This window comes from Carex rostrata, chromosome 6, assembly GCF_964058835.1.
Source record: "Carex rostrata chromosome 6, lpCarRost1.2, whole genome shotgun sequence".
Taxonomy (NCBI): domain Eukaryota; kingdom Viridiplantae; phylum Streptophyta; class Magnoliopsida; order Poales; family Cyperaceae; genus Carex; species Carex rostrata.
Window position 1 is genome coordinate 848,077 of NC_135923.1, and position 66,200 is coordinate 914,276.

Genomic DNA, 66,200 nt, shown 5'->3' on the forward strand with positions numbered 1-66,200 from the left:
AATCTTGCGGGTTGCTGAGAAGTATATTTGCGAGATCGGTGAATAGCATTTTCCCGAATTTTGCAGTATTTTAGGTTTGCTTATTAGTGAATCTGAATAACTGAAAATTCATGAATAGTGTTATTACACCTTTTTCGGTGAATAGTATTTTTGCAGAATCCCGTGATTTATAGTATTTCTGGCAAAAGAAATAAACCGCTCTCCGGTTAGTCCTGGTGAATAACCAATACTCTGTATCAGACGTCTGATATTCCAAGATGAGTCATTCCCAAATGTCGCTCTTCTCGCTTAGCTGCATTCCAATTAGAATTTGGAGACAAGGTATAATATGTTATATTAATCTATTTAATTGGTAAGTAGATTAAAGTTTTAGAAATCAATCATGGAGTAGATCTGTAAAAGAATTAAATTGAGTTTTGATGCCAAAGGAATACTAAAGGTGGACCGCCTTGGAAAGTTTCCTGACATACCCCGTTTAATTCTTGGCTTAAGTTAGAAGTAAATTTTTTATTTTACGTTCTTTCCGCATCTTAAGCAAATAAATGGGTTTGAACAGTCAAAATCCCAACAGACTTAATCAATGGGTTTGAACAATCAAAACTCAATACAAACAACACAGAAGATTACTTACAACAACAATCTCCTCCTTTTGACTATTTGCAAAACATATAAAACTAACAAGTGCATTGTTGAGTATTTTGTGTATAGGGTTTTATGCTTAATTTTATACTCGTTTGACTTTTAAATTTATAAACCTTAATACCCAAAGAATGGTTGATTGCAAGCGCACAACCTATCAATGTAGTACTTGAGGTATCGATCCACAGGGAATATGGTTAAAGACTAGTTCTTGACTCTATCGAATAATTTCAGAAAATAAAGGAAAGTAAAGTTGAATTGGGGGGGTTTGTTCTAAAATCCTAAGGTTGGGTTCAATGCCCGAAGAGAAGGTTTTAAACAATAAAAAGTAAATAAGGAAAGTAAAAAGAAAGTTTTGGTTGCTTTCCAGGTTTGAAAGATCTAAGGGCATTTGGTCTACAATCCCTTATTAATTCTATCTACTCAGTTTGTTTAAATTCATGTTTTATATGATGATGTTTCTAACCTAATATGTTAAAAAAAAGTCACTTTCGTGAATTAATAACGTGCCTAAATAGTTCGGATTTCACGATTAAGTCCTTCACCCTAGCTATCTAGACTATGAAGCTCTTGTTAGTCTATCATATTCTCAAATATCGGTACTTCACGATTAAGTCCTTCATACCAATATTCAATTCAATTCAATTCAAGATGTCCTAATTAGGGGTTGACTTCACGATTAAGTCCTTCACCAAACCCTAACCCTAATTTCTGTAGTTCCGGTTTAGATTACAAATTGGTTAGATTCTAATTCAAATCCTAAGGTATTTGCGTTCACAATTTGGTACTATCCTATATGATCCTAATCAATTTTGGTTCTTTCGGATCCAAAACAGGATAACTACAATTCAAGTACAAATCATGTAATTAACACAAAGAATAAATCGCATAAATTAACAATTAAATCAAACAATCATAATAAAAATAAGGAACCGAATAAAATAGAATTAAACAAGTTCATGCATATGACCTAAACCCCTAGAGAGAAAACTAGCCTCTCATGGAAAGATCCATTACAAAAATTGGCAAAAAACAAAGAGAAATGAAATAGAGAAATAGTAACACCCTTTTCTAAATCAAGAACCTCAATCTTGCCGACTTCTTAATTGAATCTTCTTCTTCTTCCTTGAAAAACTTTCTTGACTGCAGAATTTTACGCTAAGTATGAGATGATTTGAATGGGAAAGTTTTCCTCTTTTATAGCTGAAGTTCTGTCCAATTTGGAGCCTAGAATGTGTAGAGGTTATTAGATACATGTTCTATAGGTTTCCCAAACTGGCGTGGTCTAATTTGAGCCCTTGAAACGCGTCCTGACTGTGCCAAAAATAGAAAAACTATTGAAAACGCATTTTTTGGGTGTTTGTGACCTCAGTGCGTCTGCACTGGGTGCTCTCTGCGTCCGCACTGGCTCCCAAACTTCCATTTTTAGCTTATATGTATTTATGCGTGCGTCCGCACAGGAATCCCAGTGCGTCCGCACAGGCATCCCAGTGCGCCCGCACTAGCCTCGGACTTTTTGCGTAGTGCTGAGGCGCTGAAAATTTGTCTAAGTACCAAGTGCGTCCGCACTGAGGGCATTTTTCCTTCTTTTTCTTCATTTCCTGCAATTTAAAGCCGAGCAACTTGATTCTATGTGTATTTAATTATTTTTATGTGCAAAATACAAGATATTAGGTGTTATTTTATGAAGAAAACTAGATTAAAAGTGTATATAATTTATGTCTATCATGCATATGTAACAACAATTTTTTTTTATTTTCTCGTGTTTCTTTGTGTTTTGTCTTTGTCTTTTCTTTGTACACAACATATATATTTTCTAAATTGGAATTTTTTTTAGACTCAGTAGTATTTTATACTTGTGCCTACTCCTGAATGAATATAGTGCCTACCCCTGAATTTAATTCACGGTATAGTAGAAGAAAATTACACGGAAAGAAAAAGTCAATCTAGACTTATTCGCGTAAAAGAAAGAAAGGAAAAAAATTGTTTGATTCGCTACTCCACTTAAAAGAATCGTTTATATGTTAGGAGAAAAGGATGTCAACTACTAAGTATATAAATATGTATCATGAGTTAGATCACGTGTCGTGCTGTGACCAAATTTGGAAACATGGTCATGGCACGTGAAATAAATCTAGATTTATGTTAGTTTATTCATGATTCACCATTCGAACGGTCCTAATTATACGTGACCACGTGTCGTGCTGTAATCAAATTTTTTACGTGATGTGCCTTGTCATGTCAAATTTTTGAAAGATGGTCATGACACAAGACATGTGAGTCATAGCACGTAACTAGCACATGTATTGTGAAAGAATTGTGTTGTGTCGTGACGTGATGTATCCGGTCATGTCGTGCATTTTTTCCTATCCACTACTTTGCTCTGATTCATCAGGAAAAATAAAATATACTCTTGTTAATATTTTGTGCCTATACCTCTGATCAAAATTTTAGATCTACCCCTGTATATGGTAACATTTTTTTTTTTTTGATTGAAAGCCCGTAGGCAATTACATTGATCCGATAATTTACAAAGTAGTTATTATCTGAAAACAAGTGTACTGACAAGAAAGCTCGATGACAATAACGCATAGTACAATTAAAATTCTCCAAGCATTTTCTGACAGACCATATCCTCACTGGCATAATAGACCGGTACAAGCAGCATGGAGTACAAGGTCATGTGTTTTCTTTTGGTTGATGGCTCACAAGGGGCCAGGGATCAATTTTCTCTCATCTCCTTTCTTTTGGAAGCATGCATCAGATCTTATACATTCATGCATGTCTATGTATTTTCGTACAGCGAGTAATTCTAAATTCTAGTGACAGGTACTACTGGCAAGCTGGTCACAGCTTGTCATGTGGAATGCGACCGGTAGAAGAACTACTGGCAACATTTTTTATTTTATTTTTATTGGTAATGCTGATGCATGTGTGTGGAGAAAACACATGCACAGTTGCTATTAATATGTCAGTTTGGTTCAAGTTTGTTATTTTTATCTCATGTCAATAGGCCTAAAATTCTGACCTGACAAAATTGGGCTGGATCAAGTCTGAGACCAAAAAAATATCTGTGCTTAAACTGTTCAAGGAATTTACTGTTTTTCTTGATCCACTGTAAATTTGACCATTTCTTAAATATCAGAAATGGACTTCACTTGTTATAGCAAAAAATAAATAAATAATAAAAACATAGACTTCACTTCTCTCTGTGTTTTTTTTTCTAACACAACAATAAACATTCACAATTTCCATTCCCTCACCACTACCTACTTCCAGATCTCTTCTCTCTTTCTCTTTCTCTCTCTCTCTCTCTCTCAAATAAACATCTCAACATCAATGGCATACACAAAATTCTAAATTGAAAACACATCAAATTAAGATGTCTTGTAATGAGATGAGTTTCCCTTCAAGCTTCTTCCTACAAATGCAAACACACCCCAATGAAGAAGAGCATGAACTTCTCCAGCCCCAAATCAACCCATGCAACCCCAACCTCCATACATCTCCACTTACACGCAACTGGAGTTCCATCTCTGAGCCCGACGAAGAATTCTCCGACGATGACGGCTCACTTCAGCATGGAGAGAAGAAAAAGAGACTGAGTATAGAGCAAGTGAGAACATTAGAAAAGAGCTTTGAAATCGGGAACAAGCTTGAACCGGAGAGGAAGATTCAATTAGCAAAGGCGCTCGGTTTGAAACCGAGACAAGTTGCAATTTGGTTTCAAAATAGGAGAGCTAGGTCTAAAACCAAGCAGCTAGAGAGAGACTATGATGCTCTTAAGAGACAGTTTGAGGCTGTTAGAAGTGAAAATGAGTCTCTAGTTGCTCATAACAAGAAGCTCCAATCTGAGGTAATTAATTATAATTATATTTTTTCTTCCTTTTTTATAATAATAATTAAATTAATTTCCTCATATATATATCAGATCGATATATATATCATGAGTAGCTATAGCAGCAAGGTTTTTTGTTTTATTTGTGATATATATTTGGTTTATGTTATATTCTTCTTGTTGTTGCCTTATTTGCTTGTACCTGTGTAATGCAGAGTACTATACATGTGCTAGATCTGTTTTCTATATATCTTAGCTCATAAGAAAAATGTGATGAATTCAGTTTATTTTACAGTACAGTTATGCTCCTCAAATGATCCAAGTACACTAAGAAAATTATTGTAGGTCCAAGCAATTGCAAGTCTGTATTGTAATAATTGATTGCTTAGTTTAAATGATGCACACTTTTAGATTATCTTTGCATGGTACTCTTTACTTTCAGTTTATAATTTAAGGGGAATGATTGTGAGAAATTGCATGGAATGGAGAACTTTGAGAAAAGAGGATCCTACATGAACTTAAGTTTTTGCACAACATTTTACTGATAATAAATTTGTTTACATACCATGAAATCCTACATGAAAAATTGTCAAACTAAAAAAAAAAATGAAACTGTTAATTTGTTCTCTATAACTTAGATTGTTTATGAAATATGATGCTAAATGATCATTGATCAAAACTAAATTATATAGATGAGTAAATTAATATATACTTTTGATTTTTGTTTTTTTAATGAATTTTGTTTATAAACTTAGCATTGGAGTCATGATGACATAGGTTTATTTATTGTACTTGATATATAGTATTTCAACATTTGAGGTCAATGGCTTATGGCTCAGTACTTTATATTTACTTGAAGAAAGCAATTAATTAATTTTGATGAAGTACACTACTACTACTACTACACTGCATGGTTGTTATTTTAATTTATATTTTTCAAATGATGGTGTTTTAAAAAGGTAAAGGATGATTGTGACATGGCCTTTACAAGGACATTCTATGATTGGAGTTGCTTTCTCATAGACAGCTTTTGAAAGTGAAAAAAGATGCTTTTGTTCTTTGGGGTTTTGTACACTGTTTAATGCATTTATCCCCAATTAATATGCTTTAGATTTGTTTGTTAAGTTATTGACCATTTATTTATCTTGTAAATAAATGAACAGATCATGTCACTTAAAGGAAGAGAAGGGACAGAGCTGATAAACCTAAACAAAGAAACAGAGGCTTCTTTGACAAACATGAGCAACACAAGCTCAGAGATCAATCTAGAAATGGCATCAGACAAAACTCATCATGGTTTGCCATTTTATCCCTCAGTTAGGCCTCAAAATCTTAACTATTTCATGGAGAATTCCCCAAATTTGGAGGTGAAAAGACCGAAATCCGAAATCGGATTCAATGAAGGAAGCTTTAGTAGTTTGTTGTGTGGAGTTGAAGAGAACCCCTCCTTTTGGCCATGGACTGATCGCCATAATTTCAATTAGTTTAAACCTAGTAGATAATTCTCTCTCTCTCTCTCTCTCTCTCTCTCTCTGCTTTTGGTTTTGTGCACAGTGTTAATTTTGTGTATTTAAAAAAAAAGAACGTAATAATTATTATTGTTATATTATTATTATTTTTCTAATGAGAATGTAATCTGTGAAAAATATGCTTTTGTTACTCTGTGAATGTACGTAGTTGTAGCTTGGCTATTATTTAGCAACCTATCCCTTGTCCAGTAATATGTGGACTAATCATAAAATAGAAGCTTCTTAATTAAAAAAGTATATTAACATTTAAATATAAGGTCTCATATCGCACCATGCATGTATATGAATATGTTATCTTAATATGATACTTTTTTTTTTTTTTTGAGACATGGCACGTGACTAGCCGACACCTAACTCTGGGGCAATTTTATGAGTGTGTAATAAGGTATAAGCATAGACAGAGTAATTTAATGGGTAAAGGTTTTAACAGAGCAATTTTGACTTCAGACAAAGCATGAATAATATGTAGTGTTGTTTTGATCTTATGATATGTGCGCTGCATAAAGTCAAAACTGGTCTGTTAAAAAATTTACCCTCATTAATTATTTTCAGTTAGAATGAGAAGGCTGCAAAAAGGTTAAAATCGTCAGCAATCGAAAAGTTAATTTATGAAATGATGATAACACAAATTGAACAAGGACAAAAGAAGTAACCACCATAACTACTTTTACCATACTAATCATTAATTGAGAGGTTTTCATTATTCTAATCAATGCAACATGGCAACATGCAAATGCAACTTCATTTGTTTACAGAGGGAAAATATCTAGGGTTACTCTGTTGCAAGTACAGAGCCCCCATTCAAGCAGAGACTAAACTATTTTTCTCCGGAAATTAAGATATTATACTATATTTTTTTAAGTACTAATTTATGTTACTAAATATGAAATTTTATTATTCATAATTTAGACTATAAAATTAAAAATATAGATTGTATTAGAAATATCGATATTATGATTAATCAGTTACTATAAAAATTTGGGGTGTAGTAAATTATTAAAATGCAATGTGAACAAAAAAAATGCTGAAGTACGCTACACAATTTTAAAATGTGCATGACAACCTTTTTATACAGTGATGCAGATATTTTATGAGAAACTGTTGAAAGAAAAAAAATGTACATCAATTGCCAAACTTGGGTAGGTGACATTAAATAATGGGTAGGAGGGTAGGGATCTGAATGTATTACACGGACTCTGTAAAATTGGTACTTTCTGTTAATATAAATAGGTCATATTGTTGTACTACTTTCATTCAAAAAGAGTAGCAGCATTGTTCATCTAGAGGTACTAACAATAGTGTTTAGAAGGATGGAATTGGATTTTGCCCCAATTAAAATTGGCTTTCGACCAATTTGATCCAATGCCGAATCTAAACTATACATCCTATCTGCGTTGAGATTCGTAAGAAAAAAATTTAGAATTTAATAAATTTTGACGTAAATCAGATGAATTAGGTCTATAGGATATATGTATCAAACCACAACTTTCAGCATTTTATGCTTATTTGCAAATTGAGTTGCTTGCAATAAGGTAGGGATTACTTGATAATATATTAGTTTGACAACTTTGTACGGGTAAATTTCACTGGAGGTTACTAAATTTTATTATTTTTCACGAATTGATCACTCAAGTTTAATTTGTCTCTTTTAGTCACTCAATTTTGTTATTTGTCCCAATCAAGTTATTCTATACTCTTACGTCCAAAATCCTAACGGAATATGATCATTCCGCTATTATTTTGGACGTAATATGCATGCTTATTCCGTTAGTATTTTGGATGGAATGAGTATATTCTGTTAATATTTTGGACATAATAAGAATATTTCATTAAGATTTTGATCAGAAAAATACTTCATTAAGATTTGATTGGGATAAATGACAAAATTGAGTGACTAAAAAGAGACATATCAAAGTTGAATGACCAATTCGTGACAAATAACAAAGTTTAGTGATCTCCAGCGAAATTTATCCATTTTGTACCTATGCTAAAAAAATGATTATAATTTTAATTAAAATCTAACTGATATGTTGCGACCTATACCTTACATATCATATACATGAAAAAAAATTAATGCAGAATTTTATTTGTTTCAAATAATTTAAATTTAGTGCCTTTTTAATGAAGTTTTGAACGACACTTAATATAAGGGGGCTTGTTAATCCTGACATTTATTTTTCAGAATTTGAACATGTATTTCTTTACAGAAAAGTAAAATTCATCATCACTTTTTGTGTTAAGCCTATGGTTTAAAATACATTTAGATTACATATAATCTAATCGATAATAATTATATGGCTAACTAACAGTATGCCTACATTTTTTTTTAATTAATTTTTTACTTGAATTTAAAGGAGAAAGTGTGTTGTGAAGATATTCCAAGTCTAAGTTGATGTGTTGTCTTAGATATTCCAAGTCTCTATTAAAATCTTAAAAGTGGAGAGATATGAGACATGCTCCATAGATAAGCATTGGCGATGCGGAAAGAAATAAATTTTGTTGGTTCGGTTGAAAAACCAAACCATTTAAACCGCTTCATTTAAATCGAAAAACTGAACTATTTAAACCGATTTTTTTGGTTCGGTTGAAAACCAAACAAACTAAACCGTTGGAACACCCCAAAGTGTGAACGCAAATTTAAACAAAACTAAAAATGCACAGAAATATGCATCTTGTGAACACAAATTTGATCATTCTTACTTGATTGGAGCGATAAGAGTCTAGTGATGAGTTTCTCGGTACGCATATCACAGCTGAGAAAACACTGAATCCAAACCAGACAGGGAACTGAATCAACCAGACTAAAACAGTCACTCATTAATTAAGCATGCACTGAATCAAATCAGACTAGGAACTAAATCAACCAATCCAAAACATTTCAAATTTATATAACAAAGCATCCCTAAATTATTTACATAAATTTGGCATTATTTAACATTAGCTACTAACGGAAACTGATCCATCGATTTAAAGGCCATATCTGAAGCCCTTAACGATTCGTTGCATAATCTAAACGGTTGAATGCGCCACAATAAATCCTTGGTGAGAAAAGGATGGAGCAAAAGAGGAGACAGAGTAGCCATGTTGTGGAGGGTATGAATTTAAAAAATATGTATATGTATATTAATATATATATATATTATTAGGAAGAGGTTTTGGGGGTCACATGAAACGGCGGCCAAAGTCGTTACCTAATTACTTAATTAACACAAAGAAACAGCAAAGCCTAACTGTTCATTAGCCTTTGCTTAAGAGGCCCCATGTGATGCCAACCTTTTATTCTCTATTCTCTTCTTACAAACAATATTGAATTAAGCAGGCATGTTATCTCAAACAAATTAAATAAATAAATAATGGTGGTTATCTTTTAAAGAATCCTGATTATATATATCCTCTTCTCAGAAATTAATTTTTCTAATTATTTATCACAGGGACCAGCCATGTTATTGACAAATTGGAAGAATCATTTTCTTTTCATAAATTAAGAGCCATTTGATTAAAATTTAATGTAAAAAATTGGGCTTGTTGTATTTTACAAATTGACCATTTTAGGCCCATGTTTATCCTTGACATAAAGAGGCCCAATAACATGCATTGTCAAAAATTGCATGCATGATTCCTCTCCATTAGCCACAAGGCCCATTGGGCCATTTTATAAGATGAGCTGAAGAAATCACAGATCCTTTTTCATCAACCTCCTATCCAAGAAAATTAGTATTTCAATTTATATTGGATAATTTTTGCTGTAATCGCCAACAATATATATTTATTATTGCATGAAACCCATAATTAGATATCTGAAGGTAAAATTAACATTTAATTTTGAATCTTCTTATTGTCGCCAGAGGCGGAGGCAGGGTTTGACTGAATCAATTGATCTAAAATTAACATTTAATAGATTTTTTGTTTTGTTTGGGCTACCTGGTGGATGTCAAATTTGAGTGTTGTGTTTATTCTTTATATATTATGTTTGTAAGTAGATGTACATAGGTTGTTCTCTCTTATACGTACGGTAGAATGGATCTACCTAGAAAAAAAACAACTAGTAGAATGTGAATTACAATCATAACTAGATGAAAAACAACTACAAGAATATGAAAGACAATTAAAATAAGATGAAAGACAACTAGAAGAAGATGAAATACTAATACAACAAGTAGAACATAAAAGAAAACTTGTACAAGATATAAAAAAACTAGATGAAAATGAAATACAACTAGAACAATATGAAATACAAATAGTAAAAAATGAAGGACAACTAGAACAAGATGAAATACAGCTGGTAGATGATGAAAGACAATCCGTATAACATGAAAGACAACAAGTACAAGATGAAATACAACCAGTAGAACATTAAAAATAAATAATTACAAGATAAAAAATAATTAGAAGAAGATGAAAAATTAGAAGAAAATAAAAAGACAACTTGTAAAATATGAAAGACAATCAGTAAAAAATGAAATACAACTAGAATAAGATGTACAACTAGTCAAAGATGGAATACAACCATCAGAAGTTGAAAGAAAACTAGAAAAAGATAAAATACAACCCGTAATAGATGAAAGACAACCAAAATAACATAAAAGAAAACCTCTACAAGATGACAAACAACTGATAGAACATGAAAGACAACGTACATTTAGAATTTTACATTTTTTTAATAAAAAATATTATATTATTTAATAATCGAATTTGTTTAATTCTTTTTTCTTTTTCTTTTTTTTTGGTCACGGAGCCGCGGAGGGCTTTTTCATTAATCAACGGGGGTGTCGTTTTGTATCTATAAATTAATAAAATCCCCGTGCAAAGGAAATAATTTTATTCACGAGAGAGAGAAAGTTTTATGGTTGCTTGGTTTGATCAGCATGCAAGGTGGAGCGTGGTAATAAATAAATACAAATACAAATACATACTACCAAGCACCTTGATGAAAAGCATGAATTAAGCATTTAGCTTACCAAAATTATACGCTCTTTCTCCGATCATACATGAATGCACCTTCTGGTAAAATTTAAATTTGTCCATCTCCAGGACACATTCAGAATTTTAGTTTGAGGGGACAATTAAATAGTTAATCGAATTTAAACTTATTTGTTAATTAGATACTAAATAAAAAAATAATATTTTTAACTTGTAATTTTCACTGCTTTAACTTCTAATTCTAAATATAAATTAGAATTCAACAAATTTATTATAATTATAATTCTAAATTTAATCATAATTACATATTAGGATTCCATGAGCAAATAAAATTCTACGGGACAAAGCTGTTCCAAATCTATAAATCTTCATAAAAATTCAAAATTGAAAGAGGGTAGGAGATATGTCGTTGTCGATTCTTTTAGATTAATTAAATATACGCTTGATCACAATATTTGGAATATATTGTGATTGAATTTTGGATTGTATGTAAAGCTACGCTCGACCACATGTAGTCCATTCCGTTATGGCATGTCATAAGAAGCCGAAATTTTTAAATATACCATCATCTCAAAAAAAATAAATCTAAACACCTCGGTTTTGAAAATTTTCTAATTTTGACATGACCGCATCGCCCAGATGCGGCCACTTTTCTGCGGGCCGCATCTAGGGGCAGCGGCCCTTTTTTTTTTTTTTTTTTTTTTGCTTTTTTCTCATGTGACTTTGAACTGAAAACAGGGTGGCCGCTCCCTCGGGATGCGGCCCTGGCCGCTTCCTCGGGATGCGGCCGTGTCAAAATTCAAAAATTTTCAAAAAAATGGTGTTTGGATTTATCTTTTTTTGAACCATGGTATATTTAAAAATTTCGGCATAAGAAGAAAGGCTATGGCACTTTACTACGTTATTTATTCCATATTATATATGAAAATTATAAACTTTTGTGTTTTGTGAAAATAATCAATTATTTAATATATTATTTGTATTATGAAAACAACAAATAATTTTTGAATTAACCCATATTTTAAATCTTGTCAAATTATAAACTTTTATGTTTTGTGAAAATAATCAATTATTTAATATATTATTTGTATTATGAAAGCAACAAACAATTTTTGAATTAAACCCATATTTTAAATCTTGCCTAATTATCTTCAAATATAGCTACATATGAACATATGAACATGTGATAATTTATGAAACATTTTCTTCTATAAGAAACTTGATAACATAGTGATAAGTATCAGAATAATATCCATATTATTTTTTTCCTTGCCTCCTGAACACATTATTTGTCTCGTATTATCATTAAATTTTGAAACTTTTTATTTGTTTTGAAAGAACAACACTTTGGTACATTATTTGTTTTATTACATAATATTTTTAAATTACAACAATATTGTATTTGAACATTACCTAATTACAATTTTCTTACCAGGCTTAATCAGTTGATAGCTGGCGCCTGAGAATTTATCTTAGAAACCATAATTATAAAAAAAAACCAAATAAACTTTATTGGTTTCATTTTTACAAAAAACTATAAGAACTGAACTGCTATTTTAGTCCAATTTTTTTTTATGTGCCGAATTGTCATTTTAGTACGATGTGTTTTCATACAAAAAGCTAATTTATTCTACATGAAGAAAACACCTCGTACCGAAATGACAATTCGGTACATAAAAAAAGAACTCCTTTGGATCAAAATGACAATCAGGTTGTTATGTTTTTTTTTTGTTGTAAAAATAGAACTAATTAAGGTGGTTTGGTAAAAAAAAAAATTATAATTTTAGTTTCTAAAAATAATCAGGCGCCTGGCTACACTTAAACACACACATAACTACACCAATTTGAATGTGCAGAGAATCCGTATCGAAAAGCGACTTTCACAGTTTCACACAGTCACACTTCAGTACTTCACTGATTCACTCCAGCGAATTAATACTTTTGTTGTCAGTCGCTGCTACTCGCTAAAGAGGAAAATAAACCAAACCAAACCAATACTTTGTTTTCTTCTTTCGTTTTAAAGACCAATTCACAACTCACAAGAGCTGACGCCATATTTTATCTTTCTTTTTCACAGTCTTCGTGTGAGTCTTTCAATTCACAACTCACAAGAGCTGACGCCATATTTTTATCTTTTTCACAGTCTCCCTGTGTTCCCACTCTTCTCCATTTTTGAAACCCTCTCATATTCGCGCTTTCCGTACCAAACCCTAACCACCCACCCCTTTGGCAAGTACCGTTCCAATTCCAATTCCCATTCCAATCCTTTTTTTTCGTATAATGTGGGTGGTTGAGAATGGAGGGATCCGACGTAGCTCCAGCTTCTAGCTTAGATGCTCCCGGAAAGAAGGATCGACACGTCGTCACCTGGACTCCTCAGGTTTTATTTCGTTAATCTTTTCTTCTAATACCAAGAATTGCTACTACTTAGGTTTAATTCGTTACAAGTTGTATTAATTACTTGAAATTTGGACGACTTCTTGAACATAAGGGTTTTTGTTTTTGTTCTAGGAATTTTTTGATTTGTTTAATCTATGCACTCCCCTTTTAATATTGTTATAATTTGACAAATCACTTGAAAATGTTAAATTTGGTCAATTATTCTTCACAGCTTCAAGCTATAAGAGTTTGACTAAGTTGCAATTAACCACTAAGATAATTTTAAAATAATATTGTACACTCTCGAATACTGATTGAGTTCATTCTTGTAAAGCATACACTTGAAAAGCCAAGATTTAAATGTTCGTGCTCCATAGGTAAATATGATAATTTCCGTCTTTCACCTAGGAATTCTTTGCGGTCATACCTTGGAGTGTTATAAGCACGGTTTCTATTAATGCCATCATATAAAATAGTATCTTTTCCATCTGCAATTCATTCTTTCTTGAAATTTCAAAACAACATTAGATTTTCTATAGATTCTTACGATGTATGGCACCATATTTAACATTCAACTACTGCATAGTATGCATTTGTTGATGTTACCCCTGCTAATTATGATGATTTCTCATGTGAATATTGTTGTATGTTCAGAAAAGCAATTCTGAAGGATGATCTTTTTGTTTTTCATGTGAATTTCTTGTAGGAGGATGATCTGCTTCGGGAGCAGATTGCACTTCATGGAACAAATAAGTTTGTCTTGATCTCTTCTATTTATTGTTTCCTTTTTTATACATATAGTTTTCATTTATTTATACTATCAATTTGGAAACTTTAGTTGTGACTTAACCGCAAATTTTTTATTTTTCAATTTCAGTTGGACCAATATTTCATCTAAATTCAAGGACAAGACAAGTCGGCAATGTCGTAGAAGGTATGTTGAATTGTCTTGTTAGATGTTAGTTGTATGTTGATATGTTATCACAGTGTAGGTACTTTCTGTATTGTTACCAGCACATCAATACTTTGCCTTTTGATCTTTGTTAGCTTTGGATCGTGTTTTGCTGCAGAGTTAATTGTAAATGTGCTTATTTTGGTTTTAATCAAGGCTGATTGAAGCTTAAATTAAGGCAGTCTCCTCCAAAATTGAAATACATAGGCAAATTACAATGCAGATTTCAATATAAGAGATCCTGTAAGAACTGCCATTTTTAAGTTGAAATTTGAGGCTTAAAGAAGATATTCATATGAAATAATAAGAATATTTTATTTGGAGTAATAGGTGGTATACCTACTTGAATTCTGAGTGCAAGAAAGGAGGTTGGTCAGCCGAAGAGGACATGCTTTTATGCGAGGTACAAATTTGATTTAGTAATGCATACGTGCAACATTATCAGCATATCACAGTTTTAGTTCCGGAAGTGAATAAAATCTAATTTACTATTAGAATTGAATATTCACTTCTTTTGGTATGTATGTGACACATGTCCTTACGAAATAAAGTTGAGCTCAATTCATTCTTGGTTAATTAATAGGCTCAGAAGATTCTGGGAAATAGATGGACAGAGATTGCAAAGGTTGTCGCCGGCAGGTACTTCATTTATCAGAATATGCTAGCATGTCTATAGATTCCCACCATAAATGCATATAAGTGATTGAATGTTGCATGTTGCTTGAAATTTTGGTTTGAATCGTACCTTGTTGGTATTTACTGTTTTTGCCTAATTCGACTCAACCGTAGGTCATGCATTTCGTAATTGACCCTCTTATCTGCACTGAAGCATCAATAAAGCTAAATTAATTAAAATGAGGTGGAGTTTGGTCAATCTGATATTTCTAAAATACCTTGGTTTACATGCCAAAACCTATAGGTTCATTTCATGGTGCATGAACAAACATTTATTTTTATTGTATATCATATACTATGCTTATCATAACTTTCACCTCAATTGGGAATCAGAACCGACAATGCTGTCAAAAATCGATTTTCGACTTTATGCAAGAAAAGGGCCAAGGATGAGAACTTGTACAAGGAGAACAATGTGCCATGTGTTAACACAGATAGTGATAGATACTTATTTACAAGAGATAGATTAATATCGGCTGGGATTGATATGTCTTCTCTGCCTGCTAAGAAGATGAGGTAACCAATACGTGTATGTGTGCATGTTTGTGTTCATTTTATTTTGGAAAGGAAGGGGGGTGAAGGCTCTGAACTAAATTACCGCTAAACTTAAGAATCTACTAAAATAGTAGAGGGCACCATTTCTGTGTTACTGATACAATGATTTATTTGTTAACTGTCCTACAATACGTACATAACGGTATGTCGGTGCATGATGGTTTACTATGGTACACAACTACCTGGGTACTGATACAATCATCTGAATTTGGGTTACCATGTGGTAATACATGCCACCATACTGATACCGGGGTTCCCAGGATTATTCAGTATTATATTGATTTTTTATTGTACTTCCAATATAGACGCAAATTGAACATGGCAGTACGTACATTTTGGTATTTCATCAGCAGAAAAATCTTATAAGTTTATTAAATTGTGGTTGAATAGGTATGATCACTTAGATTCAAGCGAGAGAATGAAAACAACCAATAGATTTTTAATTCCTGAAGTAACTGGGAAAGAACAGTTGAGGCAACCCTTGCTAGAGGTCTCTCAAAATGTTGGATACTCAAAGGAACCATCAATCAATGGTGAGTTGTTTCCTTGCAAGTTTTATATGGGATTCCCTTTTTTTTCGTTCCTAAAAGAATTTTCTTTATGGGTAATTACACCCATAATTTGTGGCATTTGCAAATAACTGCAACAACATTGCTGTGTTTGCAATTGACTGTCAACATTCTTTGGAATATGACATAAACGCCAAAAATAGGGTTTAATCAAGCAAGAATGACTGACCACCCCCCCACCCCACCGTACCCACACACACACACACAAAACATAAAAAGGAAAATATATATATTTAACACATAAATGAGGTCTTGAAACCTAGGAAAGAAACCCACTGTTTACTTGATTTGAATACATTTTAGCTGGCAACCATGAAAGGTGAAAAAGGAAAGAGAAGAGAGCTTATAAGAATAAGTGCAAACTTGTCCAGATTTTATGTTTCTACTTCTGTAATTGACAATGGTTACGTCTCATTTAGACATAAGCTAAAACTAGGGTTTCTAGTTGCAATGTAAAAATTCTTAGATTTTTTTTTTTTTTTGAAATAAGGTGAGGTGTTGGTTCTAACATGCAAAACCAAAAATAATGATGCCAAAGCAGTTAACATACAATCTGTCCGTAACTCTTCTGGTAAGGGACTGTTATTTTTATGCATAACAGTTCTAGAGTCTAGACCTTTCTATTACTTTTACAATTACATGGAAGTCTGGTTATAATTTGATAATTTTCCTTTTTTGTATTTATGCATTTATAATTGTTGTATGTTTTAAGGCATATCTCTTTGTGTACAGTTTCTGGCGCTGTTGCAAAAGGCACATTTTTGCGAAAGGATGAATCAAAATTGACAGCATTATTGCAACAAGCAGAACTGCTTAGCTCCCTTGCGATAAGAGTTAATACTGAAAGCACAAAGGAGAGCCTTGATGAGGCCTGGAAGGTTTGCCCTTTAGTCCTTTTCCTTTTTTATTTGTAAAGATTTAATGAATTTTGATTTTAAGCAGACTACTTTAAAGCTAGGCACTCTTAAAAAAAGATTAAAAAAATATGGGGAAAAACCAGACGTCCCAAACAATATTCTCACAAAAAGATTAAAACAAAAATGACGTTCCAACAGGCGACAGGGCAGCTTAGAAATCTCGTGTGGACGAGAGTCAACGAAGATCCACTTTTGATATGAATCATGGAATACCCATTGTTCTTTTCATCTTTTTAGTTATGTTTGCTTTGTTTTTCTCATAATTAAAATAAGCGTCGACTTGAGCACCAAATTGATCGACACTGAATCTGGACTCTGGAAGTTCTTTTATTTGCCTGGAATACTCCCTCTTCTGAAAAAAGTCTGCATGTGTGATATGGCCGTACCCATATTAGGCACTTATCCTCTATAAATATGCATATAATACACACTATATGTGTGAGACATTCTAGCTGGAACGGTCCATGTAAAAAAAAAATCACGTGGACAATATCTTACTCTTTTCATAAATGCTGAATTGACTTTCTTAAGCTCTAATCCTGAGTAAAAATTTCAGCAACTGCAAGATTATATGAACCAAATGGAGAAAGTAGCAGTAAAAAAGGATAAGTCTGACGCGAATTCCATTTTGGATAACCTGAAAGATTTGATTGAGAATCTGAGAAATGGTAAAGAGCCAAACCTGCAAATGGGGCTGCAATTGCAAGAACAATCTACTAAGGCCTCTAATTCAGAATCTCTATTGGACACACAAATTCATGCCTCCGGGAGCATGGTAGATACACTCTTTGATGATTTGATTTGTATTCCATCCGAAGAGGATCCTATCTCTACGAATGAAGAAGTTGGTCCAGGTACTTTAGCTTGTGGAACTTAACCAAATTACTATTGTGTTTTACTGTGCTGTTTTGTTGAGTTCCTATACCTGCCTCACCAAATTTTTTGGCTTTATATATATATATATATATATATATTTTTTTTTTTTTTTGTGCCCTTTCTATGTACAATTATAGTTTGACGATGACCAACAGTACTTTATTTTTAAGCGTAATTCAATAATTGTGGGTTGATAAAGAATAATCTGAGGTTGCATGACCATACCATAAAACTGCTGGACAAAGGTTGTCAATTGACCACAGAGCCGTCTTGGGAATTGCTACTTCTGGTTTTCCCTTTACGAGGGAGAATTGTTATGAATCTTTTATAGTTAATTACATATGGTAAAATAATTTTGTAACTGATACCAATGCAGGGGCGTCAATACGATTATCTGAAAAGATGGAGGGAGAAAATGGAAGCAGTAGTGCAAACAAGGATTTGGCTGATTCAATTTTTGCTTCTCCCAATCAGAAGTTTCCAGCATTTCAATCCCTCGCTGATGCCATTCCAAGTCCCAAATTTTCAGAGAGTGTAAGATCTCTGATTTTCCTTCTACTACATTTCTCTCTATGTTTTTGCAAACAAAAAGCAAGAGGTAAAAGGAATCCAAATTACCCATTATTCAAATTAGCTTTTAATTACACTTAATTGGAGATCAAATGGCAAACTTGGCATAAAAAGAAAATAAAGGAGGAAAAATGATTGTCAAACTATATGTTGAACACAACTTACACGTGATACTATCTCCTTGACACAAAATTAATAATCCAATTACCTTGTAATTTCTCAGGAAAGGAAATTCCTTTTGACTGTGGTTGGGATGTCATCTCCTGTTACAAACACTGGCTGCTCCAGAGATCCATCTTGCAAAAGGGCTCTACTTGATAGCCTCTAAATTGATGGGTTACTTATATTACAGTTTTGCACACATGGGTTGTCGCTCACTCCCAAGTATCTATAGTTCAGTGTTATTATTAAGTCTAATCGGTGGCTGAAAGGTTCAGTTACCTAAAGTTTCCTTATTGTAGATGGCTGTCAAATATTTATCTTTTGTGTTTATTCTTTATTTTATTCGTCAGTAGCTGTACATAGGTTGTGCTCTCTTAAACGGTGGAATGGATCTACCCAAAGAAAAGTACATGGATCAACGAGTTTATAGCTTGGTTCATGGTTGAAAAGTATACAATAAGGAAGTCTTTGATGTGTTGTGTGGTTATGCCTTTGTTAATGGAGGTGTGACTTGTAAGTTAATAATTTGGTGTGTAATAAAATTAGTTCATAGGTTGTGTTCTCTTAAACGGTAGAATGGATCTACCCAAAGAAAAGTACATGAATCAACAAGTTTGAGGCTTGTGTTCATGGTTGAGAAGTATACAATAAGGAAGTCTTTGATGTGTTGTGTGGTTACGCCTTTGTTAATGGAGGTGTGACTTGTGAGTTAATTGTTTGGTGTGTAGTAAAACTAGTTCGTGTTGTGTTTGGTTTTAGTTGATACGATGTAGCAACATTTTGTGGCAATAATATATTATTGGTTGTGTTATTACTCTCTTTATATTCAAATATTCAATCTTGTCTGTATAAATTATTTTTTATGATTATAATGGTTTTGGAAGTTCTTTAAATGAATTGAGAAGCTTTAAATGTTTCTGGTACCAAATAGGCACCAAATTGATTTTACCTCAGCTGTCAGTAGAAGTCAGGTACCCAAGGGGATACTCATAGAATCAGATGTGCATTTTTTGAATTCTGTTAACACTGTTTGCTGACAATGGGATCATGCAATATGAATTATAAGAGAAAAAAAACACAATATCACTTTCTAGCAGAAAATTTATACAACATCAAATGCTGGTAAGCCTGACCAGGTCCATAGATCTCATTTGGAAAATTTGCATGGTGCACTGCATCAGGATAGTCCTGTGTTTCTAAGCACAAGCCGTCATGCTGCATGTACTTGGCCCCACCTTTTCCTTCAGTCCCATTGAGAAAGTTCCCGGTGTAAAACTGCACGCCTGGCTGGTTGGCCCACAACTCCATCACACGCCCGGATCGGCTCTCTTCAACCACAGCCACCTTTTGTAGACCAAGTTCATCTGGGGTTGAGTCCACCACGTAGTTGATATCATATCCACCTGCACAAATTTAATTACTTTTGTAAACCTGGGCAATTTTTTTTTAAATTATTCTTAACTTTTGTTTGAAAAGTGGTTCTAACCTTTCACTTGTGAAATCTGGCTGCCAACAGTCACTGGCTTACGAAAATCAAATGGTGTATTATCCACAGAAGTAATTTGACCAGTGGGAATGAGCTCAGAATCAACAGGGGTGATGTGCGATGCAAAAATCTGGACCCGGTGATTCAAAATAGTCCCACTGGAATGTCCACCTAGGTTCCAGTACGAATGCTGGGCCAGGTTAATCGGGGTCAGCTTGTTTCTCGGCTTGGCATGCATGGTCACGGCCAATTTGTAATCATGGCTTATTTTGTATGTCACGTACACATCGACATCTCCCGGAAAACCTACATGACAAGGGAAAAAACATCTAGAGAGATCAGATGTGCGTGATAAGGTGTTGAATAGGTGGACTATCTTAGGATGAATTTGTATCTGTTATACTGTGTTCAACTTTCTCAGTAAATCAGAACCCACCCATTTACTAGGCAAGTGCTTTATAGAAGAGCATTTCAGATTATGGTATGGTACACAATAATTTGCATGTAATACAGAAATAAAGAGGTAATTGAAAAAAGCCGACCTTGTTCTCCGTCAAAGCTGTGATAGTAGAAGGTGATGTAAGGGGAATCACCGTCGACCTTCTCTTTGACATCCCAAATCACAGCACTGTATCCCCTATGCCCACCTGATTAAGCCATGATTTTATTAGATAATATTTGTTTGATGAATATTAGTAGTTTACCAGCAACTGCTGTGCAATGTCGATTTCTCAATTGAATCTGTTAATGACACGCAATTTTCTTTAGGATTCAAGAAATAATACCGTGAAGACTATTGTTTCCATTATTGCGGTAGAGACGGTATGGTGTCCCATTAATTGTGAAACGGGCACCTGCAATGCGGTTCGCAACCCGACCCACCAATGCTCCAAAATAATAAGTGCCATTCTAAGGTAAAAATTTAAAAACAATAGAAGAAACAAAAACCTATTAAATTAAAGAAAACATAAAAAATTGAGTGATATCCCTTTAATTCAAAAATACAACTGATATAAGAGAAAAAAAAAGAACAAAAAATGTTACTGACAACATAAGAACCGATGCTGTCATAACCAAGGACGATATCTGCTAAGTTTCCTGCAAAAAAAAAAAAAAAAAATCAGACTGTAGCTCAAATAAAATTGTAATTAGATTGAATGTAATAAATTTTGTGCTAACCTTTCTTATCAGGAACAACTACTGATATAATGGTAGCACCCCAATTAGTAACTTTAATAGAGAAATCTCCCTTTCTCAGTTCATATATCCCCACCAATTTCTTATACTTGGTTGCATCGGATAAACCCGAAAAAAGAACAAGAAGAGATAGAAGAAGAATAGATTTGTTTGCCATCATGAGTAACTCGACAACAGAATTTTAGGCGATGGGTTTGAATTTATAAGGAATGAAGTTTATGAGATAAGGATTCAGAAAAAATAATGGCAACAACTTAAATTGGGTAAGAATGGGAACACCAAATAAGTTGAAAAATAAAAGAGATACATTTGAGGAAGAGATTGCTTTTGTTTTGTCGTTATCTCCATATCTATAAGAAATTAAATGTAGATAATAATGCACATTCTGACATCCAACCAAACGGGTTTGTAACTGCAGATTCCCGCGTGAAGTGTGCGAAGGTTCATGGTTTTACTAAATGTTAATATAACCTTGCAAAATTTAAAATTTCATTCAAATGTTCCTTTCAAACCAGGGGCGGACCCATGTAGTTCTCGGGGCTGCCCTTTGGATTTTGAATTTTAGTATAAATCGGGATGTTCCGATCGATTTTGTCCTCCTTCTGAAATTTGTTTTGCTCCCCTCTAGATATTTAACTTGTAATTCGAATTAAATTTAGGATTGAAATAAAAATATATTTCTTGAATTATGATTGGTAATTAGAATTATAGGTTAGAGAATCATAAATTATAAGTCAGAGTATTGAAAAGTATATGTTAAATCATTGTTTTTTTTATCAAGTAGCTAATTTGTTAATGGGTGGGTTTAAACCAGATTCGATATTTTTTTGCTCCTCTGACGAAAATCTTGAATCCTCCCCTGTGTGAAAGACCAAGTCCTTATTAATAAATGAGACATAATGCACTAAAACTGATTAATGTGAGACAATTCGTTAGACATGATATATGAGCAATATTTTGCAAATATTAATATGCTATATCACATTATCTATGTTTTCATTTATCTAATTTTGTGTATTTTTTATTGTATAATTCTTATATCATAATTCACTTTAAATTCCTATTTAAGAGATAAGTATATTAACATATGTAAGATGCAGTATAATTCTTGAAGCAATATATTATTTTGTGTTTCTCTGTTGAATTATTGTGTGACTAATAAAGTAATCATGTTGTTTGCCATTTTATATATTTTTAATATTTCAAAAGAAATATATTTATTGAAGTAAAAAACTGTATGAATGAAAATAAATGTCTATGTAAATATCTTGTTTAAACTTTTTTGGATAGATATTTTTAATGCAAATTAAGAAACAATTGTAGTATATAAAGTAGCTCATTACGACGCTGAAAAGTATCAATTTTTTTTATGATTTTAAATTTGTAATATGCTAGGCTATTAGAATTTAATTGCCTATTTAGTGGATTTGACTCTAAGTTTGATATATATATATATATATATATATATAACTTATAAGTTTCTTGTATCAAAGAATGAAGAAAATGATGAAGTGCAATTAATTTAAATTTATCTTATGTTTTGTTTTGCCAGCTCATGCTCCCATTTAGTAGGAATATATGGTGTTAACCAAACGAAAAAGATGCTTAATGACAAAAAACAACTTTGTAAAATTTATCAAACGTACGTACTATTTATATATCCACTAGCAGAAAAAACAAACAAAAACTTTTAATAGAATGATCGAGTTGCTATATCTGACGGTTTTGGAGTTCATCGAATGGAACATAAATAAAGTAAAGTAGATTACGTACTAGATCTACAGTCCGATCGATACTCCGATAGTCCGATATGAAATATGAAATTTTGAAAAGTAAATTAATGGAGGGACCATTAATTGCACAGAAAAAATGCATTTTGAAAAGTCAACAAACAGAAAGAGACTTGAGACTTGTGACTTGTGTACAAATTTTGAAAACTCTATGCCCATTCCACTTCAATCACCTACCTATCATATCTCCTCTCCGGTCGACATTCAATATGCAATTATGCATAGCTGTAAAGAGAGATCATAGATAGCATTCACATATATGCAACTTTAATTTGACAAAAGAGGTATAGTATACTGTATACCTATACCCTTCTGGAAATTAATTGGAAGGGTGAATTTGGTATTTCAAGATCTTAGTGGATTGGATTGGATTGGATTGGATTGGATTGAGAAGTGCTGTGCTGTGCTGTGCTGTATCATTTATTTAACTCAGATCGAAAGATGCTCTGCAGTCTGCTCCTCAAGGACCTCAACATTTCATTTTCAAATACTATTCATAACAACGGTACAAAATGCTAGTGCCGCATGTTTCTCGTCTTTAGTGCCAGCTAGCTGGAATGGAATCACGGGGATTTTCTGGTGGGGATAAAATAATATAATTCTATTTTTTCCAAGATATTTTTAGTTGCTATTTTAATAATTCAAAATTAAACAATTATTTTCAGAATACGCATCAATTTTTTGTATATTAAAAAGTTTTTAACTCACGGCATTAAAATGAAAGTATCATATTCAAATTTCAAAACCTCTCGATCGACTAGCACATGCACATAGCTAGTTATCTTGTTTATATATATACATTTCCACGACCGAGACTGCATAGGTTATATATATAAATTGAGCAAGGCAACTAATTTGAACTTTCAATATTAAAATACGTACTGTATTTTGTAATTGGATTTGGGGGTAATTAGCGGATGGGGTGTTGGGCTTGGTTTAGAGCAACGGTTGCAGCAACATCTTATAAAATAACACGTCGTTACACAAAAAAGTACCAATTTGGTCGGAAATTTTTTATTCATAGAAATTATTAAATTCTGACGTACAAAAATAGAAAAAAGTATCTCATTTTCAATAAATATAAAAATATATGACTCATTAAGTCCGATCTAAAATATATAGATTTGACTCAACGGTCCAGATTTAAATATTATATATTTTTTTGGAATTAGCCGTGGACTAGAACTTGATTTTTCTTTAATCAGACAGTCCGGATCCAAATTCAAAAAAAAAAAAAGGGAATCTAAATCATTGAGTCTGATTCATAATATATGAATTGGACTCAATGAATCAGATCTATCTATTTTTATATGTCTTATTTTAATAATTTATGCTGATAAAAAAAATTCCAATCTGGTCTGTGCACGCTGTTGATTTTGTGGCTTGTAATAACGTGTTGATATGACACATCCAGTGCTAACTTGTACTTTTTGTAGTCTACCCGTTAGATTTTTTTTGTTGTTGACTAGAATAAACACTATTTGTCATATTTTGTGGATGCAAAAACAAATTAATAGGAACTTTTTATTTTTTTGTTGATCTTAGTTAATACATGATTATCATATTATGTGATAAATTAATTATGACATTAATATATTTAATATGAAAGTAATTTAGTATGGACAAATCAGGTTGTGACACATCATAATTATGATAAATTGGACCATCTAAATTGCACGAGCCGCCTAAATATAACAAATGCAAAAAAGGTTTGCAGTTTGCACGCCCATGCAATTGAGCTATCTAAAGTGTATTGTATTTTTCGGAACCTTTGATGACAAAAACAGAAAACAGACAGGTTTGCATCAACTTTATACGAGCGTGCCAATTTGCACTCACTGGTCGTTGCTTAATTGGTTTCTAGTTTATTCAGTTTGAGATTTTCTTTGTAGATTGGCAATCAAAATTAAATTCAGCTTTGGGCGTGCAACGCGTCACCGTATCGGCCCAACTTATTCTCTCCTCTGTCACTCTCCGGCCCAGCCCATAATAGCTATCTGATAGCGCCACATCACGGCCCATTATTAACTCAACAGTGGTTGTGCTTGTGCGCGCCTAGCAAATAGCAATAGCACACTAGCAGTTGAGCGAGCATGGCTGTGCACGGTGGCGATCGGATGGTCACGGTCCCTCCGAGCGGAGCATCCGACGGACAGGAGGAACTAGAATCTAACCTCCAATCCCAGCTCTCTTCTCTTCAAAGCCGTGTAGAGGTGAGTGGTATTATAAGTATATAGAAAACCTCACTTCTTACGCATTTCGAACTTTGATTTACTATGCTGACATGTTTTTCCTTTCTGGAAAAAAAAAGTAGGAATTGGAGCTGGAGAATAAGAGACTAGTTACTCTGATCGCGAGTTGCCAGTGCTCTATTAAGGTTATTTTTCTTCTTGTTATTCTTTTCATAGCACTAATCAAAGTATATAGAAAATCAGTGCTGCTTTGCAATTTCACCTTAATTTCTTCATTTTTTTAGGAAGGTAATTGTATAGCTCCTGTAGTTTCTGATTTGAGATCCTGGGACAGCACTGAACAAGGGGAGGGAGCTAATAAAGTGAGGTCAACAATAGATTGTGAGGCTGGTTAGGATTTTTTTTTTTTTAAACGATAATTATTTTTCTTTTTTGCTGTTTTTGTTTGAACAATGAGACCAGCATTTCTGAGATCCCTACTACTGTGTTCAATTATGAAATTGATGACTATTTGTGGCCATTCAGTTTCATGTCAAAGTTTAATTGCATTTTAATTGAGGCACAATTACATATTGGGGTGGATTTGAACCAAAATTATATTGAATAAATGCGCATAGCACAATTGGAGCTTACTTTTAGGTTATGTTGAGCTAATTGTCGTCAAACTTTTTTAATTTTCTTATAGTTTCACATGAAAAGGGAAATGAAGAAGAGATTGGTGGCTCAAAATTGGAGTCGAAGGAAAGACCACATGCAGATTTACCCTTTAGTAGTAATGTTTATTGAATATCTTAAATTTCTAAAAGGACTACCTAATGTTATACAGACAGGTCCAGTACTGGTATGTACCTCCTATGCTACTGGCTCCAGTTATACTAGTCATGGTTTTTGCATTTCATATATCCATAGTTAAATTTCTTTTTCCTGTAAAGCTCAGTTGCACCAACTGAACTGGGTTAAATTAGGTCTGATTGCACAACTAAGAGTTATTTAAGCCAAAGTAAGGTTGAAGCAAGGCTTCATTGGTCTCGTAAGGGTTCCTTTGATCTAGGAAACTGGTGCCATGCTGATCTCTTGATAAGCCAACTGAAATTACTAAATGCAATTTTTGTTAAATAGTTATTAGTTGTTTCTCAGATCGGCAAGTAAAGACCATAAAATCCTGCAGCAAGAGATATATTGCACTAAAAGTTGTTTACTTTGGACAGAGGTAACGTTACTTTCCAATTTCTTTATTACAGTGGTATTTATTACACTCGTCTTTTCTTTGCTCCTATTTCTACACTTTCCATGTAGCTTTTGATGTTTACATTCAGTACGACACGTTGTAGTGGTATTTCTACAATATGTAAATGCACATGCCAGTTTATCTTTGTATTGGCTAATATTAGTACCAAATCCCAGAGGCTGGTTCAGTATAGCATTGATACAATTGATTTTATAGTACAATTTCGCTACAACACAAATTGATTTTTTGGTCTTTGAGGTCACATTGTCTGTAATAACCCAAATGGATAGTCAAGAGAAAATAAAATAAAAGGTGATGAAAAGGATTTCTAATATGGCTTTGCACAGAGATGAATTACATTATAAAGTATAAAGCTTCACCTAATATTGTGTAGATACTATGGTTTTGCTTCAGAGGCAACATCTGAGCCTACTGTAGAGGTACCTTTCATATATCTCCTTTTTATATTTTAAATTCTGTGCTGAAATTTCTTGGAATTTTATTTAGAACTATAAAGATTTCAGGCCGAGATATTTAAAGCACTTGAGAGAACAAGAATTCTTGTTGGGGGTAGGCAAGAATCAAACTATTACAGGTGTGGCAGGACAGATAGAGGTGTCTCCTCCACTGGTCAGGTACTGTAATACTTCTAATACTTTTTAATGAAAATTATGTCTCTGTATGTGGAACTAAATTTTAAAATGTATCATACAAAATCAAAATTTCAATATACCCACATGAGAAAAACTTCATGTCCCGAAAGAATGAAGAAATACCATTGATTTCCATCTCTGCTATTGTCGTACCTGTGTAGATAAAAGATTTGGGGTAGGTAGTCTGGATGTATTTTAAACAAGATCGAGAAGGGTTTAAAGGGATGTTTTTATTGTTTTGTAGGTTTTAGGTGATTGTTTTTATAGTTTTGTGACGATATGCATCATTATGCTTAATTTTCATGTCTACATGTGATCATATGAGGTCATCCAAGGTCACACATGAATTTGCCTTGTTTGAACTTAAACAAACTCTTAGCCATGCATGTTTGTTTTGTAGGTAATTTCATTACTTGTACGCTCAAATTTAAAGGGTGACGAAGGGAATGCTAGCATGACAGATTCAAAGCCAGGTTGGTAACAGTCATTAAAATGATTAATAAAAGTAGTTACATATGAGTGGAATTCTATTTTAACTTAATTCATATTATATTTGTTTATAAATTATGAATCTTTAATTTTATTTCCTTTCTTTTTCTTTTTTCAGAAATCGATTATGTAAGAGTCTTAAATAGAGTACTTCCGAGGGATATACGCATCAGTGGATGGTCTCCTGTTCCAACAGATTTTACTGCAAGGTTAAATTATTGGTTGATTGCTATTTTAACTGTGTTTCTTTTCTTATGTAAAGGAGTATGTTGGCACATTAAAATTTTAATTCCAAACATGGTGCTCTAGACATTTTGTAACATAAATAGATCACAAATATAAAAGTTATTAGCTATGATGTATGGGACTGCAGTAATGTTCTTATGGTTCATTTTGAATACTTATGAGATTATTCTATTTTGGTTGTATCAATTTAATTTCTTGCATTTGTTACATTATATTTACATATTTGCTATCTTGTACTTCCAGATTTAGTTGTTTGAGTAGGGAATACAAGTACATGTTCTGGAAAGGGTGCTTCAACATTGAGGTTCATCTCTTCATCTCTCTAATTCTCTCTTTCTCTCTCTATCTCTCTTGCATCTCTTTAATGGCAATTCTGGTCATAATAAAATTTTAACAGAAAATGAGGGAAGGTGCTCAGAAGTTTGTTGGAGAGCACGACTTTAGAAACTTTTGTAAGATGGATGCAGCAAATGTTCGCAACTATAGACGGCATATCACGAGTTTTGATATATTCTACACCAACCAAAGGCTAGTTTCAACTACTTTTTTATTTGGAATTTTCTAGACAGAAAAAAATAATCGTTAGCTAAGTTACATTCATACAATTTCTGTCTTCTTCTTTTTAAATATAGGAAATGTGTTTGTCTGCAGATCAAGTGATGATGAACTTTGGGAAATGAGAATAAGAGGGAGTGCCTTTCTGTGGCATCAAGTAAGGTGCATGGTTGCTGTATTATTTTTGATAGGTGAAGGTTTTGAATCTCCTGAAGTGAGTTCCATTTCACACCAAATTAAAGAATATAACTAACTTAGTTTACTCTTTTAATACTTAATCTTATTGGGGACCTCTTATTTCCGGCTTATTAAAAATCTTGTGATTTCAGTTTTGGCTAGGACACCAATCTTTTGGCATTAAACACCTATTTCTTCAACTAAACATGATTTGTGAGGGTGGCTAGGGTTAGGGTTTGGCAAGAGACAGATGGTAGCAACAGAGATAGCAAAGAGAGAAGAAGAGAAGCAATTGATTTTTTTAATTTATTATAACTTAATTGTTTTACAATTAATATTGGACTCTTGAATTTAGCAATAAAGAAGCTACTTTAAATTAAAGTTCAACATTAAAAATATAAAGTATTACGAGAAAGGGGAGGTAGCACAGTTGGGTAGGAAGAAGTCCTAGAGTTGTTGTACCCAAAGGTCGAGAGTTCGATTCCCCCTCACGACTTCGTAGCTTCTACGAAGGTTTCAAAAAAAATATATAAAGTATTACAAAATAAGAGGAAAACTTAACCGAATTGACTTATTTGATTCCTTGACAATTGCTTAACAATACTAACCTTTTGTAATAGATAGACATCAGATCCAGCTCAAACCCGTTGCTCTCAAACAATAGCAAATCTGGTCAGAATTCAATCAGATTTTAACAGAATTTTAACCTATTGATTAACTGAGAGACTACGCTCAGATTTAGTTTACTCGTGCAAATTTTGACTTGCATCATATCCTCTGATACTATACTTCTCCAACAAGACACAAAAAAACCCTCAAATGATCTTAAATATTTTCATACTTTTTTTCACCAACAGCTGTTTGATTAAATATTTGTACAGATAGTTGATACATTGCTAGATACCAACAAAATTCGAAGGAAACCTCAATACAATATGGCTTCTGAGCTTCCGTTGATTCTTCGATCTTGCCAATTTAAGGATGTCACGTTCTCATGTTCATCAGGTACTTGCATCTACTTAACAATTTAATTTCAGAAAAAAGGCCAAGAAATTAAGATACTTTTGAATTTATTTGTGTGATTGAGATAAAATAAAGCTAAAAACATATTCTGGAGTTTAGTGTTAATCTGGAAAATTGTGTTTAATTGAGATTTGAAATTCATTGCTAAACATAAGTTTTTCTGACTAGTTGGCTTATTTTTAATGTAGATGCTAATCGTGCATTGATTGAGCATTTGAAAAATGAATATCACAATTATATGCTCCAGGCAGCCATTTTTCGCGAGGCTTTGGACTGTTTATGCTCTTCAGGTTCCAGGCTTTTTTGTTTGTTTGCATTTTCATTCTTTTTATTTAAGCTTATTGTTCCAGAACCACCTATAGCGATTTTTCTAAAAACTATCACAGGTTTTTATTTAGATGATGTGAACAGTTGAGTTTTATTTCTTACAGTTCTTTTCTGTAAATCTGACGGAAGATTGTAGTAAGTTATCCTAAATGAGGTGGCTACTCTAAAAAAGTAGTAGTTTAGGATGAGATGAAAATATCATTATTTATGATATTTTAGAAACCAGGGCAAGTTCTGAAAATATACCAGTTCATGTCATTACTTGCTATAGTTATTAAAATTTATGTAATCGCAGAGGATGGTTCCGTTGAATTTGAAAGAAAGAAAAGAGGCCATGTTCCTCTTGTCCTCCGCCAGACTGAGCGTAAGTTCTTAAATTTTATCTTATTTTAATAGAAGCCTGAAATTAGTGATGCATTATTGAGGTGCATTTTGCTTTAATTATTTTTTGAGCCTGCTTTGAAATTTTTTGACAATCTTTTAATTCTAATCAGTAAATGGAACAAATGGTACTATGCTAATATAAGACCTTTTGACCTTTGGTCCCAAAATGTTCTAATTATGTACTATTTGGGACAAATGGTCTTTCAATTTTGTACTATTTAGGCCCGGTACAGGCTTGAGGCTTCTCCTATTTTATTGGAATATATATTTTTTATTGTGACATCCTTTTTCCAATGTTTTGATTGCTGCAGCATCGTATGAAGAAAGATTAGCAAAATTGAAGATAAAATTATCTTCCTAACTTTGCCGTGGTGTCTCTATAATTGTTTAGAAGGTCGAGTGATGGCCTCTCTATTCTGATCTTGTTTTGCTAGAAATTCCTCAGAGAACTTGTTTAATTAGTAATGCTCTGATACACTTCTTCTTATAATCTCATGAATCTGTTTATTTATTTTAAGAGATGATGGCAATGGCAAGCAACAAATTTTTTAATTATTGACTGTAGTACTAGTATATGCTTGGGAAAATGGTATATCATAATTGCAACATGAATCAGTTCTTTTTATTTATTTTTGGTTGCTACGTAATTTTGAAATTCAATGTAGATGCTCTTAGTTTTAATATCAGTAGATAGTTAGATACTATAGCATTTAAATTTGAAATTCAATGTATAATACATTTCTGCTGGATAATTTGGTCACGGCTGGCCTTTTAAAAGTAGAATCCGTATCCTCTCAGGTATTGCATTGCAGAGGATCACCTCACTTTACGGGTTGAGATTAAATCTCAATCGGTTTGCGATTTGGGTCTCACTTTACGGTTCGAGATTAAATCTCAATCGGTTTGGGATTTGGGTCACCATAGGGACAGTATTTTTGGGCTTTGAGATTCGTGCCAAGTTAAAAAGAATGGTCAGATCTAGTAATTGTAAAAGATGTGAATTCTTAAAAGTACAACCGTGATTTTGAGGTAGCCCCGGCTTTCAAAATCCAATCTTTCAAATATTCTAATTTTTACAATATGGATTGCAATGGTTAAATCACCAAAAAGTGAAGTTTCGGTCTGATAAAATGCCATCGTAAAACATTCCCAGCCTAGCAAAACGATTTAGCAATCTGGTAGGAATTAATCCAGACCGTATGAGATGCGCATGTACAGATACAGATCGTTAGGTAAGTCGCTATTGAAAACGATTTAGCAAGAAATTAGAAGAGGACGTTATCTGCTAAATTTAATCTACGCAGATCCCAATGTAGGGAATGAAAAACCCACACCTCGTGATGGAACGACCCGAACGTTATAGCATTATTTTTCTTTAAACATTATAATGTTATGTCATGTCATGCATTCAAGTCACGCGATATGATAAGTATTTAAAACATTATTATTAAAAAATGTCTGCACTTTCCACTTTGTCCAGAGTCCAGACACATTACTGTTCCAAACCAGCAAAATTCTTGTCCACCATATCAAAATCTAGCGGTTTAGATTGGCTTTTGTATCCATTACTGACCCCAAACCTCCCATTTTATCGGAAAGATACCGATCACACCGAACCAAATATCTTTCGAATCTATTTAAAATACAATAATAATCACTTTAAAATTCGTGCTAATTCAAATTAAATGATTCGTGTTTAACTTAACGGGTATATAAGTTACTTTTATGTTGCATGGATACAGATACGAGTATCTTATTGTTAGAGGCGGATTCAGAATTTTCATCAGAGACAAAAAATAATCAATTCAGATTTAAATAGCTAGTTGAATTTAAACCTATTAACTAATTAGGTGCTCAATAGAAACTAATGTTTTAACTTACATTTTCTAATACTCTGACTTATAATTTTTTATTCTCTAATTTATAATTTAAAAAATTATTTTAATTTTAATCTTAAATTTAACTCCAATTACAAATTCGAAAATTCATATAAGAGGAAAAAAAAAATTGCAGAGAAAATCAAAATCAGCCAAAACCGATAAATCACCATGTGGGTCTGCCCTGTACGTGTTGTATCATATTCGAAATAGAACGATACAACAATTTCAACACAATACGGATACGACACTCGAGTCCCGAGTCTCAGGAGTCAGGACCTATCCGTAACAGTAAGTCAGTAACATAGCTTTTAAGTTTTAACGAATCCGAATTCTATTTTATCAGGCGATACTTAGAGTCCGCATCGTCTGCATTAACTCTAAAAAATGCTCTTTTGAGTTAATGCATCTAGTCTCCGCTTATTGGTGCGGATTTAATTTGCATGAATTTAAAAGCTGGTCGAACGGTTCAGATACATTCAACTCAAAAGATTCCTTTTTGAGTGAATGCAGAGGATACGAATTCCCAAGCGGTACGGATCCGGTATGAATCATTGAATTGGGTTTTACAGTTTTACTATTACTTGTTCCAACTACAACTACAACTACAATGGATTGCCTTCAATCCAAAGACTCTTTGGCAGTGTAGCTATCAGCGTCAGCGCGCCACTCCAAATTCTTTCCACTCGCAACCACCACTCTCCTTTTTTGCAGATCGTCGTCAATGGCGATCCCTGTGGAGGAAGCCATCGCTGCTCTCTCCACCTTCTCTCTCGAGGTAATTTTCTAGATCCGGTGCAATGCCTTCCGATCTACATTCACCATTGCCTACTTATCTGTAACGACCTAGCAGTTTAAGGATGTTTACAATAATTGAAAGAGATGGCTTCATAAGCTCATCACATTATGTAATTGAGATATGGAAAATCAATGAAAACTTATCAATTTGACTAATTTTATTCCAAATTCCCTCAACTCACTCCATTTCCACCATCAATCGTATTTCCTTCTATATTGTTACATTTTGGATGTAACATTATCCCTAATTTTGGTGGCATAAATTTCTGTAATAATCCCAATTTGGTTTGAGGCTTGTATAGTTCAGATTGTATGGTGCTTTTAACTGTTCTACAAACTTGCTTTTTAGTTGGTGTTAATTGACGTTCTCACCTAAGTGACCTAACAATTCTGCATCCAGTTTTGCATGCATGATATGAAATATAAAATAAAATTCGACATAAACTGATAAAAAACAAAATGCTGCTATTCAGGATGAGCAGTCAGATGTTCAGGGATTAGCCGTTCTATTGTCTGCCGAAAGATGCGCAACCAGCAGTACCATTGGTACGCTTAATTCTTGTCACTTTCTTTCTTTTTGTTACATACGGATTCCTTGTTGATTATCACAGCAAACAAGACAGTGTTTTTTTTATTAATGATAAATTCTCTTGCTATTGTGTACTGTAACTGCTATGCTATACTGGCAATGTTGAAGTGATGCTGCATGATATACTGATTTCATGTGCAATGGTCTCTTTATGTGCAGAGTACAGTGATGTTGCTGCCTATCGCTTGTCATTGGGTGAAGATACAAAAGCAATAAACCAACTGGTACGGCATGGCCTTCTATGTCTTTTCTTTTCTTTGTCATTTGCTCATTATATAGAAAGAGTGCATTGTACTGTAACATTTTGTTTCAGGAATAATATGATATTGTGTTTGGGTGCAGAATACTCTTGTTCAAGAAGGAAAGGAGATGGCCTCTTTGCTATACACATATCGCAGCTGTGTGAAAGCGCTGCCGCAGGTATAACTTGTATTTTTTTCTTCTTCTGTAATTATCCGGATAGCCACTTGCCATGATTTCTAGGATGTTTAGTATGTTTAGGGTTTTAGGTATTGACAGTAATTTTGATTTAATCATGCAGCTTCCGGATTCCATGAAGCAAAGCCAAGGGGACCTATATCTTGAAACCTATCAAGTGCTAGATTTGGAAATGAGCCGTTTGCGTGAAATTCAGAGATGGCAAGCTTCTGCTGCTTCGAAAGTATATTTACTATGAAATTTCAACTAAACCCTAATTTTATTGCTTTATTTTTCTGACTTCGCATGAATCATGATCCAGTCATTCCTAATGGTTATATGCATTTGTTGTAGTTGGCAGCTGACATGCAGCGGTTCTCTAGGCCAGAAAGACTAGTAAATGGACCCACTATAACCCACTTTTGGTTTGTATTTTATATTGATTTAAGCTTTATTCAATACTTTTTGTTTTTTTTTATTAAATAATACATGATATTTCAAAAGGTATGCTTGTTTCTTATTAAAGATATTTGTTTCATGATGTGCATAGGTCTATGTTGAAGCTGCTTGATGTTTTACTGCAGCTTGATCATCTGAAGAATGCAAAAGCAAGCATACCTAATGATTTTTCATGGTATAAGAGGTATGGGATTTACATCATTTTCTTCCTTTGTTAATGGTATAAAGTATAGTCGGTATACCACCTCACTTTAACCCGGCGTAAAAATTGTTTTGTTGTTTTCTTCTCCTGCTTTACTAACAGCAACACTAAAACAGGCAGAGTAGTTTGGTCCAATCTTTCTTATATGCAATGGATCCTTGCCACTTTGCCAATTTTAGTTTTTATTATTATAATTATTGAAAATCAGCTTGATTTGATGGCTATTTGCTTCTTTAAATAGAACATTTACTCAAGTGAGCACTCAGTGGCAAGACACTGATTCTATGCGTGAAGAGTTGGATGATCTTCAGGTTTTTTTTTTTTTGTAAAATCCTGATTTGTTTCTCAGCTTGCTTTAATATTTGAAGGATGCCCTTACCAAGGCCAAAAGAGTAAATTTGCTTCCACAGAAATTTTCTTAATGCTTTATTCTCATCTGCAGATATTCTTGAGCACAAGATGGGCAATTTTACTTAATTTGCATGCTGAGATGTTTCGTACAAACACGTATCCTCTTCTTTTGTAGTGTTTAACGGTTTAAATTAAGTTATATCATTGAAGAGCAACACCACTAGGTCTCCTTAAGTAACCCGTAATTTTGGCAAGAAAGTGAAAAAAGAAAAGCTCAACCTTCCACTGGTTTTCTTGTCTTTTTTGAAAATTTTCTTTTATTGACTTGCTTCAACTAAACAAAAAGGAATGACCAAAAAGGAAGTTATTATGTATGATTACTGCAGCATTATTTTGTTATTGGCAGAAATACCAAAAGAAAATAGTAGTGTTTTTTTTTTTGGAACTACTTATTTTGGGAAAAAAAACATTGTCAAGTCAACTGCACCACTTATGAATTCCTTCACCGAATAAATAGTGTGGAGGATATTCTACAGGTGCTCATAGTATTCTGTGTGGAGTCACTGGAGTTGGATTTTGCACTTCTGTTTCCAGAGCGCCATACTCTTCTTCGAGTTTTACCTGTCCTTGTTGTTCTCGCCACCTCATCTGAGAAAGAGAGCGAGTCGCTCTACAGAAGAGTGAAAATTACTCGCCTCCTAAGCATATTCAAGGTCTCTTTTCCTTCAATGAAATCTTTGTTGAGATATTGCACAGTGTAAAGTACTTGTATTGTTATTGCGAATAACTAACTATTGTTTTTGTTGTGTACTTTTGCTTGACAGAATGATCCTGTTATACCAGCCTTTCCAGATTTGCACCTTTCACCAGCGGCCATTTTGAAGGAGTTGTCGGCATATTTCCAGAATTTTTCAAGTCAAACTCGCCTTCTCACTCTCCCTGCGCCTCATGAAATCTCTCCTCGGGAACTTCAAGAATATCCTTATTAAGGCACTACACTTAAAAGAATGCTAAGGATTATTTAGGTTACTATAAATTATCACTTGCCAAGTAGCATGCCATTAAATGAAGACTGATTTTTTGGAAAACGTCATGGTATGCTTGTGGTAAAAGAGTTACTTACAGTTACAAAGTTCTAGCAAATTTAAAAAATAGGTACTGTTTTAACCTGTTCTTTGATTTAAATAATTAGTATACAAATCTTTTGCTTGCTATACATTTCTTAACAAACCCACTTACCAGAGGCACTACTTGATTGTAAACCACATCGGGTCTATCAGAGCTGATCATGATGATTTCTCTATTCGCTTTGCTTCTGCAATGAATCAGGTTTGTTGACCTAAAGCTATGTGTGCTGCGTGTTTCTCATAATTTCTTGAATCTTCTCTTCATCTTATGTCCTTCATCCAAGTAAACCAAGACCCAGATTACTTGTACCTTTCATACAGTGAAAATTTATAATTTTAGTTATTTGATGAGATGTCGTAACAATTTGTGCTGACACAGATGATGATACTAAAAACGTCAGATGGAACAGATACTGAGTGGTCAAGAGAAGTGAAGGGAAATATGTACGATATGGTAGTTGAAGGTTTCCAGCTTCTCAGTCGGTGGACTGGTAGGATATGGGAACAGTGTGCATGGAAGTTTTCTCGCCCCTGTAAAGAAGTGCTAGATTCAAATCAAGCATCTACAACATTCTTTGACTATGAGAAGGTTACTTCTTTTTCCTTAATAGTACTGGAAAGTGACAGTTTATAGTTCTCATGTCAGCAATTAACTTTTCAAAAGAAAATAATATGCTCATGTAAAGTAACACGTTTGTAGAAAAACACCAACATCTATGTTGGTGTGATAGAAAAACTATGTTTGTAAGTACTGAAATTTGTACTCCTTAGCACACAAGGCCTTTTTACTTGTAGGACTCACTTTAGCTAAAAGCATCCCAAGTTTTCTTTTTTTCTAAAAGTCAAGTGTGCTTAGTTATTTTGCTTCCACGTTTGTAGTCATTGGATGTACTAAATGAAAAGGTTGGGGTAATTTAGTTTTTTCTTGCTTGAATTTACCATACTTTTTTACTACCTTGACATTTTGTTTGCAAATGACCTGAACTATGGGTTTTAAAAAGCAAAACTCGAGATATACCAGATGTTTTGCAAATATCGTGGAATAATTTGAGTGTTAATCCTATTTCCAAAATTCAAGTGTCATTCTGCATAAATACATTTTGTAGTTGCAATATTTCTAATGCTTTACACCTTACTTCTCTACATATATATTTCTCCAGGTAGTTCGTTGGAACTATACAGCAGACGAGAGGAGAGCTCTTTTAGAGCTTATTGGTTACATAAAAAGTATAGGCTTGATGATGCAAGGTTGTGACACCTTAGTAGCAGAAGCATTATGGGAGACAATTCATGTAGAAGTGCAAGATTTTGTACAAGATAAGTTAGATGTGATGCTTCGTACTACTTTCCGAAAGAAGAAGGACCTCTCCAGGTTAAGTTTTGCATATATGATTTCCAGACATTATATCATGAGTGAGGTTATGGTACTATGCATAGTGCATATTGGTATGTACTTGGATCAATATCTTCATTTTCAAAGTCGAAGCAGTCGATCTGAACCGTTCGACATGATCTCCATAGGAAAATGTACTTGTAGTTCAAATTTTACCTTTTTAAAAAAAAATTATTATTTTTTTCGATAGGTAGAAAATCACTTGATTTAAAGATTATAGACCATCCAAAAGTAGTGATTTTCTACCTATCTAAAAAAATAGTAAAATTTTTTCTAAAAAATATAAAGGTTAGTCTGCAAGTACATTTTCATATGAATATTATGTTGAATGGTTCAGATCGACTGTTTGGACTTCGAAAATGAATATATTGATCCATAGTACTGACCAATATGTGCTATGCAAAGTATCATATCCTCACTCATCACTCATATCATTGTTTGACAATTCTAGATGATATTTTTTTCTAGAGCTGTTAAGCATCTAGTTCCTTTGGTCCTTTGCAATGGTAACAGTTCTTCTAGATATTTTGATTGTAAAATTTGTAATAGAATTTATAATTTAACCACACAATTATATTTTCTACTACATGTTGAAGTTCTTCTTTTGTCAAAGTCATAATTAGACTATTCGGTTACTCTTGCTTTTCAGGATTCTATCAGATATGCGAACCCTATCAGCTGATTGGATGGCAAATAGTAACAAGACTGAACCAGAACTACAATCAATGCATCATGATAGTGATGAAACTAGACAAAATACCTTTTATCCGAGACCAGTAGCTCCTACTGCAGCACAGGTATGACTTTTATTCATGCAAGTTCATATCTCTCACAAATTTTTTCTATGGTATTTTCATCATTGGGCCAAGTTTTACATACTGATTTTTACTAAATTTTTTTTTTCAGATCCATTGCTTGCAGTTTCTCATCTGTGAGCTAGTATCAGGTGGGAATTTAAGAAAACCCGGGGGCCTATTTGGAAACAGTGGTTCTGGAATAGCTGTGGAGGATCTTAAGCTGCTGGAAACATTTTTTTATAAGCTGAGCTTTTTCTTACATATTTTGGATTATACAGGTTATCGATATTCTTATCCAAAATTTATTATATATGCATAAATCACTATTATTATGTATAATTTACAGTTTGTTATTTCTTATCTTGAAAATTTGTCAGTTTTTCTTTTTGCAATTCCCACACTAACATAGAACTTTTGATTGCAGCAACAATTGGTACATTAACTGATCTTAGTTTTCTTTGGTTCCGCGAATTCTATTTGGAATCTTCTCGTGTTATCCAGGTTATAGAATTTGTCTACCATATATATGTTATCATTGTAATTTACCTATCTCATATAGGTTTGCATGAGTGATTTCTGCAGCTGAACTCACACTTGATTTTTTTTTTTTAATAATTTATAAAACAGTTCCCAATAGAATGCTCTCTTCCTTGGATGCTGGTGGATTATGCATTAGAATCGCACGAAGCAGGAATTCTAGAAAGTATTTTGATGCCATTTGATATATATAACGACTCTGCCCAGCATGCTTTGAGTGCGTTAAAACAGAGATTTCTCTACGATGAAATTGAAGCTGAGGTATGGAATTTTATTTAACCCAGGCATGCAATTTCTCTATTTTTTGGCAACTTTTGTTGACTTGGATTATTGTTGTATGATTAAGGTACCTTTCACGTGTCACTCTTAGGATTTAGTTAACTGACAGGTATCATATGATGTGGCATGCAGTCGAGTTTTATAGAATCCAATATTCGAAATGTGCACAAAAATATCACAGAGATGCAAAAATTCATTTCTAATGTCAAATTTACTCGTGTCTCTTTATGCATATGTAGGTTGATCTTTCTTTTGATCTTCTTGTTCACAAGCTAAATGAGATCATCTTTTCATATTACAAAAGTTGCGCAGCAAGGTTAGCACCTCACTCTGCAACTCCATAGAACCTGTCTCTGTTTCTCTTAGCCTCACAGTTCTAATGTGATGCAGTGAGCTACTCGACAAGTCTTTTGTAGCTGCATGTGAAGATGGTGACAAGTACAGTGTCAAACCGCTGAGATTTGAAGTTATTTTCAAATTGAGGAGAGTTAAGGTACCTAAATTTTGGAGAATGCATGTCATTTTTAATCTTCGCTTATAATTTTAAAGCAGTAAATTACAAAGATGGGCCAGCAATGGTGAAAGTCAAGGTTATTAAAGACTACTAATAAGAACTTTACAAACAAATTTACTTTATTTGTGATCTAAGGACCTGGATTCTGCTTTTGCCTTGGCATGATATTCTCTTTGTTTGCTCAGGTTCTTGGCAGGACTATTAACTTGAGAAGTTTAATCACTCAAAGAATGAACAAATTATTTCGAGAGAACATGGATTTTCTTCTTGAGCGTTTTGAGAATGGCGATCTATGTGGGATCGTGGTATGACTTAGCAGTTTTCTTTCGTTAGCTATGTGCAGCATCAATGTAACAGTGTCAGCAAGTTTTCTAGCCCTAACTAATACTTACTATTTCTAGGAGTTGCAACTTCAATTGGAGATTTTGGAGTTAACACATCATTTTCTTTCAAAGTGTCTAGAGCTAGATTCTTACTTTCTTATGCTGCATGAGATGCAAGAGAACCTTTCACTTGTTTCTTATTCTAGTCGTATCGCGACTCAGGTACTATTTGACTCTATATGTGGTATTTGTATCTATTTTATCATTGAATCATGAATCAAGACTATATACGTTTATTCTTCTCTTTGATGTTTAGTTCTCAATGATTAATGTTTGTTTGTTTTTCCAGATATGTAATGAGATGCAAAATGATTTTTTGCCCAATTTTGTCCTGTGTAATACTACACAACGATTTGTTCGATCTTTAAGGGGAACTCACCAATCTTCTCAAAGGACAAATCTTACTTCTGGGAAACCATACTTATATTGCGGCTCTCAAGTAATAATTTCACTTTTAACATTTTCAATTTTGTCTTGATCTGTCGACTTGCTATTACATACTTAGTTGGTTTGTAGGATTTAAACATGGCGTACCAAAGCATTGCTGGACTTCACCGTGATTTTTTTGGTCTCCCACACATGATTGCAGTTGTTAAAGTTGTAGGCCCAAGATCATTACCTGGGATTTTGCGTGCCTTGCTCGATCACATATCGACTAAGGTATGATTCAAAAGTTGTAAATTTGTACGTTCTTCATTTTAATAATCTTAATTAACAGTAACATGCTAGAATTAGACTGATGGATTATGTAATATTTTCACAGATGACAGCAATGGTACCAAAGGTCTCTGGGCTACAAGAAGCACTACCTAAAGCTATTGGACTACTTCCATTTGATGGTGGCGTAGCAGGTGAGATGTACATATATTTGCTGAATTAAGATGTAAAATAGCTTTTTTGAAATAATATGTAGTGCTTTCACTAGAGAGAAGAGGTACTTAAAAAGTGGTTTCTATTGTAGGTTGCCAAAAGTTTATTAATGAAATATTGACTTGGGAAGAGAAGGCGGAGTTGAGAACAGAAGTTCTTCATGATCTCAAGGAAATAGGGAATGCTTTGTACTGGATCAGTCTCCTTGACATTGCATTGGTGGGACCACCTTCGTATTCTTTTTTTCTATGCCTATATTTGTTACCTATTTTATTTGTGTTCTCATCTTGCTATAGCACTTCTTAGTGTGATCCTGGGAATTTTTTACCTCAAAAATGTCATGTATACCCCTCTTTCTCTCACAAGGGGTAGCTTGGGCATATGCATAGTTTGGAGGCTATATGTGAGAAATTGCTCCAATTACTTATCATATTTACTTGCAACAGAGAGAGCTGGATACAGCACAGTTTATGCAGACTGCTCCATGGCTAGGTGCTATACCGGGAAATGACAGTCAGATAAAGTTGGCGTACACTGGCCACACTCCCCTTACTATTTTGTTAAGCTCAGCAGCCAATGCAGTTGTATCAAATCCGGCGTTTCCGAATCCGTCGTCCTTTCTAGTGATGTCAAAGCAAGGGGAAGCTGCAAGTAAGTTAACATATCATTAATTAAAGCATGAATGAGTTTCCGTAACCCTAAAAATTGCAAATTTAAGCTTCTGTAACCCTGAAAATTGAGACAGCATGGAGGATGTGAAAGTAGATCCAGTACAAATCACGATGTCTAAGTATTATGATTGGAAATCTTAAAGCTTTATACCGCCATGAGAAACATGTGATATTAACCATTTTTCGTGTATTTCACTCATGTAATTTATATTCTTAAACAAGGAATTTTGGTACAGGTCTTATATACAAGTCAAATTTGAATACGGGTAGTGTGTTGGAGTATGCACTTGCTTTTACAAGTGCTGCCCTGGATAAACATTATAGTAAGTGGAGTGCATCTCCAAAGACAGGGTTTATCGACATCACTACTTCGAAAGACTTCTATCGGGTTTTTAGTGGCCTTCAATTCGTTAAGTATCCCATTCTTTTTAGTTGTACTTTGCTGTTATTTAAAACATAAAAACAATCTCTTTTTAATCTTTTTCTTTTTCTGACAATCCTTTACATCTTTTAGGTTTATTTGGAGGAGACTGTTCTAGATCCATCGAGGAAGTACGAAGCGTTGGGTGATTCTGTGGCATGGGCCAGCTGTACTATAATGTACTTACTTGGGCAACAGCAGCACTTTGAGTTGTTTGATTTCTCTTACCAATTCCTCAATGTTGCTGAAGTAGAAAATGCTACACTTTCTCTTACCACTGATCGGGCCAAGGGCTCTATTTTCTCGCAAGTAAGAGTCTATCTCCATGAAAGTAGCAAATAAAAAAATTCAATAAACAGGACAAAAGCACCATTAAAACTTTTTACTTTTTTCTTAATTCGTTCCGCTTGTTATAGTGCAATTTTCTAGCTGAGAGTGAGATTTTGCAATTAAATATCTTGATTGGAACTTGGAAGGCTAATTTTTCTTTTTTATTCGCCTCTATCTTTTATGAAGGGATATGAGAAACTATTAGAGGCTATGAGAAAAGCTAGAAGGCTGAACAATTATGTGTTTTCCATACTGAGAGCACGCTGCCCTCTCGAAGACAAGGTTGCTTGTGCCATTAAACAAAGTGGTGCTCCTCTGCATCGGGTTAAATTCGCTAATACTGTCTCCGCTTTTGAAACATTGCCCCAGAGAACCGTCTGAAATACTTATTTTCTCAAGCTTCAAGTTCACACAAGAGTTGAGTTGTTCATGCTAATTTACATAGAACCGCCTCTATCATCGTATTTGAAGAAAAGTTTTTGTTAGTTGTTATGTTTGTGTGTGGATAATCTGTGAGTAGTGTAAATTAGTGAGCATTTCCAGAGGTAGTTTGAAAATATCACGCTTAAATGTTTCTATATTACCTAATGATTTTAATTATTCGAAATAATATTTTGCTCCATCAAGAAAAAACTTTGCTAGTAATTATGTCTAAAGATAGCAAAAAAAACTTTGCTAGTAATTGTGAGGAGGGTTTAACTTCTTTTATTTTATTTATTCTTATATTTTTAATAACAAAAATTATAAAAATGAAATGTCAAAATAAGTACATTGAAGGCGATCCATATTATTTTCTACACACATGTAACTATATATTAGCATCTTTTGTTTTTACTTTTATGATATCATTTAAAATAAAGTTATGTCGTAATTTTTTACATGAATAAAAGATTATATTTACTAATTTTATTTTGACATTTAAATTTAAATTGATATAATGATTAAAAGACAATTGAAGCTTCATTTTGATTAAATTTTGAAATGTAAATGAAATTGAGTGAGACCATGATAATGTGCGTGAAAGTATCTAGTTATAGCTAGCACGTCGCGTGAAAAGCCATTACTATCCAAAGTAGGTGTCTGGAGACTGGAGCACGAATCAGGTAAATATGTTTGCCAGGTTTTTAAGGGTAAATGGAGAACATAGTCATGACTCATGATTCATGAATGTCCTTTTCGATTTTATAGTTTTATTAATTGCACTTGAGGCAGGTACCTGAGGGGATACGGACTCGAGTCTATTTCCGTGTGTTCGCATAAAAACTGGGCAGGAAAGATGCCCCATTAATTCCTGTTGGCTGTTGGCTGTTGGCTGTTGGCCCTTCTCCCACTTTGATTTAAGATTACTATCCTCTCAATCTCAATGCCTCACTAATTCACTATGAAAATCCGGATCAATATTTTGATCTGAGATGGAACGAGCAGGATTTTTTTAATATTCGTGCAGGATCTAAACATCAATCCGTTATGTTAAAGTGATACAAATTCTGGTGGAATACATGCAATGCAATGGATGTTTCCGTTCCAAAGTAACGGTGACCGTAAATTGTTCAACCGACCCCGTTGATACGGAAACTATCCATATCGGATTTGGTTCTCATCTCTCAATCATCAGAAAAATAAAAATAAACATATGTTCGACTATGTCCAGAAATAAAGGATTTTACACTTTCAACCTTTTTTCCCGACAGAACACGGACAACCCCAGAAGCACAAGTAATAAATAATAGAGAAATATGATTACTGACGCAGTCTGGCTATAATAAATGATGCTTCGGCATAATTTACTAAAATTTAAGGAGCATTAAATAATTAAAAGTGCGACCAGAAGTTCGAAAAATAAAAATTAAAAAGAAACAGGATCAAGCGACTCCTGGTCTCCCGCGAGTCCGTATCCTCTGAGGTAACAGAATATTTGAATTCAGATCAGGACCGTTCGATTAGAATCCGGGCCAGTCCGATCCGAGATGGAATGCACGGAGATCTTCAATATTCGTGCCAAAACAGATCAGACGGTGTAGATCTAAACTCCAAGTTTCTGTTACCTCATCTGATATGAATTCGTCTCCCGCGGAGGCATCACCATTCACCAATTCTCTCTCTGCCTCCTTCCTCCCTTCTCCTTTCTCCCACACAGAGAACAAAAGGAAGTCGACAGAGAGAGAGAGAGAGAGTGAGATGGAGGCGGCCTTGGATCTGATGAGGCGAATATCTCCAAAGAAGAGCGAGACAGCTCTCTCCGCTCTCCTCTCTCTACTTCCACATTATTCCTCCGATCTCCTCTCTCAAGTCGATCTACCCCTCCAGGTCATCATCCTATCCACCTCATCCATTTCTCTATTTATTTCCTTTTTCCAATTGTTAGCTTCTGGCCCATCCATGAAAAAACCTAGTTGATATCACATATACCCTGCAAAACATGAACAGCTCCCATCCCATTAACCCTTGTTCTTCATTTTACTAACTTGAGCTTCTTAATGTTGTTTCTTGTGAAGGTTAGCATGGATACAACTTCTATGAAAGAATTCTTACTCTGTGAATATAATCGAGATGCCGATTCATACCGGTGAGATATTTCCCACACTTGCACATCTCTTGATATTGATAGGTTCCACTATTGCAAATTTGAAATATTGATTCCCATTCTTTCTTTCGAAATATTGGTACCCCTTCCTAATAACATTGAAGTGCCAATTAAGATAGAATTTATCTCCATTCGTGTTCAATTGCTTAATGAAGCTTAACCCAATTTCAACTTATTTGACCCTCATTTATGCTGTTAAAGGGATTTTGAAAGGCTATTGTTTGAATTATGGGTCATGATATGTAGGTCGCCATGGTCAAATACATACTTCCCTCCTCTGGATGATGGGCCACTTCCGTCAGAGGTGCTTAGGAAACTTGAGGTTGAAGCAAACGAGGTTTTCTCTATCTACCGTGACCAGTAATTTATCTTTATCCTTTCAAGACTGAAGTTTTTGTTTATTACTAACCAAGACATGCATGACAAAGGTTACATTTCTGGTACTGGTAGCGTACCAGTGCTGAGTCATGGCCAAGAAGAGTAAGAGCCTTGGTTAATATTATATTTATTTCCCTGCGAACTATTGGTGGGTTAATATTTTTCCTTTTTGGGGGATATATTTCACCTATCAGCATGCCAAATTAATACATGATGCTTTATAAATATGAACCATGCTGTACTGACTGGGGCTGGTACTTGCATAGAATACCAGGCTACTAGATGTTTGAAATACACAATATACTTCTCTGATTTTATTTTTTCTTAACAAAATTAATAATTTGTTGAAATGAATTCTCATTTAATTCTTAGGTACTACGAAGGTGGCATTTCATCGGTGTACATATGGGAGGATGACGACCATGGATTTGTTGCATGCTTCTTAATAAAGAAAGGTTACTATTTTAATTTTTAAATACAACCTTCTTACCAGATGCTCATTTTAATGCAAGGATTTCAATTTAGGGCCAAGAAATCAAGTTGAATTGCCTCAGATATAGAATAATATCTGAACTCTCATATCTCAATTGAAGGTTCACTTTCCTCAATTTAACCCAAGCTTAGCATCAAGTCTGTATATTCCAAATGAGTGGCGGCAAGTAAACCCAAAAATGAAAAAAAAAAACAAACACAAATAGCTACTTCACAAAAGAAAACAAAAACATTTGATGGAGACTGATTTAAACTGCTGCTGTACTAAATTGAAATGGTGCAATATAGATGGATCAAAGACAGGACAAGGGAAAAGAGGAAACCTCCAGGAGGGCTCCTGGGATGCAATTCATGTAATTGAGGTAAAGCTGTTTACAGTTGCCTAATTTTATAAAACATATATATAAATGATTAATATGAGGAGAATTTTGTCAACACAATCAGATCAATATAATGTAATAATTGGGAATGGGAATTTGTTGCTTGTGTAGAATACTGGTTTTCTTTTAGAAATTATTAAGGCCAAGTTTAGGGCTTATTTCTCCCAGCTAAATTCTTAGCCAAAAGCAACTAATATTTCCATTTTTCATATTCAAAAGGCCTGAATATTGTACGAAATAATCCTATTTTGATATTATATGTAGGTGAATCCAGAGGAGGATGGAACGGCTCGTTATTGTCTGACAAGCACTATCATGCTATCATTGGCCACTGAGAACAATACATCTGGCACTTTCAACCTGGCTGGATCCATTCGAAGACAGGTTTGCTTCTAAACAACATACCAGTCAGATCAGGCATCAGTATGTTCTCTTGTTGTGCTTTGTATCTAATCTGAGGGCACATTTGGTCTAGTTTGTTAAATGTAATGGGTTACTGGCATGAAGCTTAGTTTACAAAACCAATGCTGTATGTATTCCACAATTGAGGGTTAATTTTGGGTAGGCTGTGGTTTTCTTGCATATTCTAGAGAACGCTTCCTTACAATACAGGTCTTGTATTAGTAATTTAGTATTACCAGTCTAGTCTGGGAGAACTTTTTTATGTTTAGAAACTGTAATTCACCGAATTAGAAATTCAGAACTAATTCCTCAAAATTCCAGAGAATTCCACAGCAATTTTCTGACATGAATGAAAAAAAAAGTACATGAGAAATTCATTCTGTAACTTTTTTACATGTTTTGTTAGCATTGCATGCAATATTAAGTGAATGGATCTATCAAGCCAACAAAATGATCTGCTCCATAGGAAATTGCACTATATAAAAAGCATATTTATTAAAAGAAATCCAAACCAGCATGAGGTTGAGTGTGGACACACAAGGTATATCTATCAGTGTTGAAATGGAATTAAACAACGTAAATTTGTTGTGTGGAGCAAGCATAGAGAACACTAACAAAGAAATGAGTAATATTTATATTTTTGGCTGCTTGCCTAGCACAAGTAATTGTCAAAGACTATAGTGGAGTTTAAAGAAGCATAATGATCAATAGGAGCTCAGAATGCCGGTGGGACATTATATAATAATAGTGTCTGCTTTGAAAATATGTGCAAACCTGCTTCCTCATATAAACCCTTAAAGTAGATTTCCGTGTTTTAAATTTTTTGGGAATTTAGTTTCGAACTTCTAATTTTCTGAAATTCAGTTTCCAAATATTATACTTGTCCTCTAAGAAGTACTTGCATGCACATAGAGAGGCTCTTTATTGTGGCTTTAATTATACTGTTCTGAACACTATTTTTCTGTCTATGAAAATTGTAGATAAGTGAAAATCTCAATAATTTATGAAAATCTCAAAAGCTTATTTCTTTTTCAAAATCACTGTTTTGTATACAGTAACCAACAGTTGTTCTTTTAAGTTTTTGCTTATTTTGTACCCTTATGACTTGCAATGTACCTCCTGCTTCAGATGAGTTTGGATCTTTCCGTGGAAGAAGGTCATTTGTGTAACATGGGAAGAATGATAGAAGATATGGAGAGCAAACTTAGAAATTCCCTCGAACAGGTACTCTTTCCCTCTCTCTGAACATGTTGCTATACAGTGCTTGTGTATATTATCTACAATCAAACAATAGTTCTATACCCCTTTAATGAGATTAAACTCAATTGAATCGCAAGTAAGCCTTGGAGTGTTGAAAGCAAGGCTCAATGACACCATAAATTGCTCCAGTCAATATTCAGTTTTTACCACATCAGCTGTGCATATTTGGCTTGTTTAGCCTTCTATTTCTTGTTAAGGGGTGTTTGATATAACAGAATATGGGGAAAAGAAAAGCAAATCTGGAATCTGTCTTTCCTTAGCTTGTTTGATGTGCAAACTTTTACTTTTGGTTCTCTTTTTTAATTAGAAAACACGAGAAAAAGGAGGGAAGTTGGGGCCCATGAATTAAAAAGTTAGGCTGAACTTGAATATTGTATGGAGTTGATTGCACAGGAGATGTAATGATTCTCGTAACTTGCATTTCTAACCCGCTATACGCAACAATACACGATTATAAATGAAGGAACCATATGTTTTATTTATTGAGACCTTAACAACTGATTCACACTCCTCTCTTTGCTTTTAACTTTTCCAACACATGAAAAAACATATGAAGAAAAAAAAAATCATGAAATTAAGTTTCTAGGATTTTTCTAAAATCCCTTGAATACTTTTGTATACAAACAGCCCCTTTGTCAATATGCAATTATTTTCAATTTTGTAATGTAGGTCTATTTCGGAAAGACAAGAGAGATGGTGTGTACATTAAGGCCACCTCCTGAAGGAGTGCAGGTTTGCCTTCCCGAGAGCAGACCTATTTAGACCACCCTTTGCTTTGTACTGATCAACTTCATCCTAGGCTAGACTAGACACTAACACCTTTTCCCCCTTCCCCTATTAGAAAATTGCTTTGAAAAAAAAAAAAAAGTTTTTCTCGAGGAACTTGTGAAATATTGTTAAATGCTTTGTTGTAATATGTGCATTGCAAGAGTGCAGAAAGTTCTGCTTTGGGCCATTCATGTTATATTATGTAGAAGTATAATATGCTCCAGAATTGGTCTGGTAAGTGTAGATATGGAAAGAGAGCATAGAATGATTGGTTGATGACCTTCTACGAGCAAGATCACTGCAGCTTTTGATATGCTGCTCACGCTTAGCTTCTAGCATTTTGGATTGATCCAGCTCGTACCTTCTGGGCTTTACAAATCAAAACATCATTCACCATGTGAGTAATGAAGAACATAATTATGAAACGTGATATCTATACAAAATTGTACTGTACTTGCATATTACGTTTAACAATGTTAAGAACTTTTTAACTATTCTTTAGATAGGTTAAAAATCACTGCTGCTGGTCCAAAAAATTTCAATCAAGTAATTTTCTACCTGCATAAAAGAATAGTTAAAGATTTTCTACCCTGCATAAAAGAATAGTAAAAAGATTTTAAAAGAAATTAAAATTTGATGTGCAAGTACGGTTTTGATAGGAAGATCATGTTGAATTTTAAAAATAAAGATTTTCTACCTGCATAAAAATAATAGTAGAAGAATATAAAATTTGATTTGCAAATGTGGTTTTGATATGAAAATCATGTTGAACTTGGGATACGTTTGAATGAGAGCTAGAATAGTGAAATTTAGAATTAATAGATTAGAATAGAAAAAAAAAATTAAATTAGTATGAAAATGATACCATTCAAATTTATAAAGATGTTGTTTAAACTGTATATTTAAAATAGTGAATAACTATAATCAATAAAAAAAAAAATAGTATTGATAATGTGCTAATTAAGAAAAAAGATAAATAAAATCTCAAACGAATTGTTAAGATGTGAAGATAACAAAAGTGACATTAATTTTATCATTTCATAATATTGTTGACAAAAGTCTAAGAAAAATATATTTTTCTCTCCACTCTTAAATAGTAGCTATTCCAATATTTGTAAAAAATAAAGAACTAACAGGCTAACAAGCTATTCTAGCTATATTTCGAATTACAGCTTGTGATAGAATTATCATCTACAAGGCAATCGTTAGAGATCATCAATCACGCATAGTAAGTTCTCTTTCATCACCTTTTCCACCAAATGCATAACCGTATCCATAAAATGATCACACAACACAACGTAAAAATGCTTAAAAACATAAGCAATCCCAAACCACAGCAAAATAGCAGAAATAAGTTTAAAAAGTTCACAACTATCATCTACAAATAAATATCTGCTAATAATTAATTACCACCATCACGCAAAATCTAGGTAAAATCCCTCAACCCAAGTCAAGACAAACTCAAAATACAGCCTATTTAGTACAAAATCAGGCCTTGGCTTCTACCTTGCTCTCTTCCCCTGATCCTGATGTCTCCTCTATTTTCTCTGTAATTGTCACACAGCACAAATTAGATTCATAATTCATGATGAATTAGGTTTAGAAACTGAACCAAAGCCAATAGTGGACCATAATCCAAAATTATAAATGACCCAACAGCCAATATCAACACGACATTCTATACAACCCAACAACTGAAATGACCTGGAACAGTCAGGCCCTAAACCCCACACAATTCTAAAACCCCGTATAAATGCAAAATTAAATAAAGCATAAGAACTGAAATGACCTAAAACAGTCAGTGGCTCAAATCAAACCACATATACCCAAAACCAGAATTGTCAACCCATATGAAACCTGAATTGTACTACATTAGACCCAAATTTTTGGGAACCTCAGACAGCTAAAACTTGAAGACTTGATTACAAAGCCACAGATAATTTGAAATTTGTTCCACATTTTAAATTCTATATTTGAAGTGCTTGTTTTGGATGTCGATAAAGCTTTTGCAACAGTGCCAAAAGTTCTTTCTCAAACTACACTTCGATGAGTTAGATGTTTTGACTCAGCACACTGTACTGCTAAAAACACAACTAAAAGGTACCACCCTTGCTTCCTCATTGTCAACTAATCCAGAATATGATTACAAAATTAATTAATAGTTGATATCTAGCTTCCACAAATAGGACAAATCCAGACAGGTAAAAAAAAATTGTTTAAAATAAAATACTTATTTGACCAAGTTTTCACCTGTAGGAGCCGATTCAACAGACTCGTCATCGTCATCCTCATCCTCGTCGTCATCATCGTCGACCATATCATCAGGACCACCCATACCCAGATTCTGTAAAGAAAACAAAAATAAAAGATGAATATTTCCGTTAATTTTTTGTCTTCTTCAGCATCTAACAATATCAAAAATTGTATATAAAGCTGAAAGAAAGTACGCACTGAGAAATCCATGCCGCTGAAATCCATATCACTGCCAACTGAAAAAGAAAATGAGAAATATAATCAATTATGACGTCTCATTAATATATATTATATATGCAAAGAATGCATTGCTATTGTTAGTTTTTTAATGAAGTGCCATGAGTAACAACAGATTCCCAAATCACTAAAACATGTCGGTATGACTCTAATGATGTAACACACTATGCAGTAGTACATGTAACAGTTGCAATTCCTAGTGTCTCAGGGGTGGTTTAAATTATAAAATATAGTTACCTCAATGATGGTGAAACAAATCAGCAATAGATGCAAAAATGCCAAACAATAGATAAATGCCTAACACGAGAAATTAAATTAGAAAGACAAAAAAAACTAACTTTTATTATCCTTCTCCTCATCTTCATCAACCCATTTGTTCCAATCGACCTTAATATAAACTGGGGTCCGTCCAGCCTGCTTTAAAAGACGTGGCCACCATTTCTTCTTTTCTTTCGCAACTAGATAGCATATGTGCCTTGATGTAACTGCTGCTTTGCTCTCCTATAAAATAGGAAGCATCAATTATATCATTTGTAAGAAAAGTTCGAGAATATGCCACACCAGGCAATCTCACCCTTAAGGCATATATACTGCACCCAAATTCAGGAACCAAACAAATAAACGAACCCTCATGTGAAGTTTGATCCATTTTATTTGGTTTTCAACCCAACCCACAAATTTTGGATTAAATGGTTCCATTTTTTGGTTTAAATGGTTTAGTTCAGTTGAGTTCTTGCATTACTTCAGATTTTTATATTTGGTTCGGTTCAATCTCTCTTATTTTGGATCAACTGATATATATATATATATCTTGATATTTATTTCTATGATTATTAAATGTACTGTGTATGCATTGAGTTCTTTTTTTTTTTTGAAGGTTAGATGGCTTTATGCCTCTAACAAATATATTAAAATTAGAAAATTATTTACAAGATGTATTGAGTTTTGACCTTTTGAAATTTAATCTCTCTTATTTCGGTTCAACCAAACAACCAAATTTACTTTGGTTTCTTGTTTGGTTGTTATTTGGTTGACAAGCTTACTTCGGTTAGTTCAGTTAGAATTTTGAAAACCGAATAAAATTTTGGTTTGACTATTTAATTCGGTTTTAACCGAACCAACCATGTGAACACCGCTAATTGCAGTTGTAAAATTAGTAGGTAAATGAACTCTATCATTCAAGATATAATATTCCCTTCTCAGAAAAAATAAAAACCTCCTATTATTATTTCTCAATAACCAGTTCAATTCTCTGGTACCACACTAGTACCCGCTTCCTTTCCACCACTGTACCAGTCCTTGGATATATAACAGCATTTCTTCAAGTCCACAGAGTATACAACTACTCAAAAGAAAACAAATCTATCTTACAAATTCTGAAGTGCACGACTTACATTGACTTTGACTTTGTCAAACAATTCCAGATCAAGCTCATACGGTACATTGTCAGCCCCACTCTTAGCAGAAAAAGAGAAGTGACCGTCAGGTTGTAAATTAAGCTTAACATCTTTTGCGTCCGGTAATTCGATGGTGATAAATACTGTGTCTGACAGCTGGGCCCAATTTGTGCTTGGGTGTCGACTGCAAGTAACAGAAAACACGGAAATTAGCTCTAATCAAGGGTTATTTATTTTACTTTACACATGCTTTGAGTAAATCAAGTAATCAAGATTTAATCTGAGACAGCGGAGGCTTGATTGCACCGAATGAACTGGTACTGTCGGGTAAAAATTGCATACCAGTACCTACTGATCTCACCGTTTGTCGTGCTTCACAAAAAAGATGTTAACAACTTAGAAATTCAACAAGGAAACGATTGTTGTAATAGAAAAGTTGGAATTGAAAGTTAAAAAAAAAAAGGGAGGAGCTCTGTGCACGATAGCATTTGTCTCAGTATAATCAATCAAACTTCAAAAAGCTCGAAAAAACTTGAAACAGTTGAGAGAAAGTTGACAAGATGAGAGCGAAAAGAGACGGCAAGTAAATTACCTCATGGTGGAGATGCTTGGGAATAGATTGAAGAAGCTTGGAATGGTTTTGCTTGGCGTCGAATCGCAAAAGCTTGACAAGGAAGAAACAGAGAGAGGGGTCGGGTATAAGAAGCGGAAGCGGCGTGGTAGAGAAGCAGAGAATAGAAGGGAAGAGGGTTCTAAAGAGGTCTAGAGTATTCTATTTCTATTGCAACTTCCTACGACACAGTATCCAAGGAATTCCTATTCTCTTCAGTTAACTAGAGTTTTGAGTTCAGATCCGGACCGTCCGATTTAAAGAGTTCCGTGCATTACAGTCATGGACTAGATTAACCCGATCAGACAACTCAAACGGAATTCGTATCCCCTCAGGTTACCTGATTGAGAAGAATTGAATCGGACGGTCCAAAAATGGAATTTTTAACTTGGCACGCGTATCTCAAAGTACAAATAATATTGCCTCCTGCTGCTATTCCGATCACCCATCGACTGAAATTAAATCTGAGCCGTGCATTTCAATTGTGTTGAGTCAGGTAATCCAAACTCAACCGGGGCGGAAATAAATCGAGTGCGTATCCTCTGAGATATCTCATATTTTGCGTGACCGATGTGTCCGGTGCCTATTCTGGGGTGACGCATGGGGCCAGTATTATTTTAGCTTTGAGATTCGCGCAGAACGTATTGTAACGGTTGAGATTCTCCAAAAAGTCACGCAAATTATGAGATATCTCAGAGGAAGCGAGTTCAAATAAATCTGCTGTGATTCCAAATAATCACAGGGACCTGCTATTTTAATCATCCATTAATTTGTGTTTGAGATTTGTGTATAAAAATTAATTGTTTTTGAAATTTGTGTAACAAGAGAAATGAATTATTGGATTTGAAATTAAGGCCTGTGATTCTTTGAAATCACAGCCGATTTATTTTCCGTAAGAAATTGGTGCAGAAAACATACCAACTCCGGATACGCACAGAATTGATCAGTCAGTGTATAAAACCATTGCTTATAAACAACGCAAGCGATGATAAATTATGTTTTATAGTATGAAAACCATTGCTCAAATCTCAAAACATGTTATAATTAACCAATATGCTTACCATGTCCATCTCTCTTGTTGTTCCTTTTTTTTCATAAAATATTTGATGGACACTTTTATTTTGGAGACGTAGTCAGGATCAGATATATATTTTTACTAGAGTGACCAATTTAGGCTGTCGGTTGTTCAGAGTTAGACATAATTTTCTTTAGAAATAAATTTATACATAGACCTATACACACATATATATAGTTTTCAAAATTTAGAAGTAGACAATTGTTAACATCTGATTTAATGTGGCTCCACCACTAATATTCTATTGCAATTCCAATTCAAAGCACATATATATAGTTGGATAATGATTCCATCATGGTTTTCTTTTTCACTTGGAATGATCATATATAGTGATCAGCTTAGTGGTATGTGCTACGTGCTACTTAGAATGTTTATAGTCTTTATAAATATATTTAAGTTTCACAAGATAATGAAATTTTACATACCTGAGATTATTTTCTTAAATATGCTTCTATTTTATACTGTTGTCAGTTTTTTTTTTTAAAATATTCTTAATATTCAAAATAATTACTCAATTATGTCTTGTCGAATTTGTTTGCTCCACTCTAGTTAATATTATTATGACTCGGCTCCTCTGAAAATAAATAAATAAATAAATGAGATAGTTGAATAAGTCCAGTACAAGCACACAAAAATATAATATGTTATTGAAAAAAATAGGTACAATACAACCTCCATGCAATTAAAATAAAGATACAAGCAATATTTTATGGCCCAGCCCGTTTTAGAAAATATCTTGTCCCCAACGGCACCGTGGACAAACACAACCCCTAGCAAAAAATAATTGTGGCCCATCCTGGCCCGGCCCGTTTTAGAAAAATATCTTTCCCCAATTGGTCACAAGGGACAACAAACACAACCCCTAGCAAAAAAATCGCTAAAGCAAAACCATATCCTCTTCTCTTTATAAAACCCCACTTATCTTCGCTCTCCTACCTCTTTAAACCCCTCTTCTCTTCTTTTCTTTTCTCACCTCACAACCTTATCTCTAACCCTCAAACCCTCCTCCCTCTCAAATGGCTACCGCCGCCGCTACTTCCTCTTCTCTTCTCTGTAAAACCCTATCACAACCTAAATCCTTGCAAGGAAGAGCAATAGTTTGTTCCTTCCCTCACCCTTCCAAACCCTTCTCACTCGTAGAACCACTTGCGGTTCTCGCTTCGTCATGCTCTATTTCGCCTCTTGTCAGGAAGGCCAGACCTTTCGACCTGGGTTTCGTGACTAGAGTGGTGATGTCGGACTTGGATATGGAGCAAGACGAGGAAGGGTTTGAGGAGGGAGAAGATGGTTTCGCTTCAGAGGTATAATAATTACTTTAATGTGCGATAAATATTTAATTTAGTTTGTTAAAAACTAGTTTTTGGAGATGGATGATGAAATTTGTACTCAATATATTATTACTTTACTGTTTAATAAATAGTTATTTAAGTTTGTTAAAAAAGTAGTTTCGGAGATTTATGACTAAATTTTTACTGAAGTCAGCTTTGCTTGATTTTGAATTGTAATTTTGATTTACTGGAGTTACAATTCTGTGCAAATAAAGCGCAGTCTTTCAAATAGTTAAAACAGTATATATGCCAGATGGGATTTTAAAAAAAAATTGGTTCAGTAGGGATGTACATTTTATTAATATAAACATTTGTTTCAGGATTCGTATGAAGACGAATCTGACGAAGAAGTGGCGGTGAAAGAGGAATTTGATGCTAACTCAAAGCTATTTGTTGGGAACCTCCCTTTTAGCGTCGACAGTGCTCAATTGGCCGGTGTTTTTGGCGAGGCTGGGACTGTTGAGATAGTTGAGGTATACATCTTTTCTCCAATTATTATCAGTTCATATGTTGTTTTCTTCTTGCATGAAAGGACAGTAATTCGATTAATTTAGGATTTTTGTATAAATATAAACAGAAATTGACATTGGCTAAAAGGATATAAATATAACAGGATTTAAGTGATAATAACTTATTAATCAATTTATATATATAAGCAATGCAGTATACAAAGAAGGGAAATAAGAACGGACTTTCGTAGTAAGTGACATACTTCATTATTCTCCATGCAATTGTTTAATTTTGAAATAATCATTTTGGTATTTTTTTTTTGTTAAGGTTATATATGATAAAGTAACTGGAAGAAGCCGTGGCTTTGGTTTTGTCACAATGGGATCTGCACGAGAGGCCGCTTCAGCTGTTGATCAACTTGATGGATATGTGAGTGCTTGTTAAATGCATTTCTATGTTGTCATTGATGTTTGCTTTAGATTTGTTTCTTATAAATGCATTATCTATGAGAAAATATATGAACATATCCTTATTTTTTTGGTTAATTACACAACAGGTGCTAGAAGGGAGAGAGATAAGGGTGAGGTCAGGCCCACCACCACCAAAAGATGACTCGGCCCAATTAAGGGGATTCAGAGGTGGGGCCCAAGGGGATGGTTACCGAGGTGGGTCCCAGGGGGGAGATGAGTACAGGGTCCACGTCGGAAACCTTTCATGGGGAGTCGACAACTCCACACTCAAGACACTGTTCAGTGAACAGGGGAGGGTTGTTGAGGCCAAAGTAATTTATGACAGGGAGACTGGCCGGTCTAGGGGTTTCGGTTTTGTCACTTACGGCAGTGCTGATGAGGTTGACAATGCCATCGCCTCACTAAACGGAGCTGTAAGTTTTCTCTCTAATTAGGGTTTTCTTTACTGAAATCCTTCCTTCAACTAAACTTGTCATTTATTTCTTTGTCAGGATTTGGATGGAAGATCGATTAAGGTGTCAATGGCTGAGGCAAGGCCACCTCGTAGACAGAATTTCTTTTAGAATAAATGGGGAGGTTGGTTTATGTTTTAGGCTGCTTTAGAGGTTTTGAAGGGTTTAGTTATCTTAAATTTATTGGATTTTGTTGTTACTAAAGCTATGTTGTTGTAATGTTATCTTTTGAATATTTTTTGTATGTTTGTGCGGATCCTTAATAGAAAACAAGTATGCTTTAAATGGACTTCATAGATAAGGCTTAAATACGATATTGCTATTGTGGTTCTTGTATGATGCAAATTTGACAGTAGGGTTACTGTGCTAGATGTATATATACAAATTTCAATCTACAAGGCGCCATAATGAGATCTGTCTATTTACATGTTAGACTATAGAAGAGAATTTATTGAATGCACAACTTAATTTTTTTACAATGTTGCTACGATGATCTGTCTATTTACATGTTGCAAATAGGAAAAAGAAAACTCTTATCAAAATGCTACACTGCTAAGAAATAAGTATGACAATAAATAGATTATATTGACAGTTGGTATAACGGTTATGAAATTTTGAATTTGTATATTCTTTACGCTTTAAATAGGTCAACTTTCAAGTATAAAACATAGTTGTAACGTGCATTCTGTTGACGGACTTTCGAATTCTTCACTTGACAGCATCTGTCAACCTGACATTCTCCTTTTCTTTTTCTTTTTTAATGTAGCAGGCAAATTAAGTGTCTATTATGATTTTCATTAATAAAAAAAAGAAGTTACAAGGTGATGTGGTTACATGGTTACAACTTCCAAGGAGTTGAATTTTAGGTTTGAGTAATGAGTTGGTGGGGTCATGACTCATGAGAGCCACTGTTTTTGTTTATTTGGTGTCAAGGTTTAGACAGTTGCTTGTTTAGAGAAATTCTGAAATTAGGAGCAGCAGAAAAACTTATATATATATATATATATAGAGATAGGCTACGGTGAGTTGCGAAGTAAAGCGACTATTTTACTTCATGCTTATATTTTGCGATTTTTAAGTTCAAAACGTCGATCCGAACCGTTCATCTTGTTCTTCATATTGAAATGTGCTTGGAGACCAAATTTTACATTTTTTGGAATTTTTTTACTATTTATTAAGCAATTTTGAAAGTCGCTGATCTGATGGTTCAGAAAATTTTACTGTTTTTTACTGTTCACAGCAAAACAGCAATTTTCAAAAATGCTTAATAAATAGTAAAAAAATTCCAAAAAATGTAAAATTTGGTCTTCAAACACATTTCAATATGGATTAAACATCTAACGGTTCGGATCGGTCGTTTGAACTTTCAAAATAAAAATACGGCGTGAAGTAGAAACGCGTTTTACTTCGCAACTCACCGTAGCCCACCTCTATATATATATATATATATATATATATTTTGTTGAAAGTCCATAGACAATTGTATTGATCTAACGATTTACAATGTAGCTATAGTTCTATGGGTTATGGCCCTCTCAAGGTACAATTTTGAAAGCGGTGGGCATTGACAATGATCCATTTTTTTTTTAACTTAGATTGCAATTTTAAATCGTTTTACAAAAAAGAAAAAGAAAAAAAAGGATATATCGTTGTCAATGCCCATGATCCATAAAAAGTTAGATCATGATCCCTGCTGACGATCTTACTATATTGGTTGAAAACAAGGTACTCTATTTGTTTCCGTACATCTCTTTTTTATAATTACCATGAAAAAAAATCCCCTCATTATAAAATGTTGAATAATTTGGCTCGTATAGCTAGCTAGCTTTTTAAAAGAAGAAAGTAAGAAATACTCTTTTGACTCCTTTTACTCTTTTAATTCGTGCATAGCTTTTTAAAGCACATTGAAGTGGTAATTGTAAGACGCTGGAATGTTAGAGCATCCCTGTAGAATTGTAGATGACTCGGACTAATTCAATTTTTTTTTTCTTCTAGGCCTAAAGAAAAGAATTCACTTGTATAGTTCTAAAATGATCTCTAATTGTACATTATTGTAGTCTTCAATGTATACTATAACGCTATATTTTTTAAGTGAACTGTATAAAGAGTTCATGAGGTACAGCACAACATCTATTCTGATTTTGATCTTAAGATTTCATGCAACATTAATTATTACCGTAAATATTTTAATCAGAGCGCAAAAATACAGCTATTCGTACAGGTAAATAGGAACAAATTTGAACTATGGAAGGAAGGAAAAAATCTATACAACGTGAAGAAAAATACAAATGATATATAATAGATATTTTTACAATTAATCTTGATAATAGATGTTTTTACAATTAATTTTGATAGTGGATATTTTTACAATTAATCTTGACAAGATATTTTAGCAGGAAAAAAAAAATAACGATTTGTGAGGCCTTTGATTGAGGTTCTCCGTGTATCGGTTTATATATATATCTCTAGCTAAGGTCTTATTGAGCCTATTCAACTTGGTATCAACAATTATAGTAAGATGTTAAATGATAGAGTAAAGCTAATATACACTTAAGTGTACCGTACACTTAACCTTAGGGCCATCAGATTTCTCTAAAAGTCGTGCTACCACGACTTTTAAAGAATCTACACGACTTTTAAAGAAATCTGGCGATCATAAAGTTAAGTGTACGGTACACTTAAGTGTATATTAGCTTTACTCTTAAATGATATATATGGCATTTGCCATCGTGATATATTCTAGTGGCCTCCTTTATCACATTCATAACCGCACAAATTCTTATAACGATTGATAATCCTGCTTACGGAATCACTGATTATATGCACCGCATGATTAAACATGATCTCATGGAAAATGAGTCAAATTTATTAATATGTTAGCAAGATTTTGTGTGGCAACACATGATATATATATATATAGGTTCTCTTAAGCTCATCAAAGTTTTGATAAGCTTAACTCTAAAACTCATCAAATCGATTTCAAATGACGAATTCGAACCGTTGAAACCCGCCTACCTTACGTGTGATGCATCTACATGTGAAATTTTTAAACATTCAAATTAATTTAGTATAAAGTCAAGCGGTCAAAATTAGAAGGTTAATAAATTAATTTTAGTGCATTCATTTTTTAACGTTTTTTGACCGCTTGACTTTATACTAAATTAATTCGAATGTTTAAAAATTTCACATGTAGATGCATCACACGTAAGGTAGACGGGTTTCAACTGTTCGAATTCGTCATTTGAAATCGATTTAATGAGTTTTAGAGTTAAGCTCACCAAAACTTTGGTCAGCTTAAGAGCACCCTAGTTCTACTCTCTCTCTCTCTCTCTCTATATATATATATATATAGAGAGAGAGAGAGAGAGAGAGAGTAAGGCTACGCTACTTCGCGAATTAAACGGGCTGTTTTAATTCGCGCTCATATCTCTAGTTTCGAAGTCCAAATAGTCGATCCAAACTATTAGATGTTTAATCTATATTAAAATGTGCTTGGAGACCAAATTTTATATTTTTTGGAATTTTTTTTACTATTTATTAAGATGGTTTGAAAATCGTTGTTTTTTAATGGTGCAGAATTTTAATAAAAACAGCGATTTTCAAACCATCTTAATAAATAGTAAAAAAATTCCAAAAAATATAAAATTTGGTGTCCAAGCACATTTTAATATAGATTAAACATCTAAAGGTTTGAATTGGCTATTTGAATTTCGAAACTAGAGATATGAGCGTGAATTAAAACAGCCTGTTTAATTTGTAAAGTAGCGTAGCCTTACTCTCTCTCTCTCTCTCTCTCTCTCTATATATATATATATATCTGAGTTAGGCTGGGGTGCTATGGATAGCATAGTGGCTTCTATGCTATGGCTCAATATTCGAGTTTTCAAAATCCAAATGGTCGATCCGAACCGTTCATCTTATTCTCCATATTAATATCTGCTTGGAGACCAAATTTTACATTTTTCTGAATTTGTTTACTATTTATTAAGTATTTTACAAAATTATTGATCCAACGGTGGCTGCACAAAACAGTAAAACCGTTGGATTAGCGATTTTCAAAGTGGCTTAATAAATAGTAAAAAAATTCAGAAAATTATAAAATTTGGTCTCCAAGCAGATATTAATATGGAGAATAAGATGAACGGTTCGGATTGACCGTTTGGATTTTGAAAACTCGAATATTGAGCCGTAGCATAGAGGCCACTATGCTATCCATAGCACCCCAGCCTAACTCTATATATCTCTATATATATATATAGAGAGAGAGAGAGAGAGATGGGCTATGGTGCATTGCAATGCATAGGCTATGGTGTGCATTGGACCATAAATCACCGATTCAAAGTCCAAATGACCGATCCAAACCATTCATCTTGTTCTCCATATTAATATGTGCTTGGAGACCAAATTTTACATTTTTTGAAATTTTTTTACTATTTATTAAGCCACTTTGAAAATCGCTGATCCAACGGTGACTGTTTGGAACAGTAAAATCAGAAGCCACCGTTGGATCAGCGATTTTCAAAGTGGCTTAATAAATAGTAAAAAAATTCCAAAAAATGTAAAATTTGGTCTCCAAGCACATATTAATATGGAGAAAAAGATGAACGGTTTGGATCGGTCATTTGGACTTTGAATCGGTGATTTATGGTCCAATGCACACCATAGCCTATGCATTGCAATGCACCATAGCCCATCTCTCTCTCTCTCTCTATATATATATATATATATATATATATATATAATTTTTAAAATATATCTTGATAATAGATACTTTTAAGATAAGGGTTCAAATGATTCTATTTTTTATGTCTCCATCGTGTCTCTATTTTTAAATTTTTTAATAATAAAAAAATTAAACTAAGATTTATATGTCAAATAAATCTGCTAGATGTGATTTATATTATTTCCTCTACATATACATAAAAAAATATTATTTTTTGATTTTGTCTTTATAAGAATAAATAAGTTGGAAATCAATGTTCAGATATCAATTTATTTTTGTAAGCTCTTGACATCAATCAAAACAAAGTCGAAATGTCGTAATCTTTTGTATATGCAAAGAGAAATTAATAACAGTAATATTTTTGTCCTCGAATCCTCATCCCCGCCTCAGCCCCCCCCCCTAACTAGCTCAACCGTCCGCAACTAGTTCAACTGTCTCCAACTGATTTTCCAATTTTGAATCTTGCAACAAGCATTTAATCCTCACATATCAAGCCTTTAAACCTCATGACTCTCATCTCTGCCATCCTCTTCGCCCTCCTCTCCCCACTCCTCTTGGCGCTCTTCTTCGCTCTGTCCTCTGCTCTCCTCTCCACTAGTCCAACTCTGCCGTTATGGACTACAATCCAAGATCTAGAGGGAGATGTGACGAGAAAGATCGAAGGAGACGAGAAAGAAGCTAAATATTTCATCTTGAGGGAGATCCGAATTTGCCCCTTCGTTTAAAGGCTTGGCACCAGCACTTTAAATGATTGTAGACAAAGATTTAAAGGCTCAAGAAATAAAATTTAAGTGCCAACATATTTTTACTGTAAAAAAGATTGATAAGTTGCATGTAAGGTTTAAAGGGTTGTAGACAAATGTTTAAAGGATTGACATAAGTACTTTAAAGGGTTGTGAAACAAAAAAAAATGACAAGTTAATGGATGTAGACAGATGTTTAAAGGCTTAATAGGAGTTTTTTTAAGGGTTGTAGACAGAGGTTTAAAGATTTGAAAATTTGAATTCATATCACCCCAGCTACCTGAGGTGCAAGTTATAAATCTGAAGTGTTCTTTCAACATGATGTGAATCTCAAAGTAGACCCCTTGCAGTTAATAGGGTTCGGATTGAGTTTGAGTTGACTGGGATTAATCTGGACCGTCCGTTATTTTCAATTGTACCACAGGTACTTGGGGATACAGACTCAGAGAATTTAAAGTGCTTACATGCTTTCAATATATATATATAAAATAGCGACACAAAAATAATTTAAAAGTACTTCTTCATAGATCTCATTTGAAAGTAGAAAATCAAGCATAAAACATTCATATTTTTAGATTCATAAAGTTCCACAGATCATCGGAAAAATGGATTAGAATGATCGGAGAAAAAAAAAACAAAGTGAGTGAAAGAATTTTTTTTCTTTTTTTGGCTTGAAGACAAAAGTAATTAGAAGTTAAATTACCCATATTTTAGGATTTAAGGCTTGTAGACAGAGGTTTAAAGAATTGCTAGTAATATTTTAAAGGGCCGTAAAGAAAGCTTTAAAAGCTTGGACATAAACGACACTGACATTCTAGAAGGTTGAAAGACTCGAAGGGGCACGGACAAGAATTTGTTTGTGTTAGTTTGTAATAATCTAGAAGTCAATAATACGATAAATTAATCATAAAGCTTTGTTCATGAATTGAATGTTTATTTATATCATTTTGTTGCCGTGAGTATTATTGCATTTATGGATCATTTCGAGTTCATGACTGAAATTGTGAAACTCCATAATATAGATGATATATATACTCTTAAAAGGTCACTGACCAAGGTAATTAGCAGGAACACTAATTACCGCTATAAGGTTAGTATGTGGATTAAAAGATGGTTAAGTTTTACAAACCACTTGACACGAGATGTCATTTTAATCACATAGATACATGTTCTAGGAACATGGTATTTGACAGACCCCGAATGAAACATTAAATAGAATTGTGTTCGTGTCATTAATGTTTTCATTCAGTGTCAAAGTTCTACAGTATGAGGTATTTATCGTTCCCACTAAGAAATATATATGAGTAAGTGTTATCTAACGCTGTCCGCAAAAAGCAGCCATAACGGTAGCATTTCCATATGTATAACTTAGCTGAGGAAGTGATAGTCTGCCAAGAATACTATTTGTCCCTTGTATCTCTATACGAGCTATAGCATCACTGGGCCCCTTGATAGAGTTAGATTATCTGCATGCGGTATAATTACAAGAGTAATTATATTTGATAATCTACTCAAGATCAAGAAAAGATACAGTTACCAAGGATGACACACATCTACCTTGAAACTGATCTGATAGCTATGAGACAGAAGAACTGACACAAGTAAATTGTTTACTGGATCGTGATATTGTACAGTACAGCATCATCTGTGTAATTGGATGGTCATGATGTGTTGCCAGACGCCACCCATGATTATAGAAGTTAAAACAGTTTTAACTCTGTTTACCAACATAACACAGATCCTATTGGGTCACACCATATAAGAGCTACTCGGAGAATCTTACTGATTAATTATAAATTGATTATAATTAATATTAAGATGGTTATAATTAATTATACATGATATAATTAAATTATAAATGTCATTTAGAATGACAAGCAGAAACAACGGTTAATTTATAAACGTACACGTTACGTTGTATAAAAGTTACCGAACAACAACCGAAAAGAAATATAATTGTATATGACAATTATATATATTTGATTTGGATTTTAATTTGTTAATTATGGGTTTGAGTTATGGATTTAAAAGCCCAAAATAATAAAAGCCTTAATTAAAATTAAAAGCCCAAAAGTCAAAGCCCAAAATCAAAGCCCAACACTATTCATGCCTTAATGGACCAAGGGTAAAATGGTCTTTTTACCTTGGTGCTGACTTCCCATGTGTTGACATGTGTCATGTGAGGTGGCAAGGGTATTTTGGTCATTTCACATGATAAAAGGATGAGGTGTCAAGAGCTTTTGGTAAATAGATTTGTTTTGAGGGGTATTTCGGTCTTTTGCGAACCTCCTCAAAACTCTATAAATAGAGGGGTAGGGGTAGAGAGAAAGACTCACTAATTCACGTGTTAATCTGATTACTTCGTTAATCGGTTTTTCTCTCTTCCTTGATTTCGGTTATTTCGAGATTAGGAAATAATATATTTTGTGTAATCCTGCGGTTTAGCTTTTAAGCAAAACCGAGTTACTTCGGGACACAAATATATTTATTTCATCATTTTCTCGGTGAATAGTGTTTCTGCAGAATTTCGCGGTTTACGGTATTTCTGGCAGAAGAAGTAAATCGCTCTCCGGTTAGTCCTGGTGGATAACCAATAGAGGTATCACACGTGTGATACTGCGAGTCGATTCCATCCCTGGTGAGGCTCTACTCGCTCGGTCTGCATTCCAACTGAGATTTGGAATCAAGGTATAAATTGTTATATTAATCTATTTAATTTGTAAATAGATTTAATGCTTTAGAAAATCAATTATGGAGTAGATCTGTAAATGAATTAAATGAGGTTTTGATGCCGAAGGAATACTGAAGGTGGACCGCCTTGGAAGGTTTCCTGACATACCTCGTTTAATTTTTAGCTTAACTTAAACGTAAAATTTTTGTTTTACACACTTCCGCTATTAAGCTAAACTAATGGGTTTGAACCGTTCCACAAAACCCAACAGTTTGGGAGCAATTATCAGGCTCCAAATAATAGATATAAAATCTAATAGTTTTATTTTTAATATTTGAGTTTTAAATTTGAAGTTTTTAAAGTTTTAAAAATAAAAAGATTTGAACACTCCTCTTTTTTACAATTAATTTTTACAATATATTTTCAAATCAAATTAAAAATTCTAAATAAGAATTAGCACAAATTAAGAAATATTTTATAGTCACGGCCAAATTTATTTAAAGTCACGTAACTTATTTTGGTTATAGTTCAATATTTTCTTTACCGTTCGTACCAAAATAATGATTTTAATTTAGGAGCCCGATAATTATACCCCAAATAAAATTTTCGAACGTGTCCCCTAAGTAGTTTAACAGAAAAAACTTCCAATGTTATCTAACTTTCATTTCCAACGCTAATATCAAAACATTCCAATGTTATCTAACTTTCATTTCCAACGCTAATATCAAAACATTTAAAGCTATGTTTATAACATTTTACAATGCTACTCGCAAGCATTTAAACCTCTGTCTGCAAGCATTAAAATTCTAAATCTGTATGGTCATGTTTGGTTGTGGAGTAAAGTTAAACCGGATTAAATTTCTTACTCCAAGCTAAACCGGAGTAAGTTAATCATGTTTGGTGGAGTAAGCTAAACCACCTTTCTAGGTGGTGTAAGTTACTCCGGTTTAGTTCAAATCTTACTCCATCTTAAACCGCCTATGTTACTCCTCGTTTGGCTCCTTAAGCGTGGAGTAAGGGGTTTACTCCACCTCTTACTCCACAACCAAACATGGCTTATAGTTTTAACTCCTAACTACTTTTATTTTCAAGCAAAAAAACGGAAAGATTCATTTCACCCACTTTTTTTTAATTTTTTCTCTGATCATTCTCATCTATTTTCTCGACAATCCGTGATGAATTTT

General features: G+C 33.7%; 8 protein-coding genes across 13 annotated transcripts; 6 read left to right on the forward strand and 2 right to left on the reverse strand.

Moving 5' to 3' along the window:
• Positions 1–3,864: 3,864 nt before the first annotated feature.
• LOC144556105 (homeobox-leucine zipper protein ATHB-23-like) lies at positions 3,865–6,181 on the forward strand. The gene is made up of 2 exons (XM_078304595.1): positions 3,865–4,495; positions 5,641–6,181. The coding sequence occupies exons 1-2, from the start codon at positions 4,022–4,024 to the stop codon at positions 5,959–5,961; spliced, it is 795 nt and encodes a 264-aa protein (XP_078160721.1). The 5' UTR covers positions 3,865–4,021; the 3' UTR covers positions 5,962–6,181.
• Positions 6,182–13,051: 6,870 nt separating this feature from the next.
• LOC144555364 (transcription factor MYB124-like) lies at positions 13,052–19,392 on the forward strand. Its single transcript, XM_078303663.1, has 11 exons — positions 13,052–13,306; positions 14,012–14,058; positions 14,183–14,239; positions 14,588–14,660; positions 14,841–14,896; positions 15,266–15,448; positions 15,878–16,020; positions 16,789–16,934; positions 17,530–17,827; positions 18,226–18,383; positions 18,643–19,392. Exons 1-11 carry the CDS (start codon positions 13,223–13,225, stop codon positions 18,745–18,747), a joined length of 1,350 nt encoding a protein of 449 aa, XP_078159789.1. The 5' UTR covers positions 13,052–13,222; the 3' UTR covers positions 18,748–19,392.
• A 128-nt stretch (positions 19,393–19,520) lies between these two features.
• Positions 19,521–21,646, reverse strand: LOC144555365 (uncharacterized). The gene is made up of 6 exons (XM_078303664.1): positions 21,247–21,646; positions 21,116–21,165; positions 20,853–20,976; positions 20,610–20,714; positions 20,068–20,373; positions 19,521–19,984 (listed from the first exon to the last, which is right to left on the reverse strand). Exons 1-6 carry the CDS (start codon positions 21,422–21,424, stop codon positions 19,665–19,667), a joined length of 1,083 nt encoding a protein of 360 aa, XP_078159790.1. The 5' UTR covers positions 21,425–21,646; the 3' UTR covers positions 19,521–19,664.
• Positions 21,647–25,099: 3,453 nt separating this feature from the next.
• Positions 25,100–30,957, forward strand: LOC144555887 (Pseudouridine synthase family protein). Of its 3 annotated transcripts, none has more exons than XM_078304323.1 (16): positions 25,100–25,267; positions 25,369–25,431; positions 25,531–25,636; positions 25,932–26,018; positions 26,384–26,456; positions 26,869–26,914; positions 26,999–27,109; positions 27,528–27,600; positions 27,735–27,825; positions 28,106–28,166; positions 28,260–28,390; positions 28,514–28,631; positions 29,476–29,599; positions 29,806–29,907; positions 30,240–30,308; positions 30,640–30,957. In XM_078304323.1, exons 1-16 carry the CDS (start codon positions 25,148–25,150, stop codon positions 30,687–30,689), a joined length of 1,425 nt encoding a protein of 474 aa, XP_078160449.1. In that variant the 5' UTR covers positions 25,100–25,147; the 3' UTR covers positions 30,690–30,957. The 3 variants fall into 3 exon arrangements, with proteins under 3 accessions (XP_078160449.1, XP_078160451.1, XP_078160450.1); XM_078304324.1 differs by having other exon boundaries at positions 25,125–25,267; positions 25,531–25,627; XM_078304325.1 differs by lacking the exon at positions 25,932–26,018.
• Positions 30,958–32,732: 1,775 nt separating this feature from the next.
• Positions 32,733–43,025, forward strand: PIR121 (transcription activator). Its single transcript, XM_078304501.1, has 30 exons — positions 32,733–32,983; positions 33,477–33,549; positions 33,752–33,816; positions 33,935–34,012; positions 34,134–34,253; positions 34,364–34,434; positions 34,560–34,652; positions 34,912–34,981; positions 35,113–35,177; positions 35,539–35,734; positions 35,846–35,997; positions 36,257–36,350; positions 36,528–36,737; positions 37,309–37,520; positions 38,191–38,338; positions 38,448–38,616; positions 38,763–38,839; positions 38,966–39,136; positions 39,394–39,470; positions 39,545–39,647; positions 39,854–39,973; positions 40,070–40,213; positions 40,341–40,490; positions 40,568–40,711; positions 40,815–40,902; positions 41,013–41,140; positions 41,368–41,572; positions 41,829–42,001; positions 42,107–42,322; positions 42,530–43,025. Exons 1-30 carry the CDS (start codon positions 32,930–32,932, stop codon positions 42,722–42,724), a joined length of 3,861 nt encoding a protein of 1,286 aa, XP_078160627.1. The 5' UTR covers positions 32,733–32,929; the 3' UTR covers positions 42,725–43,025.
• Positions 43,026–44,418: 1,393 nt separating this feature from the next.
• Positions 44,419–48,883, forward strand: CPB (Subunits of heterodimeric actin filament capping protein Capz superfamily). Of its 3 annotated transcripts, none has more exons than XM_078304503.1 (8): positions 44,419–44,650; positions 44,839–44,909; positions 45,174–45,287; positions 45,678–45,760; positions 46,086–46,159; positions 46,442–46,561; positions 47,708–47,803; positions 48,509–48,883. In XM_078304503.1, exons 1-8 carry the CDS (start codon positions 44,522–44,524, stop codon positions 48,599–48,601), a joined length of 780 nt encoding a protein of 259 aa, XP_078160629.1. In that variant the 5' UTR covers positions 44,419–44,521; the 3' UTR covers positions 48,602–48,883. The 3 variants fall into 3 exon arrangements, with proteins under 3 accessions (XP_078160629.1, XP_078160631.1, XP_078160632.1); XM_078304505.1 differs by lacking the exon at positions 48,509–48,883 and adding an exon at positions 48,055–48,118; XM_078304506.1 differs by having other exon boundaries at positions 44,477–44,650; positions 45,174–45,264.
• A 943-nt stretch (positions 48,884–49,826) lies between these two features.
• LOC144556027 (co-chaperone protein p23-1-like) lies at positions 49,827–53,246 on the reverse strand. 2 transcript variants are annotated; one of them, XM_078304507.1, is made up of 6 exons: positions 53,087–53,246; positions 52,492–52,678; positions 51,436–51,598; positions 51,059–51,096; positions 50,858–50,951; positions 49,827–50,154 (listed from the first exon to the last, which is right to left on the reverse strand). In XM_078304507.1, the coding sequence occupies exons 1-6, from the start codon at positions 53,089–53,091 to the stop codon at positions 50,096–50,098; spliced, it is 546 nt and encodes a 181-aa protein (XP_078160633.1). In that variant the 5' UTR covers positions 53,092–53,246; the 3' UTR covers positions 49,827–50,095. The 2 variants fall into 2 exon arrangements, with proteins under 2 accessions (XP_078160633.1, XP_078160634.1); XM_078304508.1 differs by having other exon boundaries at positions 49,889–50,140; positions 50,847–50,951.
• Positions 53,247–55,043: 1,797 nt separating this feature from the next.
• Positions 55,044–57,175, forward strand: LOC144556025 (29 kDa ribonucleoprotein A, chloroplastic-like). Its single transcript, XM_078304502.1, has 5 exons — positions 55,044–55,480; positions 55,828–55,980; positions 56,285–56,386; positions 56,514–56,840; positions 56,919–57,175. Exons 1-5 carry the CDS (start codon positions 55,196–55,198, stop codon positions 56,988–56,990), a joined length of 939 nt encoding a protein of 312 aa, XP_078160628.1. The 5' UTR covers positions 55,044–55,195; the 3' UTR covers positions 56,991–57,175.
• Positions 57,176–66,200: the final 9,025 nt, after the last annotated feature.

What these genes read in the sequence shown, in the direction of transcription:
- LOC144556105 (XM_078304595.1), top strand. Translation starts at nt 4,022, where the DNA reads ATGTCTTGTAATGAGATGAGTTTCCCTTCAAGCTTCTTCCTACAAATG. An exon ending in ACAAGAAGCTCCAATCTGAG is followed by an intron (nt 4,496 to 5,640) that starts GTAATTAATTAT and finishes ATAAATGAACAG; the next exon opens with ATCATGTCACTTAAAGGAAG.
- LOC144555364 (XM_078303663.1), top strand. Translation starts at nt 13,223, where the DNA reads ATGGAGGGATCCGACGTAGCTCCAGCTTCTAGCTTAGATGCTCCCGGA. An exon ending in GCAAAGGTTGTCGCCGGCAG is followed by an intron (nt 14,897 to 15,265) that starts GTACTTCATTTA and finishes ATTGGGAATCAG; the next exon opens with AACCGACAATGCTGTCAAAA. An exon ending in GAATGAAGAAGTTGGTCCAG is followed by an intron (nt 17,828 to 18,225) that starts GTACTTTAGCTT and finishes ATACCAATGCAG; the next exon opens with GGGCGTCAATACGATTATCT.
- LOC144555365 (XM_078303664.1), bottom strand. Translation starts at nt 21,424, where the DNA reads ATGATGGCAAACAAATCTATTCTTCTTCTATCTCTTCTTGTTCTTTTT. An exon ending in CAGCTTTGACGGAGAACAAG is followed by an intron (nt 20,374 to 20,609) that starts GTCGGCTTTTTT and finishes CTTGTCATGTAG; the next exon opens with GTTTTCCGGGAGATGTCGAT. An exon ending in CCAGATTTCACAAGTGAAAG is followed by an intron (nt 19,985 to 20,067) that starts GTTAGAACCACT and finishes AAATTTGTGCAG; the next exon opens with GTGGATATGATATCAACTAC.
- LOC144555887 (XM_078304323.1), top strand. Translation starts at nt 25,148, where the DNA reads ATGGCTGTGCACGGTGGCGATCGGATGGTCACGGTCCCTCCGAGCGGA. An exon ending in GTGTCTCCTCCACTGGTCAG is followed by an intron (nt 27,110 to 27,527) that starts GTACTGTAATAC and finishes TTTGTTTTGTAG; the next exon opens with GTAATTTCATTACTTGTACG. An exon ending in GGACTGTTTATGCTCTTCAG is followed by an intron (nt 29,908 to 30,239) that starts GTTCCAGGCTTT and finishes ATGTAATCGCAG; the next exon opens with AGGATGGTTCCGTTGAATTT.
- PIR121 (XM_078304501.1), top strand. Translation starts at nt 32,930, where the DNA reads ATGGCGATCCCTGTGGAGGAAGCCATCGCTGCTCTCTCCACCTTCTCT. An exon ending in GTGTGAAAGCGCTGCCGCAG is followed by an intron (nt 34,013 to 34,133) that starts GTATAACTTGTA and finishes TTAATCATGCAG; the next exon opens with CTTCCGGATTCCATGAAGCA. An exon ending in GCCTCCTAAGCATATTCAAG is followed by an intron (nt 35,735 to 35,845) that starts GTCTCTTTTCCT and finishes TTTGCTTGACAG; the next exon opens with AATGATCCTGTTATACCAGC.
- CPB (XM_078304503.1), top strand. Translation starts at nt 44,522, where the DNA reads ATGGAGGCGGCCTTGGATCTGATGAGGCGAATATCTCCAAAGAAGAGC. An exon ending in ATGCTTCTTAATAAAGAAAG is followed by an intron (nt 45,761 to 46,085) that starts GTTACTATTTTA and finishes GGTGCAATATAG; the next exon opens with ATGGATCAAAGACAGGACAA. An exon ending in TTAGAAATTCCCTCGAACAG is followed by an intron (nt 47,804 to 48,508) that starts GTACTCTTTCCC and finishes TTTGTAATGTAG; the next exon opens with GTCTATTTCGGAAAGACAAG.
- LOC144556027 (XM_078304507.1), bottom strand. An exon ending in TTGACAAAGTCAAAGTCAAT is followed by an intron (nt 51,599 to 52,491) that starts GTAAGTCGTGCA and finishes CCTATTTTATAG; the next exon opens with GAGAGCAAAGCAGCAGTTAC. An exon ending in TGAGGAGAAGGATAATAAAA is followed by an intron (nt 51,097 to 51,435) that starts GTTAGTTTTTTT and finishes TTTCTTTTTCAG; the next exon opens with TTGGCAGTGATATGGATTTC.
- LOC144556025 (XM_078304502.1), top strand. Translation starts at nt 55,196, where the DNA reads ATGGCTACCGCCGCCGCTACTTCCTCTTCTCTTCTCTGTAAAACCCTA. An exon ending in TTGATCAACTTGATGGATAT is followed by an intron (nt 56,387 to 56,513) that starts GTGAGTGCTTGT and finishes ATTACACAACAG; the next exon opens with GTGCTAGAAGGGAGAGAGAT. An exon ending in TCGCCTCACTAAACGGAGCT is followed by an intron (nt 56,841 to 56,918) that starts GTAAGTTTTCTC and finishes TTTCTTTGTCAG; the next exon opens with GATTTGGATGGAAGATCGAT.